Genomic DNA, 70822 nt, shown 5'->3' with positions numbered 1-70822 from the left:
AAGCATAACGTCCTCCCGTGGACCCACCACCTGCGAGAGGAGCCATGGGGGGGCGGGTGCAGAGAGATCTGGGCGGCAGTCGAAGGCGGGGACCTCGATGACCAGATCTCCGGACATGGAGACTAGCTCTGGGGACATGGAATGTCACCTCGCTGGGGGGGAAGGAGCCTGAGCTTGTGCGGGAGGTTGAGCATTACCGGCTAGATATAGTCGGCCTCGCCTCCACCCACAGCTTGGGCTTTGGAACCCAACTTCTTGAGAGGGGTTGGACTATCCATTTCTTTGGCGTTGCCCACGAGAAGAGGCGGCGAGCTGGTGTGGGCTTGCTCATTGCCCCACAGCTCAGCCGCTGCGTGTTGGGGTTCACTCCGGTGAACGAGAGGGTCGCGTCCCTGCGCCTTCGGGTCGGGGACAGGTCTCTCACTGTTGTGTTGGCCTACGGGCCAAACAGCAGTGTGGAGTACCCGGCCTTCTTAGAGTCCCTGGGAGGGGTATTAGACAGTGCACCAACCAGGGACTCCGTTGTTCTCCTGGGGGACTTCAATGCCCATGTGGGTAATGACAGTGACACTTGGAGGGGTGTGATTGGGAGGAATGGCCTCCCCGATCTGAACCCGAGTGGTGTTTTGTTATTGGACTTCTGTGCTAGTCACAGTTTGTCCATAACAAACACCATGTTCAAGCACAAGGGTGTCCATCGGTGCACGTGGCACCAGGACACTGTAGGTCGGAGGTCGATGATCGACTTTGTTGTCGTGTCATCTAACCTCCGACCATGTGTCTTGGACACTCGGGTGAAGAGAGGGGCTGAGCTGTCAACTGATCACCACCTGGTGGTGAGTTGGATCCATTGGCGGAGGAGGAAGCCGGACAGACCTGGCAGGCCCAAGCGCATCGTGAGGGTCTGCTGGGAACGTCTGGCGGAGCCCTCTGTCAGAGGGGTCTTCAACTCCCACCTCCGGGAGAGCTTCTCCCTGATCCTGGGGGAGGCTGGGGACATGGACTCTGAGTGGGCCATGTTCTCCACCTCTATTGTCGATGCGGCTGCTCGTAGTTGTGGTCGTAAGGTCTGCGGTGCTTGTCGCAGCGGCAATCCCCGAACCCGGTGGTGGACACCGGAAGTAAGGCATACCGTCAAGCTGAAGAAGGAGTCCTATCGAGCCTTGTTGGCTCATGGGACTCCTGAGGCAGCTGATGAGTACCGGTGGGCCAAGCGTGCCACGGCTCGGGCAGTCACAGAGGCAAAAACTCGGGGTTGGGAGGAGTTCGGGGAGGCCATGGAGAAGGACTATCGGATGGCCTCAAAGTGATTCTGGCAAACCGTCCGACGCCTCAGGAGGGGGAAGCAGTGCTTCACCAACACTGTTTACAGTGCGGGTGGAGAGCTGCTGACCTCGACTGGGGATGTTGTCGGGCGGTGGAAGGAATACTTTGAGGATTTCCTCAATCCCACTGTCACATCTTCCGAGGAGGAAGCAGAAAGTGGGGACCCGGAGGCGGACTCGTCCATCACCCTGGCTGAAGTCACTGAGGTGGTTGGCAAGCTCCTCGGTGGCAAGGCTCCGGGGGTGGACGAGATCCGTCCTGAGTACCTCAAGTCTCTGGATGTTGTGGGGCTGACTTGGCTGACACGTCTCTGCAACATCGCGTGGCGATCGGGGACAGTACCTGTGGAATGGCAGACCGGGGTGGTGGTTCCTCCGTATAAGAAGGGGGACCGGAGGGTGTGTTCCAATTACAGGGGAATCACACTCCTCAGCCTTCCCGGTAAGGTCTATTCCAGGGTACTGGAGAGGAGAATCCGACCGATAGTCGAACCTTGGATTCAGGAGGAGCAGTGTGGTTTTCGTCCTGGTCACAGAACACTGAACCAACTCTATACTCTCCATCGGGTCCTTGAGGATTCATGGGAGTTTGCCCAACCAGTCCACATGTGTTTTGTGGATCTGGAGAAGGCATTCGACCGTGTCCCCCGTGGTGTCCTTTGGGGGTGCTCTGGGAGTATAGGGTCCGGGGCTCTTTGCTAAGGGCTGTCCGGTCCATTTATGACCGGAGCAGGAGCTGTGTTCGCATTGCCGGTAGTAAGTCAGACCTGTTCCCGGTGCATGTTGGACTCCGCCAGGGCTGCCCTTTGTCACCGGTTCTGTTCATTATATTTATGGACAGAATTTCTAGGCGCAGCCAGGGGCCGGAGGGGGTCTGGTTTGGGAACCACAGGATTTCATCTCTGCTGTTTGCGGATGATGTTGTCCTGATGGCTTCTTCGAGCCAGGACCTGCAGCAGGCACTGGGGCGGTTTGCAGCTGAGTGTGAAGCGGCTGGGATGAGAATCAGCTCCTCCAAATCCGAGGCCATGGTTCTCGACCGGAAAAAGGTGGTTTGCCCTCTCCGGGTGGGTGGTGAGTCTCTGCCCCAAGTGGAGGAGTTCAAGTATCTCGGGGTCTTGTTCACGAGTGAGGGAAGGATGGGAGATTGACAGGCGGATTGGTGCAGCGTCTGCAGTGATGCGGTCTCTGTATCGGTCCGTTGAGGTAAAGAAGGAGCTGAGTCCAAAGGCAAAGCTCTCGATTTACCGGTCAATCTACGTTCCTACCCTCACCTATGGTCATGAGCTCTGGATAATGACCGAAAGGACAAGGTCGTGAATACAAGCGGCTGAAATGGGTTTCCTCCGCAGGGTGGCCGGGCGCACCCTTAGGGATAGGGTGAGGAGCTCGGTCACACGGGAGGAGCTCGGAGTACAGCCGCTGCTCCTACACGTCGAGAGGGACCATTTGAGGTGGCTTGGGCATCTGCTCAGGATGCCTCCTGGATGCCTCCCTAGGGAGGTGTTCTGGGCATGTCCCACCGGGAAGAGGCCCCGGGGAAGACCCAGGACACGCTGGAGGGACTGTCTCTCGGCTGGCCTGGGAACGCCTTGGGGTCCCACCGGAGGAGCTGGAGGACATGTCCGGGGTGAGGGAAGTCTGGGAGTCCCTGCTTAGACTGCTGCCCCGTGACCCGGCCCCGGATAAGCGGAAGAAAATGGATGGATGGATGTAGCATAACTAAACAAACGCCAGGATAGTTATGTCGAGATGTTTAGTTGGTGGTTATGACAAAATTATGATAAATCTCAAATTATCACTGAATGCAGATAAGCATATGATTTCTTCTAAAATCCATTTAAGTAAAATGGTACAAAGATAAGAGTCACCACATCTAAATAACATAAAAAAATATATATATCTCAGAGTTATGTTTAAAATCAACAGTTTAAAATCAAAATCCTAATTTTATTTTAGAAACAAATGTTGTATCCCGTTGAATTACAGAATATAAATTGTTCAAGCAAACTTTCTTTCTGTATTAGATTATGGAGATATAATAAACATGTAGACTTCAGCTTCTACTTTGAAACCTTTAGATAGAGAGAGAGAGATTTGGGCTGTAACATGTAGCAAAGCACGAATATTTTCCAAATTGTTTTGCAAATGCATTCATTAAATTAATAATTAATTTATTACATTTTAGTTAAATAAACACAACAGAAAAACTCACATTCAGTTTTATCACGTGCCAACAGATCAACACCTTGTTGAAAAGGTAAATTGAACAAGGTTTACCCTCACCTATTTTAATATATCAGCCCAAAGGACCGTGTGTGGCCCCCAGTCTGCAGTTTGCCCATGTCTGATTTAGATCCACTCTTTCACTCAGCCCTTTGTTTCAGAACAGGTGATGAATTGAAAACCCGTCATTGTTCACTCTATTTATAAATCAAGATTATCTACTTGATATACTGTCTGAATATCTCATTTGTTTGTTGAAATTTGATACAGGAACTTTTAACACAAGATCTCATGATTGTCTAAGTCTAAAAAACAGCCGCAATAAAACTAAAATGGAAAAAATAAACAATAAACATTGGTGCCACAAATGCACTTTAATAATCTGGTGACAAACATTTATTCTCACACCTGCTCCTGTTTTTAATGTTTTAAATGGACTTATGTACTTATTTGTTTGTTTTTGTTTGTATTTTTCTGTATTTTAAACAGTAGGCAGATGAAAAGGAGCGTCTGAGTGTTCTCATCAGGCTCTCCCTGGATAAATAGATAAATGAAATGAACAAATGTGTAAATGAATTGAATGAGATTAATGAGACAAAGTAACCCACTTTGTCACAAGGCCACATGTTTATGGAAATCTACTATGAATATTACAGCACAAATGACGTGCTTAGACGGGTCAGGCTGTGTGCTTAAAGGAACACACGCAACTTTTCTTGCAGACCACCTGCTTGTCTACATGGAAATGTTATTGCTTTGCTTGTAATGCTTCATACTGTGGCATTAAACATTTTCTATCTCCACGAAGGCATGCAGGTGATGCCATCACGACCAGATCTGTGAAGTGGTGGTCCCACTAAGAATTATTGCATTAATTTTTTTTTTTTTGTATTTTCCATGTTTTTAATTGTAAACTACAATTTTAATATTAAACAACCTAATAATAGTCTGTGTCTCAGTCGTCCAGGTCTGAAAACAAAAGACGAAATCAAAAGACAAAATTTAAATCTGTCAACTGGACAAATCGTTGTAGGAGTGAAGACGATTAGCTGCTCATCCAAGCCGCTTCTTCAGTTCTGGTCAGAATGCTGCTGGACACTGCCTTATATCTATTTGGAGGAAAAAGCTAACTACACTGTTCTCTTTGTTCCTGTTTGCTTTGGGTCTGAGGATACAGTTGTGGATCAGTGAGAGATTATGTCTCAGGCCCCATTCCTGTTTAAGGAAGGATTCTCTTTCCTAACAAAAATAGCTTCTTTAACTCCTCTCTCAAACCATTTCTTTTCTCTGTTTAAGATCTGAACTTCACTACCTTCAAAGGAGTGGTTAGTGTCTTTGAGATGGAGATGTACAGCAGACTGGGGTCCCGAGGAGCTCTCATGCTGATGTTGGTACATGCTCTTATGGAGTGGCTGCTTAGTTTCTACATAATCTCTCACGGATCTATGATTCTATCCGCAGACCCGAAACAAATGAAGAGAACAATAGTATGGCTGTGAAATAGCGTTGTTTAAAATGAAACTGGAGACAATAGCTGTTTACAGTTTCAGTGTAGTTAGCCTCTCCCTCCAGACAGTATATAGTAGTGTCCAGCAGTAACTTGACCAGAACTGAAGAAACAACTTGGATGAGCAGCCAAACATCTTCACTCCTACAACGATTTGTCCAGTTGACTGATTTAAACTTGGTCTTTTGCTAACCTAATAATAGAACAGGTCTATTAGCTTAGCTTCAAAACTAGAGCTGATTCTGTTGCTGGACCCTTTTCATCATGACATGTCCCCATAACAAACAGTGGACCTGGCAACATTTTTGATGCATGAAATCCTTAAACTGAGCCACAGGGATTGAAAGATAAACAATACAAAGACTAATTCCATAAAATGAATTCAAGTCTGTGTAATGTCCTCACTAGACAAAGGAACCAGCCTGTGTGTGTGTGTGTGTGTGTGTGTGTGTGTGTGTGTGTGTGTGTGTGTGGGGGGGTGTGTGTGTGTGTGTGTGTAGCGGAGGATGCTAGCACAGGTTCATCAGTGCTGTTTTATTTGGCACCTCCCACACACGGGCACCTCTTCTCTCTGTCACTTCCCTTCTCTGCTCCTCTCCCTGGAGGACCCTTCAGACCAGCAGTAATCATCCTATTTAGACAGCTGAGAGCCGGGCCTGTTCTGCTGTTGTGTAACTGTGGCTGCAATCGCAATCATGCTCTCCAACGCGCCATGATGAGGTTACTTTAGCTCTTTGTTTGTTAGTTTGTTCAAGTACTCGCATGAAGAGATACTGTGTTTGATTTTAAAAACTGCATGGCTGCTGAGTGGCTAAAACATTCTTGCCTCAAAGGGCAGAGGGTTTGATTCCTGGATTACATTTTGTGGCTTTGTTTCTGTGAGTTTGTATGTTCTGTATGTCTGGGTGGGTTTCCTCTATCACTGCAGCTGGTCCTGACCAAGATCCTGGCACAAACGGATCAGTCAAATCGTTTCCAAATGGACAATACAGTGTGCAAATATAAAGTTCAAATCTTTTCGAAACATGCCACCATGCCAAATTTTAGTGTTACATTTAAAGGTTAAAAAAAAAAAGGTTTAGCTATAAAAAATTAAACCTTCTCATCGATCAAATCAAGTTGGCATAACAGCCAGATAAAAAACATATTTTACTGTTTGTCATTAGTATTGTGGTGTGTTTGTGCACTGTTTTTGACCTATCTGTCTAAATGGTTTTGGTTTTACAGAGGAAACCTACTCGGACATAGGGAAAGCATGCAAGCTAGTCCCACATACAGGGCCGGTGCAGGCTATAAGCAGACTAAGCAGCTGCTCAGGGCCCCGAGGCCACCAGAGGGCTCCCAAGAGCACATTTATATTAAAAATAATATAATATATCACATTTTATTGGGCACAGGGCTGGTGTGTTTACAGTAGCTTCATTATCCCTCTAAAACAATTACATTTGTTTTATATCTATAGTAGCAAAATATCTGCTGCTGCTGCTACATTTGTTTTTGAGTCAGGCAGAGGTGAGGGCAGCTATGTGTTTACACCCGTGCAAAGACCCTTTATAATGTAAATGTAAGCCCACTGTCACCAACTGAAACATATTAAAATCCATCAGAAATGAAGAAAAAATGTCTAGAATTTCAAAAATCTTATATATATCCACCTTATATATTTGTGTACTGTTCTTGTGACTTGTGACAGTCTGGATGTTTTCATTCTGATGTTGGTCGTATAAACACAAATACAACTGGTGAAAGTGATGAGAGCAGAGTCAGAATGTATCAAATGTGAATCACCAATAGCTGAGCCAGGAGGGATCTGCTGTCGGGGGCCACAGAGACAAATTCAGCTTAAGGCCCCCTGAAAGCTAGAGCTAGCCCTGCCTACATAGTCATGATAATTACTATATAGACTTATCGTTCAAAATATGAAATCTACAACAATATAGTTTTCAACTCAATATTTATGTTGGGTACATTTTCTTTGCAGTCATGGTGAGGTGTGTGTTGTTTTAGATTAAATATAAGATTTGAGCTATAGCGGGTTGAAAAAGTCACATTATTAATTCATTCTGCACTTTATCTGTTGCAACTTGGACTTTTTTAATGATACTGTCTATTTAAAAATGGCTTACAGGGATTATTCTGCATAATTGTTAATGTGTAGGTGGCAAAAATGTGTTTCAATATTATCATTTATTGCAATACTTCTCTGTAATATTATATCGTGCTTCAAAACTGTTACTGTGACAGACCCAGAAATCAAACCATTTTGCCACAATGCTTTCTTGCCGTTCAGAACCGCTCTTTCAGGTAGTGGTACTTTATTACACCACCCAAATCATTAATATAGATGTGTTTGTTTCTGCATGGAGGGAAAGAGGAAATCATTTTAATTGTTATGCTAAGCTCCACTGGAGACATCATGCAACATACAATTACCAGATAACCGCTGGCACTCGTAAGCACTTTGTTTGCAGTTTGATAAGAAAATTGCTTAACTTCTGCATTAAAATAAATAGATTTGTGTATTTTTCGCATGAATCTGGCTGCTTTTAAGGAGAGTATTGCTTTTAAATGTAATATGAAGTCGCCTCTGGGACATTTGTATACATAGGATAGGAAGGAGCTCTAGCATTCAGCTTTAAAAATAAATATTCAGACAGAAAATACACTAAATTAACCTCAGGGTTTGGTAGAGTCTGGTTCTAAAAACTTGTAGTAATGTCTTTGTAACTGGTTTGTAACTGGTTTACCCCGAATTGTTGAAACCAGTAATAAAAACCCCTCATAATTAAAGAACACACAGCTTGCTCTATAGTCATAATCTACAGCACCCATGGATGATTATGTTATAATTTGCACATTTTAAAATATTCATCTAAAACGACTTCATGAAAGAAACCAAAGAAACAAGTCCATTATCTTCCACGTTAGAAAACTGCGGTGCCCAAAGGGAGATGACGTCACCATTAACGTCATCACAACAAAGTGCCGTGTAGCTGTCAGCGACCCCTATGGATAGCTCAACATCACACTAGCGAGCAGCAGATTTTTTTTTTTTTTTTATTTGTACCAAAATGACTACGCGATGCTGCCGAATCATTATCATTATAATTACCAATTAAGAAAATAAAACTGGAGAACAAAGTGCGTATGTCACAGATATAAGGAAATACAACTCTCATGGTACGATATTATCACAATATTATCACGAAATTATCACCATATTTTGGGAATTATTTTGGATGTTTGCGTTTCCTTTTTGTCGAACTTTCTGTTATATATTCTGTTATATGAATTAAGACAACAGTTACGTGTATATCTATGTCGTCTGCACTGATTTGGAGCAAAGGATCATGGTCGTTGTAGTTCTATGCAACACAATATTTTGATTATATAACCTTAGAAAACTGCGGTGCTCAATGGGAGCTGACTTTTCTTTTCATTTGTACCAAAATGACTACACAATGCTGCTGAATCCTACATGTATCATCGATTTAAAAAATACAACTGGAGAACGAAGTAAGTACAGAGCAGTGGGCGTGTACCCGTGGCGCTAAAAAATGGGGGTTGATCAGGAATATGGCATTTTGAAAATGGGAGAATGGGTCTGTTTAAGAGAGAAGATGTTATACCTTTTGTGCAATTTACCATAGAGCAGGTCTACATTTGACACGTGAAAGACAAATCAGAGAGTCCTCACCTGTCTTCTACTCAAAGTTGTGATGTTATGTTAAACTAAAACATCAGTGGTGGATGAAGTACTCAATTTTGTTGCTTAAGTAAAAGTACAAGTACAGAGGTAAAAATATTCTCAGATAAAAGTAAAAGTATCACATAAAAACATCTTCTAAAGTATAAAAGTATTGAAGTACCTGTTTAAAATGTACTTAAAGAGTAAAAAGTAAAAGTATTTCGCACAGATGTTGCTAATAAGTGTTAAATGTAGTGATGTTGATTAAAAAAATGACACATATTTTGGACAACAGTTGCAATACCAATCAACTTCTTAATTTTTCTTAATTTTGTGTATTTATTTTGTTGCTCAAAGTCAAAGCTTGAACTCAAAACTTTAGACAGTGTTTCCATGAACATGGTAAAAATAACCCCTCAGATCATGTGAAAAGTACTTTTTACTTTTGAGTCCTGTTCAAAAATGTAGTGGAGTAGAAAGTACTCTGCTTTCAGATGTAGTGAAGTAAAAGTAAAAAGTATCCACTGTAAAATTGACTTAAGTAAAGAACGGAAACCTAAAATTTCTACTTGCGTACAGTACTTTACTACTTGTACTTCATTACCTTTACCACTGCCTAACATACTGCAAACACAAAACAGTCTCCACTTCCACCGTTAAATAAAGCCGCACTATGTAACTCTTCTCGCGCCGCCGCCCGCTTGTCTCCATGAACATTTAATTACTTTGCCTGAAACGTTCCACAGTATGGCAATTAAGCTTATCTGTCTCTATGGAGAATCCAGGTGTGATCTATGGAGAGGCAACCCTGTGAAACAAGACACATTTAATGCCACACTTCAGAACACTCTGGTCAAAGCAATAACAGACCCCTATAAGAAAAGTTCCACATTGCACCTTTAGGATGATGTGATGAATGTTTAAGTTCCAGAGCAGTGGAGCGAGTGTTATGGGGCTGTTAGTGTCTGAAGACCAAGGCCACGGCTCACAGCTGGGTGCTTACTACATACTGTTGTTACTTCAGATCAATATATGGTCAGAAGATAAACATGAGGGGGGTTACCTTGAAGTCTACTGAGGCTGGATATTATCTGTATTTGAAACTCAAATGGTTAAATGTGTTATACAAACTAAAATATACAAGTTATGATTGGATTATTGCAGATGTGGAGGTTAAAGGTTGATAAAACTCTAATGTGAAGCATGCTGTCAATTGATGAATATGCATTTTATTAAAAGTAATCAGCTTGAATTTTTACTAGCCATGATGCCCTCTGACTCCTTTTCACTGAAACGATGCATTATTCAAGTCGGTTATAGATAGATATTCATTTGCCTCAGTATTTTTGTGAGGTCATTACATTAACATTTTCAAGTTGAAAATGTAACACGGAAAGCTTAGAACTGTATGGTAGAATCTGCAGCTACACTTTGTTCTATAGTTGTTGGCTACCTGTGAAAAGAAATGGACTAAGCAACTCTGACATCACAGTGTTCGGCTCCAGTCAAATGAAGCTCATCAAGGCTAGAAGTTACAGGGACCAATTTGTAGCTGAGTTCTGTATTTGGAATTTCGGCCATGAGTATCATAGCAACCAAAGAGTCAATCCGAAGCGAAGCTGTGGAAAGTAACGCCCCTTTCCGCACGCACCGCTGGTTTGGCTTCGGGCGTGAGCTTAGCAACGCTGTCAATCGAACCCGAGAGCGACTGCAAGTAAAGAAGGTGCCTCATTAGTCTGTTATTAATGTTCATATTTTGATTTACGGACAAAATATTGAAATAAAAATACCAGGATCATGTAGAGGAGGTTAAAATCAACATTTTAAGTTAAAAATGACAAGCCTGACATCAGTAGGTACTGAGAGAGGGGCGACGTTTTTTCAATAAAAAGTGAATTGGAGCCAGAGTCAATGGAGCCGGAAGTGCGATCATTTGGGACGCAGCGATTAGCAGGTTAACTATGTCCATTTACATTTATATATACAGTCTATGGTTGTTGGTTAGCACTGGTCTTTCCACATAAAACCAAAACAGGCTCAAAGTTAAACACCAAACAGGCCTACATGGATTTCCCCTAATGTTGACCAACAATATGAAAAAATAAATAAATAAATAACAGTGAATGAATTTTACGCGCAAGAATACAATTAACCCATTTTTAAATAATGTTTTACGGGTTTATTTATTTGATAGAGACAGTGCATATTAATGAACATCTGTAATTACTGTGCAAATATGCCGGATTATTGCAAAGATGCTAATTTCCATCTGTTGTCCTGAGGCAGGTGACACAGAAAATGATTACAAAATCTTACAAATAAGATGTAACAGCGAACAGTAAAAGGTCAGAGTTCAACGTGTGCCGAGACTTGGTTTAGCTTCATTCACGGTTTAAGGCATGGTTGTATTCTGCAGTGGAACAATTGCCGGTGGGTGATGGCGGCCTCTCTCCTCCATATGAGACCGTCATATCCAATTCAAAACTACATCATAAACAAAAACTATTTCCTTTAAAAAACAGCTGAAGCCTATCCTATTTTGAACAACAATACTCCCACACTCCCTGCATTCCCACCGCGCGTATAATGCCGAACTGACCATGCATCTTGAAACATACAATTCTGAATGACGTCCTCCCACCTCACCTGCGCAGCCGCTTTAAACCTTCACTCAAACACATGAAACCTAACCAAGCCGTTTGCCGTTTCCTCCCCGGCACACGGGATAACACAAAGACATCCAGTTCCTCATGTCATTTCTGAGAAAAAATGGGAAAGGGGAAAAAAAAACAGCAGGTTTCTTTCAAGACGTTTATTGACTTGTCCATGTGGTTTATAGGCTTCTAAATGGCTTCTCTTCTCCTTCGTGAAAAAGAATAGGAATTTAATCACTGAGGTTTGGCAGGGCTGAGCGAGGCAGCTGTGACAGTCAACAGTCTCATCATGTCACACTCCAATTGGGAAGACAATGCCCTTGAAACACAAAGCGGGCTGAGGACATCGATTCACTTCAACAACTGCAGCCCTCGTTCATGATTACGGCGACCCGGGTCCCTCCAACCCCTGCTCACCTCTGCCAGCTCAATGATAAACTCACCAACAGAGCATCCGGAACAATGGTGAAAAAGTACTATTTCTTTATCCGAGCTACAGCACAGGTTCTAAAGAAGCGAGTGAGTGCATTAGAATAGGGTCGCAACTAGAGTGTTTTAGGAGTCAACAGGTCAGCGGTATTTTTGACTTGTCAAATCACCCATTTTTTTGTATAATTGGGTTACTACTGACCTGGGAATACCTTGGGGTCACCGGAGAAGCTGCAGGAAATGTCGCGGGTGAGGGAAGTGGGCGGAATTAAATGGATGGATGTTTGTTTTTATATGTTGAGTGCTGCAGAACTAATTTTCCCTTGTGGACCATAAAGAAATTGAGCTTGAATGATTATTTTGCCTATTGTAATTTAAATTTAAATAACCAAATAAACATTCAAATTTGGTGACTCAAGTCTTCTAGGTAGAGGATACTTATGAAAAAGTGTATTGTTGATAAAAAAAAAAAAAAAAAGGATAGATTTAGGTGTTTTTTTGTACATTTTGATTAAATAAATGCTGTTATAAAACTCTTTTCTGTTGTGTTTTAGCGTTTGTAAAATCCATGATCCAGTGCAGAAGTGTAGCCAAAGTAAAGTACAAGTATCACATTGAATTTTCTAACTTAAAAGTTTTAAAGCTCACAATAAAAAATTGAGCTAGTCCTACTTGCGATATAAAACTTTTTGCACCGTTTTCTGCCACGAATCAATGAATATATGTTATCTTGTAAAAAACACTGATGACTTTCAATACAGCGCAACAGAAGAGACTGAAACTTTTCTAACTTCAATATTTTGGGGTTGCTAATAAAAAATGTTATTGCATCTTTTATGTTAACACACTGCATTTTTATAATGAGAGCGAGAAAAAGAAAAAAAAATTAAACTAGAGATGTACCAGAACATCTTTTTTCAGTCTCAATCCTGATATCGTTACTTTGACGTTATTTTAGCCCAATGGTTTTCCTGGAACCAATATCTGATCAAGCAATTTCAGATCAGACCATATATCTAATTCCAGCACCAATGCATCCCTATTTTAAACCATCTCTCAAAAATATTCCTAAATACTTGTATGTAAAACTCTAAAATGTCAAGTAGCGGAGACAATTCTAAAATGAGACGGTCTAAAATGTTCCCTGCCATTTTCAATCAGTAACTCGCAACAAGTTAGGTCCCCTTACTACCCTTGTGTGCTAAAAGCTGTCCAGAGCAGTCATGTAGCACAGGTAACGGTCTCTATATTGCACAGATGAGATGCTCCGGTGCCACAAACCTATTACAAAGCACCTCATGTGTAATTACACAGATGTTATGGCTGATGCAGAAAGTGTATATGGGCCTGGCCATTGATGTGACTCACCCTGTTTCATCCAGAGGCTCAGGCAAGCCTTGGCCGACACACTTGACTAGCTTCAAGTAATTATTTCAGCTTTTCTCTCACTTTTTCCCCTTGGCTTCTCTCTCTCCACCTCTCTAATTTTTCTCTCATCCTCCTTCTTCTCCCTCTCTTCCTTGCTGTCTTCTTGTCATTTACTCTCCCTTCTCTCCCCTATCTATCTCTCTCCTCATCCTCCTTCTTCTGCTACTCTTCCTCACTCTCTCCTTGTCTGCTTCTTGCCTCCTCCACCTTTCACTCTATCTATCCCTTTCTGTCTCTCTCACCTCCCCTCCTCCCTTTCTCCCTCCGCATTTTTCTGCCTCTCTATCTTTCTCTCTCCAGTCCACACTATCATTCTCTACTACTTCAAGTAATTATTTCAGCTTTTCTCTCACTTTTTCTCCTTGGCTCTTTTACTTTGCTAATTATTCTCTCCCTGTCTCTCTCTTTCTTCTTCTCATCAACTGTCTCTCTCCCTCTCCTCCTTTTTCTCACTCTCTCCCTCTTTCTCCATATCTTCCTCTTCCTCCCTCAGACACTCTCTCTCCTCGTGTCTTGAGTCCTCCACTTTTCTCTCCCTCTCTTCCCCTCTTTCTCCTTGTCTCTCACTCCCCTATCTATCTCTCCCCATCCTCCTTTTTCTCCTAGTCTTCCTTGCTCTCTTCTTATCATTTACTCTCCCACTCTCTCTCCTTGTCTGCCTCTTGTCTCCTCTACTTTTCTCTTCCTCTATCTCTTTCTCTCTGTGTCTCTCGCTCCTTCCTTTTCTCTTTCCTCCTTTTTCTACCTCTCTATCCCTCTCTCTACACTATAACTATCTTCTATTACACCAAGAATGATTTTAGCTTTTCTCTCATTTTACTCCCCCCCCTCTCTCTACCTCTCTATTTCTCTAGCCTTATTTCTTTCTCTCTCTCACGGTCTCTCTCCTTTTCCTTTCTTTGCATCTCTATCTTTCTTCTCATATCTCTCTCTTTCCCACTTCTACCCTCTGACTCTCTCACCTCTTGCATCCTCCGCTTTTCTCTCTCTCTTTTTCTTTCTCTCTTCCCGTCTCTCTTGGCCCTATCTCTTCTCTCTCCTCTTTTTTCTTTCCGCCACACTTCCTTGCTCTTTTCTAGTGATTTCCGTTCAACTCGCTTTCTTTTCATCTCTCTCTTGCCTATGCCACCTTTCTCCCCCTCTGTCTCTATCTGTTTCTCTGCATCTCACTCCTCCCGCCCTCCCCCCTTTCTCTCTCCTCCTTTTTCTCCCTCTCCGCTTTGCTCTCCACCCTCTTTGTCTTTTATTCCATTTTCTCACACTATCTTTTCCCGTGTCCTTCTTTCTGTATGTCTCTCACCCTCTACTCCTCTTTCTCCCTCCCTCTCCCCTTTTCTCTTTGTCTCTCTTCTCCTCTTCCTTTTCTCCATCCACTCATATAGCTCTCCTTTATCTGCATCCCTCTCTCTCATTCTCCCCATCTCTCTCTTTCTCTCTTGTCATTTACTCTCCCGCCAACTCTGCCTCTGCCTATCTATCTATCTATCTATCTATCTGTCTCTATCTATTTGTGTGTCTCTCTCTCTCCTTCTCCCCTTCTCTCTCCTACTTTTTCTCCCTCTCCCTTTCCCTCTCTGCCCTCTCTTTCTCTTCTCCTCCTGTTCCTCACACTCTCTCTTTCCATTTCCTTCTTTCCTTGTGTCTCTCACCCTCTACTCCTCCTTCTCCCTTCCTCTCCCCCTCTCTCTTTGTCTCTCCCCTCCTCTTCCTTGTTCTCCATCCACTCATATAGCTCTCCTTTGTCTGCATCTCTCTCTTTCTCTCCATACCTCTCTCCCCATATCTCTCTCTCTCCCACTCCCTCTCTCCAATAACCTCTTGCATCCTCCACTTCTCTTTCTTTCTCTCTCTTGCTCTCTGGCTTTGCCCTATCTCTTCCCTCTCTTTCTCCCACACTTCCTTGCTCTCTTCTTTCATCGTCATTTACTCTGCCTCTTGCCTCTGCCACCTTTCTCCCCCCATCTCTATTTGTGTCTCTCTCTCCCCTCTTCCCTTTCTCTCCCCTCTTTTTTCTACCCTTCCCTTTCTCTCTCTCTGCCCTTTCTTTCTCTTCTCCTCACTCTTCTCATACTCTCTCTTCCTGTTTCTTTCTTTCCTTGTGTCTCTCTCTCCTCCCTTTCTCTCTCCTCTTTTTCCTACCCCTCCCTTTCTCTCTCTGCCCTCTTTTTCTCTTCTCCTCCCTCTTCTCGCACTCTCTCTCCCTGTTTCTTTCTTTCCTTGTGTCTCTCACCCTCTTCTCCTCCTTCTCCCTTCCTCTCCTCCTCTCTCTTTGTCTCTCTCCTCCTCTTCCTTTTTCTCCATCCTCCCATATAGCTCTACATTCTCTGCACCTCTCCCTCTCTTTCTCCTCCCTGTTCTCGCACTCTCTCCCTGTTTCTTTCTTTCCTTGTGTCTCTCTGCCTCTATTCCTCCTTCTCCCTTCCTCTCCCCCTCTCTCTTTGTCTCTCTCCTCCTCTTTCTTTTTCTCCCTCCACCCATATAGCTCTACTTTCTCTGCATCTCTCCCTCTCTTTCTCCCTCCCTCTTCTCGCACTGTCTCCCTGTTTCTTTCTTGTGTCTCTCTCCCTCTACTCCTCTTTCTCCCTCTTTCTTCTCACACTCTCTCTTCCTGTTTCTTTCTTTCCTTGTCTCTCTCTCCCCTCTTCCCTTTCTCTCCGCTCTTTTTTCTACCCCTCCCTTTCTCTCTCTGCCCTCTCTTTCTCTTCTCCTCCCTCTTCTCTCACTCTCTCATCCTGGTTCTTTCTTTCCTTGTGTCTCTCACCCTCTACTCCTCCTTCCCCCTCCCTCTTCTCACTCTCTCATCCTGTTTCTTTCTTTCCTTGTGTCTCTCCCCCTCTACTCCTCCCTCCCCCTTCTCACTCTCTCTCTCTGTTTCTTTCTTTCCTTGTGTCTCTCACCCTCTACTCCTCCTTCTCCCTTCCTCTTTTCGCACTCTCTCCCTGTTTCTTTCTTGTGTCTCTCTCCCTCTACTCCTCTTTCTCCCTCTTTCTTCTCGCACTCTCTCTTCTTGTTTCTTTCTTTCCTTGTGTCTCTCTCTCCTCTCTTCCCTTTCTCTCCTCACTTTTTTCTACCCCTCCCTTTCTCTCTCTGCCCTCTCTTTCTCTTCTCCTCGCTCTTCTTGCACTCTTTCGTCCTGTTACTTTCTTTCCTTGTGTCTCTCACCCTCTACTCCTCCTTCCCCCTCCCTTTTCTCACTCTCGCTTCCTGTTTCTTTCTTTCCTTGTGTCTCTCACCCTCTACTCCTCCCTCTCCCGCCCTCTTCTCACTCTCTCTTCCTGTTTCTGTCTTTCCTTGTGTCTCTCACCCTCCACTCATCCCTCCCCCTCCCTCTTCTCTCTCTCTCTCTCTATTTCTTTCTTTCCTTGTGTCTCTCACCCTCTACTACTCCTTCTCCCTCTCTCCTCCTTCTCTATTCACACATATATCACTCCTGTTTCCTTTTCTCTCTCCCTGTTTCTTTCTCTCCCTCCACCCCACCTCCCTCCCTCATTCTCTCTCCAGTCTATCCCTCTTTCTCCCTCTCCTCCCTCTCTCCATCCCTCTGGTCATGCACTCAGCTCTGTCTTTTCATCCCCTCGCGGACAAGACTCTAAAATGCCAATCTCTGGAGCGGGCGAGTGTACTGGAATTGAGACTGGCTGAGATTCAAAATCATTTTCCAAATCAAATTAAAGCAAATGGCAGAGTGTTATCTTGATGGGGCGCATGGGCCGCTCAGGTGGGCTCCCATGATAGACAGATAAAGAAGACCACTTACTTTTTATCGCAGATTACTGATGTGTACACAACATGTCGCAGCCCCATGTGGTTTGTTACAATAACCCGGTTTGTCCTGTGCACTGCAAAAATAAGTCTATATGAATTCAAATTGTGTGGATTCAGAAGCGCATTTTGAATAACTTTGACTAACTCACATTTGTTTAGTTAATTGATCTAAATTGACGTGTTGTTGTGTGAATTATATTGGATGTTTAAAGGGCTCATATTGTGCTATGTTCTAATCTATGTTATATTGTTGTTTCCTCATCACAAACAGACCTGGAGTTGTGTTTTGTTTCATTCACACATGTTTAACACACACCCTCTGCATATTTAGGCTGAGTTCTTCTCTTAAACTGAAAACACTCTGTTCCACCTTGTGATGTCATAGGGTAATACAGGAAGTGCTCCATTGTGTTTTCATACACTTTCACTATAAGCATTTGGATAATTTCAGCCCTGGAATTGCCAATCTCTATTGAACCAAAGGCAGGGCCGACCCAGCCCATAAGCAGGGCCCCGAGGCCACCAGAGGGCCCCCAAGAGCACGTACATTTATATTGAAAACAATAATATATATCAAGTTTTATTGGTGTGTTTGCAGCAGCCTAAATGTCCCTTGAAAACAATTAAATTTGTTTTATACCTATAGTAGCGGATGTTGGTTGTATAAACAAATACAACTGGTCAAAGTGATGAGAGAAGAGTCATAATGTGTCAAATGTTAATCATCAATAGCAGAGTCAGGAGGCATGAGGGCATGTCAGGGGCCTCAGAGACAAACTCAGCTTAGGGCCCCCTGAAAGCTAGAGCCTGTCCTGACCAAAGCTAATACTAAAAGTAACTGTTAACATCAAAATTACAGCTTCAGACAGGCTAATAATAAAAGTTACTCAAACATGTGTGAATGAAACCAAGCACAACTCTGAGTACCGGTATGTTTTTAAGGAGGTAACAGCATTAGAACATGGTTCACGCTCAAAATGTTTCATAGTTAAATATATACAGTGGTGAAATGTAACAAAGTAAAAGTAGTAAAGCACTGCACTAAATCTTAGGTGTCTGTACTACATTTGACAGTGGATACTTTTTACTTTTACTTCACTCCATTTCAGAGAAGGTATCTTTTCTAGTCCACTACATTTTTCAAACTAAACTTAGTTTTTGTTTTACTTTTAGACTGAAAAGCAAAAGTCTTTTTTGTTATTGTTTAAGGGGTTTATTTTTAAAATGCTCCTAACTACAAATAAAAATTGATTTAATTGTTTCCGTTGAACAAAATTCAGCACAAATCTGTATCAGAATCACTACATTTGAAACCTTTTAAGACCTCGAAATCTGTGCGAAATACTTTATCTTTAAGTATATTTTTAAACAGGTGCTTTAATAGTTTTATTCAGGTGATACTTTAATTTCTTTGCTGTGGTATCTGTCCTTTTACCATCATTAATCTAACCAGCGCTCGCCACTGAATCCAGGCCATGGACTATTTGTTTTTACAGTGTTTGTAGCAGAGTTATTTAGCATTCTGTTCAAAGACTAGATTATAATCCACCAGACAATTCTTGTATTCTTTTGGCGACAAGCTTACAACCGCGGCTGCATCTCTGATACAGCAGCATAGCGGTCGCCTGTGTTCACCAGATAAAGAGCAACAATGGTTTTAATAGGCATCCCAGAGTCTCCATGAGCAGCGACACACATTTTCACACGTTCTCACAAAAGCCCAAATGTATTTTGAGTGGCAGATTAAGGGTATTGGTCAGGGACTCTGTATTGTCAACACTAAGAAGTGGCTAAATGTGTATTGGAGTGATAATTCGCACATTCTTTAACTTCAAAATGGCAAACAAAAAGGCGTTTGGGGAAAGGGGTTTCAACAGCTTCATAATTATAACATAAGCTTATTAAGTAATCTTGCTTCGTGACTTAATTTCTTTTGTAAGCATTAGTCATGACAGAGTAAGAGGTTTTGTCTTTTGTCTGAGTTCAATGACTCCGCCGTCATCTGGGAAAATTCAGCTTTGTGTCCAGTGGCAGTGTGGATAGTTAGACGGGTTAGACGGGTTCCAGTCGTACCAGCCTCTCGACACAATTAGCATTACAAAACATCTGCGTTTACAACTATTTTTAACAAGCGCAACTGAGCGACCTGTCAGCTGCAGAGGCCAGTGGCATGTCTCCAGTAGAGTTGTCAAAAAATACAAATCACCTATGCTAATTGATACATAAACTATTGAAACTAGATACTCATTGGAACAAGTATCAAAAAATCACTCAAAATCAGTCAAAATACAACCGAATTTGACCTTTTGTGGATAGATTTAGAATGGTTCAAAAGCTGAAAGATGCTAAAATTATTTGTGTTGAGAATGTCTTTATTATCATAGAGCAATTGGTATCGATTATCAAGCATCTTATAATAATTCCTTACATCGCTGATCAAAAGAGCAGTGGTAGAAGAAGTACTCAGTTTTGTTACTTAAAAGTACAGATACTCAAGCAAACGCAAAAGTATGACATGAAAAATATCTACTTCTGTAAAAGTATTAAAGTACTGGTTTAAAAATGTACTTAAAGAGTAGAAAGTAGTAGTTGTGGAGTTTTATACATGACTTTACTGTGAAAATTGCCAAAAGGTCCCTTAAGATATCTCCTTTAAGAAGTCTTTATGGTGTTGAATATGATATAGAAATTAATCCACTATTACAGAAACTACTGGGTATCATATTATACTTATCAAAAAATGTATTCTAGTTAACTGGAATACAGCCAATCCTCCTACATTTGAAATATTTAAACAACTTCTACAAGATATTTCTCATTTAGAGCATCAAACATATGCATTAAAACATAGGATGGACCTGTATGTGTGGACCTGATGTATTTTACTGTATGCATTATTATTTATTTATATGTGTGTATGTTTATAAGTATTATATGTGTATAAGTATGCATATATAAGGATGTATGTGTGTATGTATGTATATATATATATATATATATATATATATATATATATATATATATATATATATATATATATATATATATATATATATATATATGTGTGTGTGTGTGTGTGTGTGGGGGGGGGGGGTGTTAAAATGGAATAAAAGAGTAGAAAGCAAAAGTATTTTGTGCATATGTTGAGGTCAAATAAACCTTCAGCCTTTTCAGGAGGTTTCAAAAAATGAAAAAAAAAACTTTTACTTTTCAGTCCAGTTAAAAAATGTAGCGGAGTAGAAACACATAGCTTCTCTCAAATGTAGTGAAGTAAAAGTAAAGATAAAGTAAAGTACAGATACCTAACATTTTTACTTCAATATAGTACTTTACTACTGTTACATTCCACCACTGCAAAACAGAGTTAGTGTTGTAGTATCGAGACAACACTTGTCTCGCTCAGGAGTCTGAAGGATTAGCCTATGTGCTTGTTTTAAGTCAACAGGGGAAACTTGAACACTCAACAAGACAGACGTTAACAGAAAGGTGCAATACACAGTCCAAGAATCAAACTGAGGAACCTTCTGGTTGTGAGGCGAGGGTGCTAAACAGACATTCGAAATGAAATGTTTCTCCTAAACAAATATTCTATGTCACCACCATCGAATTATATCATAGTGATCTAAAGCAAATTGTTTTTTAAGATGATCTATTTAAATCTGAACAAAGGTGACATAATATGGTCAACATTAGTGCGTCATCATTAGTGAATAAATGAACTGTCAGTCAATTCGTTATTCTTCCAGTGTCATCTAATTGTCATTCTTAGCCTAACTGGTCCTCACTTGGTATTCCCCGTGTAATTATTTGTGTAGTATATGAAGCTGTACATATGTCATTAATATCCACATTCACGGTCTTGATGAATAAACCCTTTAGTCCTGGTTATTCACAGGATGTTGCCCTGCCTTCAAGTGTAAACACTGAGAAAACAGATTAGTTCTGCCGCTGTGGCTAAAGCAGATTAGCAGAGATTATTGCAAACATGCTGGATTAAAAAAGACAGTTTCACTCATGTCATTACACACTGACTTATCCCATATACCATTTGCTTTTGTGAAAACTTTAGGGGCAAAAAGCGTGAACTCTCGCTGACGGTTGAGGAATCCGACACTGCCTTAAGAATTCAATCTCCTAATTAACAACATCTTAACGGACATCAGTCACACCTCATCACAGCAATTATGCCTGAAATGTTTTGTCAGTGAAATGTGTAAGAGTGCACTTTGAGCCCACCCATTAACCCTACTCCCAAAAGAAAAGCTGCAGAATTCATCAATACCTCCTGACAAAAGCTTTCCTGCTTGACCACACCACTTAGCCATAAGGCAAGAACATAAACAATAGGGCTGCCTCTCACATACCATAATGTTATCTGCCGTTAGATATAAACCTATTGATTTGCTTACATGCACAATATTCATTCATCTGCATGGAAAAGTCAATATGCCCCTTGCAGGGACTTGATAAGGATGGATCATTTAGCACTGGGGCTACATTCAAACATAGCATTTGAATTATGTGCTGTTTAGCCAAAGGTTAAATTGGATGACCTGTGCACGTTTCGTCTTTTTCCTGGAAATTTATTATGTGGTTTACAAATTTAAAAATTTCTGTTGCTGATTTGCTGCTCACTTGACTGTGAAATTCAAGTATAGTTTTATTATTCTTCAAACTGTTTTCATGAAGTACGTATTTCTGCATTTTTTCAAATGTAAAGAGACACTGACTTAAATTCATCACCCCAAGACATAAAGACCTCAGTACAGCATAATGAAACAGTGTATTAGAGTGTGCACAACAAATCTGTACAGTCTCTATTACACTGTTTTATCTGATCTGCCTTGTCTGCTTTCAATGGCTCTTATTAGAGAGAATACTGCCATCAAGTGGTCTGTATTAGTAAGTCATCGTAACCTTAACTTAAAAAAAATATTATTTTCTATATATAAAACACTGCATATAATTGAAATTGGATGAAGTAACTGGTGAGTAGGCTTTATAAGAAATAAGCAAGTAAATTTAAAGTACACTTGTGTAGTTTGACCCATTTCATTTTTCCATTTCATCCTCTGATTTGTCCTTCTGGCCTATGTTCAAATGCACTGTATCCTCAGCAGTCCTCATTCCCACGGCTTCTTTATGCTTCTCCTCCTCCAGTTTCCTGTAGTTGAAGTAATGCATGATGAAGAAGAAGAGGCCAGGGACCAGCATAAACACTCCACATGTGTAGTACATGTATTTGTAGTCACCAAAAATATCCACCAAGGCTCCTGCAAAATAAATAAACATGCTGAAACATGCTGACTTTAATGCACATTTGTGAGACCCAAGTGACTGGACTGACCTGACATAGGAGGCCCCAGCAGCACAGGCCCACACTCTATAATAGTGCAAAGACCCACAGCTGTGGAGAAGCGCTTAGCTCCAACCAGGTCCATGAGAGTCTCAAAGAGAAGGGCCGATAACATCCCAAAAGCAAATCCAAAGAACACTGCATAGACCACCAGACCTGCGTATCCAGGGAGCAGTGGACACAGAAGGTGACACACACCATTGTATGAAACTGCAAAGGCAAAGAAGTACTGGATCTTTGGTCTGATCCATCTAGTGTTGCCAATGAAGCCAGTCGCTGGTCTGATAAACATATCTGAGAGGGCAAATATAGACAGCAAAAAAGCTGCAGAGTATTCATCTATTCCCTGATGTTTAGCGTAAGGTGCGAGGAAGACGACAGGTGCAAAGAAGCCAAAGAACAAGATGATATTCCCAACCAGATAAATGAGGAAACCTCTGTGTTTGAAGAGGGAGAAGTCGATGAATCTGTGCACACAGCTCTGGCTCTTAGGGCTGTCCTCGCTCCTGAGGGCCTCTGCACCAGAAGCCTCCTCTGCTCCATTAACCTCTAAAGGCTCTGTCTTTGGTTTGAACACAACCATTTTATTCACTGGCCTCATCAGAGAACCAGCCACACAGCAGTTCAGGACTATGGCTCCTAAAATGAGGAAACTCCCCCTCCAGCCAAACGAATCAAACAGAAACTGGTTCAGAGGAGCCAGGGTGAACAACACCACTGGGCTTCCTGTCATGGCAAGTCCATTGGCCAGTGGCCTTTTGGCCTGAAAATAAGTGCCGATTATGGTCAGGGCAGGCTGCAGGTTGAAGGCAAGGCCAAAACCTGGGAGTAAGAAGTGTTCAGAATTAAGTTATTATGTGGGCAGCAGGCAGAAGCAGACACTGTAATGTTGTGTTGGCAAATACATTTTACAGCTTTAGCTTCAACAGTCTGTGATTAATTAAAACATATACATATTAATTAGTTGCAAAAGAATAATAATAATCACATTACCTCCAATTACTCCAACACAAAGGTAAAGATGTACTATAGAGGTGCCAAATGATGCAGAGACCATGCCAACTCCAACCAAGAATCCACCCACTATCACCACAGGTCTGCTGCCATAACGGTTCACCAGAATACTGCTGATGGGCCCTGCATATCATGAACTCTAGTTTAACCACGTTCATTTGTTTAATGATTAAAATATTTTAAAGCATGACTAACCTGCTGCATACATAGTGGCGAGCATGACTGAGGACACCCATGCTATCTCACTGTAGGACACGCCAAAATATTCCTGAATCTCCTTGAAGTACACGGTGAGAGACTTGGGGAAAGCGTAGGAGAATCCTATAGAGATGAAAGCAGCCAGAACAACCACCCAGCCCCAGCCTCCGTCCGGGGGAGTGTAGCCCAGATTGGTTGTAGCTGGAGGAGGCATATTTGGTGCACCTGCTGCGTAGTGGTAACAGAGCAGACAATTCAACAGTGCATAAATAACTGCATATTACTGATGTAATGCGGCCACATTGTGCAGGCAATATTGACTTTGTTGACATACCACAACAGCTCACGTCTCCTCAGTCTCTACAAAAGAAAGTGTGGATCACGGGGCTTGTTTTTGAGCTGCACTCTGGGACTTTGGGGCAGAAAGTCACAGTGGGGAGGTCTTTGATCCCATGACGTGTGCTCGAATAACCTTTAATACACACAAAAGCAAGGGGCCTGTCTGGGGACCGCATATTTGGGACACATTTAAAGGAGACATACGCCATTCTAAAACATACAGATTATTTTAAACCATTTTATTAACAACCAGTTTACTATGCACTGCACAACAGGTAACTAGTAATCATAGAATACTTGAGTCAACACCCTAATTTTATTCATCATATCTCTTTAAATAAAAAGACAATTCATAAAATTTGTTGGTCGACCACACTGTAAAAATGTGGTCGTGGTTTAGACACCAGGCAGAACATTGAGTTTTAGGTTCGATGAACAAGTGGAAATTGACAAATAATACTTTATCATGGCTTCATACAGAAATATGTATCTATAATATAGATTATTAGTTCATCTTAGTCCTAATTATAATTATTTGTAAGATCATTTTTTTTAAAGTAATATTGCTGTCTAAAATCACGATATAGTGACCTTCTGATAATGAGCTTGTCTTTATACAGTATATTATGTTAACCTTACAACAAAGGTAGGTTTGAAAGGGCAAACTGGCTTTACCACAACTAATGTTTTACAGTATATTAGTTCTTCTAATTTCTAAACTTTCAAACCAAAATGTTTTCAGCTGTTGACAGCTTGTTAGGAAGTCTGTGCTGTTTCCTGGTAGAAAGGTTCATGTTTCTATTTCAGATGTTAAATTGTCTTTTTGGTACAAATTTTGTTGAGTTGAGTCTTCAGCAGTCCTCATTTCTACAGATGCGCTCTTTCGCTGCTCCTCCTCCTGTTTCTTGTAGTTGTAGTAGTGCATTATAAAAAAGAAGATGCCAGGGAGCAGCATTAGAACTCCACATGTGTAGTACATGTATTTGTAGTCTCCAAAGGTGTCCACCATTGCACCTACAGAAAACAACTGTTTAATTATGGCTGATATCTACTGTTTCAGCTGTAATATAGTTTTACTCACCTGATATCGGTGGTCCAAGCAGAACAGGAGCACACTCTATGATGGTGACCAGCCCCACTGCACTGGAAAAACGCTTAGCTCCAACCAGATCCATGAGAGTCTCAAAGAGCAAGGCACAGACCATGCCAAAGGCAATGCCAAAGATGATGGCATAGACCACCAGACCTGCATATCCAGAGAACAGTGGACACAGGAGGTGACACACACCATTGTATGAAACTGCAAGGGCAAAGAAGTACTGGATCTTTGGTCTGATCCATCTAGTGTTGCCAATGAAGCCAGTCGCTGGTCTGATAAACATATCTGAGAGGGCAAATATAGACAGCAAAAAAGCTGCAGAGTATTCATCTATTCCCTGATGTTTAGCGTAAGGTGCGAGGAAGACGATTGGAGCAAAAAATCCAAAGAACATCACAACATTTCCGACCAGGTAAATGAGGAAACCTCTGTGTTTGAAGAGGGAGAAGTCGATGAATCTGTGCACACAGCTCTGGCTCTTAGGGCTGTCCTCGCTCCTGAGGGCCTCTGCACCAGAAGCCTCCTCTGCTCCATTAACCTCTAAAGGCTCTGTCTTTGGTTTGAACACAACCATTTTATTCACTGGCCTCATCAGAGAACCAGCCACACAGCAGTTCAGGACTATGGCTCCTAAAATGAGGAAACTCCCCCTCCAACCAAACGAATCAAACAGAAACTGGTTCAGAGGAGCCAGGGTGAACAACACCACTGGGCTTCCTGTCATGGCAAGTCCATTGGCCAGTGGCCTTTTGGCCTGAAAATAAGTGCCGATTATGGTCAGGGCAGGCTGCAGGTTGAAGGCAAGGCCAAAACCTGGCGAGAAGAACAAGTATTGAAAATAAAGCAATGCATTTACTGACTATAATTGTTAAACATGTAATTGAAATTACCCCCAATTACTCCAACACAGAGGTAAAGATGAATGATGGAAGTGCCTAAGGATGCTAGGATCATGCCAGCACTGAGAATCAGTCCCCCCACCATCACCACAGGTCTGCTGCCATAACGGTTCACCAGCACACTGCTGATGGGCCCTGCATGTAGTAAACTTCAGTTAAACCATGTTTACTTTCTAATGACTTTAACATTGTAAAAAGTGACTAACCTGCTGCATACATGGAGGCGAGCATGACTGAGGACACCCATGCTATCTCACTGTAGGACACACCAAAATATTCCTGAATCTCCTTGAAGTACACAGTGAGAGACTTGGGGAAAGCGTAGGAGAATCCTATAGAGATGAAAGCAGCCAGAACGACCACCCAGCCCCAGCCTCCGTCCGGGGGAGTGTAGCCCAGGTTATTTGTAGTTGGAGGAGGCATATTTGGTGCACCTGATGGGAAGGTGAAAACAATAATATTATTAATGCAGTGGAAAAAGCTAAAAGTAATACATCTGTTTCCTTTTAATGTCCATAGGCAGTGTTAGAAATTAACAACAAAGAAGCACATAAAATATAGACTGCCACAAAATTGTTTTAAACTCCGCACATCAATGTATTGAAAGAAAGAAACAAAAAAACAAAACAAACAAACAAAAAAAAACAAAAAAAAAACCCCAAATAAATAAATGAAGATGTAAAAGCTGGTCAGTAGAAAAGAGTAACATAAAATGAATTGATGTCGTGCTTTTGCTATCTGTGAAATCAGTCAATCAGGACAGCACGTATACATAATCTGGGCATTGTTCTAGTTATTAGAAACTCCCACATTAGAAATGTGGGAGTTTTCGGTCTGAAAACTGAAATTATTATCTAGAATCAGGACATATGGATCATTGCATCTTCTCCGGTAAATGCAACTAACCTCGGACCTCAGACAAACTTATTTTCATCACCTTAATACTAATAAACAACAGTTTTTGATAGTAGTTGATTCATATGATTTTACTTTAAAAATGACGCAATCACGTACACGGAAGTAACGAGCGTTGGCCACGCCCCCTCAGAACATCGAGACACGAGCGGCTCTGGTGAATCTTTCTACACTGTTACACTGTCAAGTCCTTTTTCATGATCGACTTGGCTTTATTGAACACAAGTGCACAGTGTCTTTGCGGGGTTACCTTCTTATCGTTGTTTTATACATAAACAGTGTGAGGCTGTTGCTCTTGTGTAAGTCTGTGTGGTGTTAGCTAATGTCAGCTAGCACAGCATTCTACACGGGCTCACAACTGTTATTCTAAGGTTACCCTCAAAATCAAAAGAGTTGATCAAAATGAATGTGTTCAGAATGTCTTTGAGCTCGGGTGTGGCGATAAGAGCAGTGCTGTGCAGAGTACAGCTCAGGAGCAGTCACGCCAGTCCCAGGTCTGCACCTGTTAAAGTAAGTGTCTCCTCATGGTCCACTGACATCATGTGTGCGTGATCAAACATGATTAAGATCAATATACAAACACATCATATGTAAAAGCATGCATACGTCTCTGTCTGGTAGTTAATAGCTTCATCTTTTGAAAGTTTTGTGGGCGTGTAATACTTAAGTTATAAATAACACATCGCTTATCAGTGACAGCTGAAATCTAAACATCTAGTAAACATTAAAAAATCAGCATGTTAAAGAGGATTCACCTTAAAGCTCTAGGTTCAGGCAGTACGCCAGCAGCAAAAGCAGCAGTAGTAGTATACATGTGTTCTGTCGGCCTGTCAAAGTATGTGAACCATGCCAGTTCTGCTCATCTCAAGTGTCCCCATGGTTTAAAGCACCTTTCTCTAAGTTGAATTTGCTGACCCATGCTGACTCCTTAAATACAAACATAGGTTGTTTGTACTTACTTGAACTCAGTGGTAGTGGGTTGTCATGAGTCCGTCCTCATACATGTAGTAAACCCGCACATCTTGTTATAAACCAGTTCTCAGTGTGAACAGCTGGCCTCAAACTGCTCCCAGGCTGTGGAATGCACTTCCTAAAGATATCAGAAAGAGAAACCTGGTGTCTAATTGAGTGTGCTGTGTAGGAAACTTTTTTAAATCTATTTTCCATGTGCTAGGAAACTCCTTTTTTTTTTAGTAACATGAAGTAATAAGGGGTGTCACAATATCAAATTATAATTAACAATATAAAAAAGAAGCAACATAATGGTTATTCACTCTTACACTCCCAGTAACATTTACTTTAATGTATGAAAGATTACCAGGCCTTTAGTGACAAACTTCATAAAATCTAAAAAGTTCTAAAGTAAAACTATTGCAAATAACTTATTTTTGATTGTCAAATTCTCATGATTGTCAGTGCTGGATAAAGTACCGGTACTCAATTTTGTGACTTAAGTAAAAATACAGCTACAGAGGTAAAAAGTTAGTCTAGTAAAAATACCACATGAAAAAATCTGCTTAACTAGAACTACTTGAGTACGTGTTTATAAATGTACTTTTAGAGTAAAAAGTAAAAGTATTTCACAGCAAGTGTTGTTAATATGCGAAAGAAGTGTTACATTTTGAGATTTGTTGATTCAAAAATGCTACATATTTTGATCAACAGCAGCAATACAAATCCTTCTTAATTTTCATATGAATTTTTGGTATTTACTTTTGTTTGCTTTAGTCATGAACATGGTAAAAATAACCCCTCAAATTATATGAAAAGTACTTTTTTTTTTTTTACAGATACTGCTCTCAAATGTAGTGAAGTAAAAGTAAAAAGTATCTACTATCAAATGTACTTCAGTAAAATTTTTAGGAATCTGTACTTTACTTTACTCAGTACTACTTGTACTTCATTAACTTCCACCACTGATCATTTTTAATTTTATTTATTATTTTTTATCATAAATATTGTGGCATGTATTATCACACCTCTGAGGCAGTACATAAGATCTGGATAATTTAGGCTTTTTTGAAGTGATCTTATATTATTTTATTCCTTATAGCAAATGTGTGTTGTAATGATTTTGTTTTTGTTTGTTTTTTCTGTATTACAGGTTTTATATGATGGGCTTTGTCCCATATGTGTGACAGAGATCCGGTTTCTCCAGTATCTGCAGAGGAAACAACCTGGCAAAGTGGATTTTATCGATATCTCTCTCCCAGGTAAAGATGTCATGATAACATATGATTTTTGTGAGAAATCAAACTTTCTGAATTATCAAGTAAAGTTGAGGTAAACAGGCAGATAAAAAAGCACTTTGCATTACTAAATGACTTCTAAAATTGTCACGATTATTATTTTTTAGTTGAATGGTCACAATTATCGATAAACCTAATAATCTTGACATCCCTACTCCCAGGATATGATGGAGCAAAGCACAATGACATCAGCTACGAGATGGCCATGGAGGAAATGCATGTTATAGATGAGAAAAATACGGTACATACTTTTAAAATATAATTTTGACATACATGACCAGTCAAAAGTTTGGACACACAATCTCATTCAGTGTTTTTTTTTAATTTATTTTGACTATTTCTACATTTTAGATACATATGGAAGTCATCAAAATATAAAGCAAGATATATGGAATTATGTAGTAAGAAAAAGTTAAATAACTCTTTCATTTATTTATTTTTTCTGCTACATAGTTCCCTATATCTTACTTAATATATTTGGTGTCTTCTGTCTGTATATAAAATGTAGAAAGTAGTCAAAATAAAGACAAAAAACATTGCATGAGATGGTGTGTCCAAACCTTTGACTGGTAGTGTACGTGTGTGCTTTTTGTTTGTATTTAATAATCCTAATACTTTGTTGACTTTGTAGGTTCACCGTGGCGTTCCCGCATTCTATGTTATGTACTCTGCAGTGGGACTCGGATGGTTGGGGCGCCTCCTCATGTGGCCTCCTGTAAGACCTTTAATGGATAAATTTTATGACATATTTGCCAGAAATCGCCTAAAGTGGACAGGGCGTGGAGGTGAATGCACCACTGGACGCTGTGAAAAGAAAACAAACTGAAATCAAAAATTTCAGTAGGTACTCCACTGTGGGCTTTATATGCACTTTATTAACTGTAATGCAAGTGTAAGACGTGGTTAAATATGCAAATGGTTGTTTTTTATAATAATTACTACAGTAATGAAAGAAATAGAGATGTCTTTTTGAGTAACAATGGAAATTAAAGAGACATTAGCTGTATATTTATATGATCATGCAATAAATTACTTTATATCACAGATGAATAAAGTTTGTAAATTTGTGAACTTTACCATCACTTAAAATACATTATTTGGTCTTTATTATTCATTTTAAAATCCTGGTATCAGCAGATATCGTTTTTCGGCCACAGGAGCTAGTCAAATATTGGATATTCGTATTGGCTCAAAAAATCCAGATTGCACTGTAAGAGTGAGGAGGTGTTTTTTATGGTAAGTAAATATTGGAAGAGCTGCTACATAAACATATAATACACTTGAACATCCTGCCAGTGTCACGCGATCTAACCACATGCAAAATACACAATGTCCAAAGTCATAATAATGTTCCAAAAATGCATATATAGTTACAGTTACCACTGTTTGGCCACTAGATGTCCATGTAGTGCAAGCAAACTTATCACCATGTGCACTGCTTCATGTCAGTGCAAAGACTATATTAAGGAGCATACAGTATATAAGAAATGGTAAGATTATACAGTTGCACATAGATTTGTAAATACATTTTGATGATTTACAGAAATGGTACCAAATAGCCAACATTTTGTTCAGCTGTTTTTTTTTTTTATGTTTATTGCTCTCACTAATTTTAGACTGGCGCTTCTAGTCAGCTCATGAGCGCAGACCTTAAGACCCTAAGGTCTTATCAGGCATTGGTCAGTGAGGTCGACCCCCCTGAGCTCCACCAATGGGATCACAGCTCAGAAGAAGCAAAAGATCAACAAAGAAGCAAAACACAACACTAACCTGACTGGCATGTCAATTTTGGACTGTGAGCTTTTTCTACTTTAAGCTGACAGAAAAGGCAGAAGTCAACCTTGTGTCTCAGGTACTTTTTTTCTTGTTATTGAGTGAGAGCATAAGCTGCTTTGAGGCATGACCTTCCCCCAGCAAAGGCAAAACAAACTGCATAGACACAATGTAAATGAATAAACACATTTTATACAAGGGCACAGTATTTCAAAAATGTTTCACTCTGAAAACTCAATACCCTGTAGGCTTTAACCTGTGTTTCAATGTCTAAAGAAAGCATATGGTTATTTTTTATGATTTCACAACTTGCTTGTCATATGCAAATACATGCTAGTGTTTGTGCCTAAAGGCATTTAACACCTCCACTGTTATTTATAGTTCCCACAGTGTGCCCCTGTACAATAACTGGTAGTTTCAAAAACAAGTTATAAATAAGACCTTACAGAATGAGGACAAATAAAACACCGGCTGATTTTTAATGTTATGATTTTGCATAAATGTGTCATATCTTTTACGCAGATAAAATATGGGCCGATATCTCAACTTCTGTTCAAGATCTGTGAACTCAACTCTGAAATCTTACTGCAAAATCAAGTACCTAATGAGTATTCTGAGGAAAATCCACTGTCGAGAACCATTCAAGTGCTCATTTCAACCTCTGTGTTTTTCAACTACCCCAGTCAGACAGACATGTGGACACAAATACCACAGTAATACATTCTCCAAATATTACCACCCAGCCTACAAAATAAAATATTCATGCAAACATTTTTACTCTACCTCTTCTAGCAGGGATGAATTCAAGGTTGAGGCTCCAGTAGGAATTTTGGAGGAAACTCGAGAAAACAGTCAACTAAGCAGACTTGGTGGCCGCCTGGGTCAATCATTCAATCAGTTGTCAACACATATTAACATGTATTTCAAAAGAAAGAACACTAGTACTATACCTCCAGATAAAAGTGCAAATACTCTGCAATGTAATACAAGTACACCAAGACCTCTTCAGACAGGACAGGAATGCAATTTACCTCAAAATAAAGCCACATTACAAACATGCAATGACAATGAAACAATTCCATCTCCTTCACACAAAAATTTAGGTGTACAACTTTTTCACCCCAACTATTTGGCAACACGATTTGGGGAAAGCTACAGTTACGTTGCCAAACACATCAATTTGGTTTTCACACGAGGGAATGCTAAAGGTAAAGAACAGGATCATTTTGATATGCATTCAAGAAGTGAGCAGGTTAACACAAGAAAGATTAAAAATGTCTCATCAGATGCCGCTCAAGGCAATCAAAAAAGCACAAATATACAAAATCCTACCTCAGACAACTGGGAAGAAGGTTATGCGATGTTTGCTTCACACATTAACAGATACTTTGGAGCTGTTATTACTGATAAGAAGAAATCCATGGAACATACCTTGCAACAAACCTCCAAAGAGTTACCAAACAAACCAAATCAATTGTTTGAATCAAAAGATGGAATGGATAGCCTTTTCCACAGCAGCTACAGTGCAACACATTTTGGCGAGAATCATTTGCAAATGGCAAATCACATCAATCAGTATTTCAAAGAAGAAAGTTTAGAAGAGTATGATCCAAATGAAAGAGAGGTGGATCCAGATTTGATAAACTCAGGCCAAATGAAAGCAATTTCTTTTATGGACTGCCTACTACATCCTTCCAGTGCTATCCCGGATTTACTCAACACATATCTGAGACCAAAACAAATCAACAATGTAACTTCACCAAGGACAACATGGAATAATAAGGTGAATTTTTAACTTTGATGCCCCATATTGGCATAGAGACATCCTTTGACTGTGTCCATTGTAATTCAAAACAATATTATTAAGTCAAATGGATTTTAAAGTTGTTTTTCATTTGACCTAATAGTATTGTATTGGATTATTATTGTACTGGCATAATTGAAATTAACTTGCACAGAATAACTTGTTTTTTATTTTCCAACAGTTCCTAAACAAAAGACAAGCAGAGGAAGCTACTTATAATTTGATAACCACACTGGAGCAGACCTCCTCCCCAGACGTCCTGGCGTCCTGCATTGAAGCGCTCAGTGAACACCTCATTCGGTACCCTTCATGCAGGATGGTCTTGTGGCAGGTATGAAACAAACAAATAGAAGGCTGACAGTCCTGCTTTAGTCTTGTGTTAGTCCTGATTCAGATCTGGTGATCAGTCCTCGTGTTTAGTCGTTGTTCAGTCCTAGTTCAGTCCTAATTATTACATTGTGTTTTTGTAGAAGAAAACTGCTGTGTTACTACTACAAAAACGTCGCTCCTATAAACAGCACGAGAGCCTCCAAAATGCCATCAGAGAAGTCCTTAGTCTGGTGGGATATGTCAATCCAGTTAAAGGGAGAGGCATCAGGGTGCTGTCTATCGATGGTGGTGGTACAAGGTCAAACTTAACATATTTGCTATACACAATTAGCCTTTATTTATATTGTAAAATAAATGTTAATTGATTTCTTTCAATTTTGTGTTTTAGAGGTGTAGTTCCTCTGCAAGTGTTAAAGGTTTTAGAAGCTCAAACAGGCAGGAAGATACATCAGTTATTCGACTATATTTGTGGCGTAAGCACAGGTAAGTAACTATGCTGGGAGACATTTGAACATCTATGGATAAATATGCCTGTCACAATAACATAAACTATATCGACTTATTGTTCAATAAATGAAGCATGGAACAATCATTTTTAAGGGTCAGTATTTATCATGGGTACTTTTTTGTGCTAGTGGGCAAGTTTTTGTTATTTTTCTGTCCTATAATATGATTTGAGCTGTAGAGGGTTGAATAAATACTTCTATGACTCATTAAAAACACAAACTAACCAAGTGTTAAAGTGTTTCAATCGTCTACTTATTTATTGCAGCTCATGCTTTTTTACAATATTGTAAATTTAGATTTAATCAACTTTCAATATGATTGTTTATCATTTATATTTTTAAGGATATATTTACTGAGATGGTATATTGTTATTATGTGGTATTCTTTTTGTCAGGTGCTATCCTTGCCTTTATGCTGGGTCTGGCCCATTTTTCCCTCAGAGAGTGTGAGGATATGTATCGACGCTTTGGATCGGAGGTTTTCTGTCAGAATCCGTTTGTGGGAACAGTGCAGATGGGCTGGAGTCACTCATATTACAACACAGAGACCTGGGAGAACATACTCAGGTAATGATTGTCTTTCTACTCTGGAAAATGAAGATTTAACTCTCTCAGATGAATATAAGAGCCTTTACTTATAAAAGTGTAAAGGGATAGGGCAGTAATATTGAGTCTCAGGAGGATCATTGTGGAAATATCTTCAAAATCAGTTAATTAACTAAATTAAGTTAATTTTACAGCCTGAATGGAAAGTTATGAGTGTTAAGATGTCATGTGAAACTAATCATTTCACATTTATTATTGTCACCTGTCATCTGTCTGAGGAGGAGGTTCAAAACTGTGTTAACATAAAAAAAAAAAAAATAAAAAAAAAAACTAATAATAAAATAACAAAAACAAATGTCTGAAATCATTTTAAATATGTTTCACAGTTGTCAATGAGCAAATTGTAAAATAATTGTTATGTGTTGTTGCTACACACTGTATGTTATAGTTATATATGACAAAGTACAAGGAAAAAAAAGCATATGTCTCTAAAATGATCATCTTGACCTTTTAACAGAGAGAAGTTCGGGGAGAGACTGCTCATTAAAACAGCAAGGGATGAGTTAAGCCCAAAGGTAACATTAAGATGTAAAGGCTTTGAAAAACAAAATTCTGACTTGATAATTGTTTATTTAATTTTAGGTTTCAGCTGTCAGTGCTGTTGTGAACTGGGGAACAAGTCCAAAAGCCTTTGTTTTCCGTAACTACAACCACAGTCCAGGATCGCTGAGTCGATACGCAGGAGGCAGTGGGTACCAGATGTGGCAGGCGGTCAGAGCCTCGTCAGCTGCTCCGGGATACTTTCAAGAGTTCATTTTACAGGGAGATATTCACCAGGTAGGAAAGTGCAGCCCGTATTTCTATTCTAATTATTTGGACCATTTATTTATAAGAAATAAACATAAAGTACCATTATATATTCTGAAGTGCTCTTCTTTTTACTGGAAAAATTAATTGGCTTTTAAGTGACATCACAGGATATAAAAGTGTCAAAAGTGGCACCAAGTTTAATGTATTTTGTCAGGAAAGTGCACATAAGTGAAATATATTTACTCTTGTTGAAAATGTGGCTGGATTATTGAATTGCACCAGTGTGTCTTCTATTATAATTAGAATTGCACGTGGCGATTGCGACAGTGGGATATGCATCACAGCGAAGATCCTGCTGCTCATTCCTGCATCGCAACCACCCCTGCATCAGTAGAGCTGTAGAGCAATTTAATATCTCAGCTATGTATATTATATATCATTGCATTCAGGTCGTCATTGTGCAAAAAAGCACAAGTTACGCACGATTTAACACTTCTAAAAATGTCTTTTTTCTTTGCAGGTTTGCCACACACCTACATTTTATGATAACACATAAACACATAGGTCTAGTTCATTTGGATGAATTTTCAAACCTTTTGATTGAAAATCCATTGTGGAAAAAATGTAAGTGTGAGGGGGAAAAAAATTGTGAAAATTGTGTTCCGTCCACAATATCCGACTTCCTGTAGGATTTAGGGTGGGTCAGAATATAATTTTTCACTTGTCTTGACATGGGCTATGCTGATATCAAATGTCATTCATCTAAGCTGAAACCTGCACATGTGCCCCATTGGGTCCATTCAAATACAAGAGACAATCCAAGAGTTGAAGACAGAATTTTTTTTTACTTTTTCAAAAATTGCCATTTGTTGAAAATTCACCACAACCACACCCAATGTTGTATCAAAAATTAAATTGATAATATTTAATTGCACATGGGTTTAGTGTTTTTGAAGTGTTTTCGATGAAAACTGTTCGAGGAGATGTCAAAAGTACAACAGTGTGTGTTTTTGTCAGTCGCAGGTTTGATCCAATATAGCCAACTTGATTTAGATTTTTTTTTCCAGGCCAGGCTCCCGTTGGCCCCATCAAAATAGATTTTTGAAATGTCGCTACTGAGTCATCTTTCATTATGTTTTCTTGTTTTCTTCACTCAAAATGAGAGTTCATCGAGTTCTAATTTTCAGTAATGCTTACTGACATGCACATTCATGTTTAATATTTATATAGATTAGTTGATTCTTGCTCAGGACTCACTGCACAGTTTTAATTAGTTATTCTCCGGAATGATTCTAGTCCCTTGGCTCAGGCCTAATTATTACAGCATATGGACTTGTGTATCACTCATAGAGTTACACTGACATCATTAAAAAGGAAAATAAAAATTCAAGTCTGTCAGCTGGACAAAAAGATGTTTCGCTGCTCATCCAGTTGACAGATTTGAATTTTTCTTTTACTATGGATCAGACCTGGATGACTGAGGATGACACAGGCATCATTAAAAAGGCAGTCCAGCGACAACAATTACCAATTAACTGTCCATTCTTGTTCTGTATAAAAATCCTCAAAATGGTGCCCATGACAGGAAACATACAACATTGCAATGCAGTTTGAAGCTCAATAATATTTTGATTCTATATGACTTTTAGGACGGGGGAATCCTTCTGAACAACCCATGTGCTTTAGCGGTGCACGAGAGCCGTCTGCTGTGGCCTCACCAGCCCTTCCAGTGTGTGCTTTCTCTGGGCACTGGTCGCTATGACAGTGTGAAGAGAAACCCAGCCACCTCCACCAGTCTGAGGGCCAAAATCAGCAACCTCATCTGCAGCGCCACTGACACTGAAGGAGTCCACACACTTTTGGACGACCTTCTTGCCCCTAACGTGTATTTCCGATTCAACCCCACGATGAGCGCGGTGGTTTCCCTTGACGAAAGCCGACCTGGAGCCTTGGAGGTACTCAGGCAAGATACGCAAGAGTACCTGGAGAGGAATCATCCTAAACTGGCCAGACTGTGCTTGGTTCTTGGAGCAGAACGTTCAGCTATGAGCAAAACTATGGACTGGATGAGTGAGAGGGCTTGGGGAATGAAGCAGCGTTGGGTGTGACTAGATAGATATGCCCATTAAAACTACTGCAGCTGTATCTACTACATCAGAGAACACTCAAAACACCCAAAACACTCCAACAGGGCAAAATAATAAACTGAAATCAAAGTCTGTATTTACAAGAAGGCAGCTTCCCAAAATAAAGGTGTGTGCTCTACTGTATTGATCATATTACAAAAATGTTATTGTATTATTTGTAGTGAGACCTTTATATCACACACTTTAAAGAAATGAGCTTAGAGAGGACTGATAACCTGTTAAAGGAGCACCTGTTTGTTTGCATCGAGATGTTAATGCTGTGCATGAAACATTTCACATTATAGCATTAAACATATCTATCTTGCATTTATTCAATTACAATTTGTTTTTTATTTTATTATTCTTTTGCTAAACAGGTCTGACGTGTAGCTTGGCAGTGGTCTCATGTACATATGTCCAAGAAACCTGATAAGTTAATGTAATACTTTACAAAGTAACAGTGACATCTCCATGGTAACAGGCAGTTGGCAGACCCCTTTCAGTCACATTAACTGTATACATGTAAGATATATTATGACAATAATAAAAAAAATTATTTAGCTGAATACACATATTTACAAGTATTTTTTATTATTATTATTGTTAATTTTTTTTTTTTTTTTTTTTTTATTGCTGCTTAATAAGTGAGTCATTTCAAATGTGCCATATTCTACTTTTGTCATTATTTCTCTTCCAGTGAATGGTCTGTGGATATATCAATGGAATCATACACAATTTGTCAGGGGTAAATTCATTCTGGTTATGTCTGTGGGGGCTGTATCCTTTTAATTCACAATAGCTTGGGCCTGACAGAGGCCCTTTGTCCAGAGACCATGTGTTTGTGCCAGCCAGCGCAACGATACAATGTCAGAATCCTACAATACATTTTAAACACAGAAAGCACAAATCAGCAGATTTTTTTTTTTTTTTAAACAAAGCTTTTTTACATTTTATGAGGAAATACTAAGTTAAATTGTGTATTTTACTTATTCAGCACAATGTTTTTTTGTTCAGTATGGATTTCACAATGGATTTATTATGAAGGGGACGTGTGACCAAAGCGTGGGACCCAGTTTCTGACGGGTTGCTTGAGTTTTGTTACAGAAGCCGTGAGGGACAGATCAGGTCAAAACAAGACACAGCAGCATTAACTATGGCTGTATTGGAAATCCAAGAGTGACAAAGGAGGAGGATCTACATGCAGCCAAGCAAAGAAGGAGCAAAGTACACAGAAATAGGTAAGACTTCAACTCTTCATGTTAGAGTACAATGAGTAAATGCAGCTAAAACATGTGATGTGTACATGGTGTGTACCTGTGTTGGCAGTACATTCTCAAAGACGTTGAATTAGATCAGGATGGCATGCATTCTTATTTCTTCCTCATTTCTCATTTCTCATTTTCTTTTTTTTTATTTTCAAAGTTTACTTAATAATGAATAATAGATGTATGTACTCTGTACTATGTAAGTCTTTGAATTAAAGGAGCACCAGGTTTTCTGGCAGATGGTCCATCAGTATTGTATAAACTTAATTTTTTATCTTTCATTTATGTAATTACAGGTGTTTTATGACCAGAAAAGTATACACGCCATTTCGTGAGCCATTCTCTGCAAAATAACAAAGACTCTAAAAAACATACATAGTGCCCCTTCAGAGTGAGTGCATTTTGGCACAGGTCCCTTTCTCTCTCAAAAATATGTCAGTTATTGCCCCTGTCCCCTCTTCCTGAGCTGGTGGTAGTCACTGCTTAGACCAGCATTTGACTGGTCACAGAAGTTACTGTAGTACATTGTGTGCCTGGTCGGCCATGACAGTGTGATGTCATAGTGCGCAGCTTGTGTGGTACACGCTGCCTCCTACAGTTTGTCTGTTCTGATGCAGGGCACGCTCACACGTGCCACAGGAGCCCTGGAGCATACAGGGGTTCTTGTGGTCACTCAGCCAGCTCTATCTGCCTCTTGACTGTGCAATCTGGTGCATGGCACTGATCACTGCTGATGGACAAGCCCCTGCTCTCAAATGTAAATGGAGAGAAAAGCCCATTCTCAAAGCCAGGCCATATGCCCGTCTGCTGATGTGAGGGTTAAGGATGCGTTCATTTGTCAACACTGAGGGGAGTCCAGGGCGTCCAGTTTAATTCATAAAATGAAGTTTGTAGAAAGACCAATTGTTTATATGATGGTCGCCACAGGAAGCAAAACTGATTTGAATTAAGAGTCTACTTCACAAAGCTGCCTTTTATTTAGTATCCTCTGCACCAATCTCTGCCACGATCCCCCATGGGAACAACATCTATATACACATGATAAAAGTATTCAGTCTTTATAAAACAATATACAGTGCACAGTATTATAGCCAATGAATATTTTCTATTATCCAGGCATGAGAAGGGCACACAGATTATGAACCAGAATCTGTAAGAGTGAACCTACGCGCACATTATTTTAAAAGGAAATTAATCGAAGCATTCCATCAAAGCTGTTTCCCACCAGTTCACAGCAACAGAAGCATGTGACGATGTTATATTCATATGACCAGGACAAAAGCTGCTTTCACACAACTCAACAACAGGCCCACAATTTGATGTCATCAAAACCAACAAGTGCTTTACAACTTGTTGTGTCAGCCAAGGGCAAGTTAACATTTTTAGACCAGAGACATCATTCCTTACAATAAAATAAATGATACATATTTTATTATCATTTATTCATCTTGTATGGACAATGTAGTATTATGTAGAGAAAGTTAGTGTTTGAGTATATGTGCGTCAATGCCAGTGGTCAGTAGTAGGTGGTGTATGGTGCTCATTCATTATTCATGGGGAAGGGTGGGCAGCATGTAAGTGACAGGGACAGACAGAAACTGCATTAATGAAACGTTTCAACTCCCTAAGGACTTCAGACCTGATGTTTGAAGGCCTGCTACTAATTCTATACTTCATCGAGAGGAATAATTATGCGGAAAATTATCCTGAAAAGTCCAAAAGACGTGATGAGCAAAGAGAGTCCTGAGTTGACTTCATAGGGAAGGTAGGTGCAGAAAATCAGTTGTAGAGGTATATACTTATTCTCTGTGTATTGAAATATATTGACAGATGATTGTATAAGTTCGTATTTCTTCCCCTTTTTTTTGGCAGTTGGAGTGTGCATCAGTAATAATGGCTTGATACCATTTTTAACTATGGACGGACTTGTTGTTCTAGTATTTTTTCTGCCATTATGTCAGCCTGTGTGGATGTTTGAGGTCCCCTTGGAAGGTACGGAGATATCTCGCCCTTTATTATGCAGATGTTGTATTTATCCAGCTTTTAATCCATCCATACTATCACTATGTTTATGTTGTAGTCAAACAGCCTCCAACCATCACCAAGCAGTCTCTGAAAGAACACATTGTTGACCCAAAGGAGACTATGGTCATAGAGTGTGAGGCTAAAGGAAACCCCTATCCCATGTAAGATCATATATTACTATCATCTGCATCACAATACCTCTGATTACTTCAAATTTTGATTGTCTTAAAAGTACTGAATTATTTGGAATTATAATTTTGTTTTCAAGTTTCTCTTGGAGGCGCAATGGGAAATATTTCAACGTTGCACGTGACTCCCAGACGTCGATGCGCAGGCGCTCAGGGACGCTGGATATTTACGCCAAGTACAATCCCGAACAGTACGAAGCAGAGTATCAGTGCATTGCTTCCAATCAGTATGGGTCTGCGTACTCCAACAAAATTAGACTCATGCTTTACAGTGAGTGTCCATATCTGTGCTGTTGAGAAATGAATGAATATGACCTTTTTATAGAAAGAAGGTGTCACACTAACTCACCTTATCGAGCCTATCAATTGGAACGCCCTATGTGGTCCAAAATAGATTAATTTCAGTAGTGTTCAACTTAGTACATATGTATTACGCACAAATGTGGCATAAATAAATCCAATGCAAACATAATATACATTTTGACATTGATTTACTGAATAGAGTGATTAATGTTGCAAGTGCCTCTTATTTTAGTTTATTTATTTATTTATTTATTCATTTATATTTTTATTTATTCATGTTTATTTAATGTTCTCCATTGTGGTGTCTCATCAAAACCTTCTCACACTTTAGGAGCTCCAGTGTGGCCAAGGGAGATCCAGGAGCCTGTGGTGGTCAGTGCAGGTTTACCTCTGGTCCTGCCATGTGATCCCCCGGCCGGCCCCCCGAAACCTGAAACCTACTGGATGAAAAGCTGTGAGACATGTTAAAAGCTTGTAATCTTTTAGATCTTTTAGAGTTTTATGGTGACACAATACACATATTAGCAAACACTTCTGGGATCAATATGTCCTGTTGTTGTCCTGGTGTTTGTGGTCGTTTTTAGGTGTTTACCCAAAACTGTTGGGTAATGCGAGCTATATGACTGTGATTATATACATGAGAGACTTGTTTAAGAGCACAAATCATCTCACCTGCTGTAGTTCCAACTAGGTCAGTTCTTTCTGGTCAAATTGTGTTAAAACAAAGTTCAGATTAAAGTCTAACAAAGCCTCAGACAGAGCAGTGCCTACAGTGAGCAATCAGCTGCAAAGTGTCAATATAAGAATATACATTGCTCAACTTTTTTTTTTTTACACTAAGGTGTGATAAAATCTACTTTCAGTAACTGTAGAATTTATTCAACTTTGTTGAATGAACATAACTCCTGAGTGTTTTCCTGCAGGCTCCTATGCCAGACCATTTAACTGGCCCGTTCAGACGGCGTTCCCCACCATGAAGGCTGTGCCCCAGGACCGCAGAGTTTCAATGGGTGTCAGTGGAGATCTGTACTTCTCCAATGTCCTGTTCAACGACTCTGTGTCTGACTTCTGCTGTAACACGCGTTTCCCGTACAAGAACATGATCCAGCAGAAGATGCCTGTGGTCGTGAAGGTGCTAATTGGTAAATATGAAGCACTCATTTCTACGTTTATTCTCCTGTAACCCATCTTAAAGGTGCACTGTGTAACTTTTCTTTTGAAGGGGTCCACTACATGTTTGTCTCCATGGAGATGTTATTACTTTGCCTATATGTTCTACATTGTTATCAGTCAACATAGAAACAAGCAGGTCACATCACCAGGACAAGTTACTGATCACATCTTACAGTAAAAATGCATGTTTTTCAAGGTATTTGCAATAAAAAAACCTGTAATTGAATAAGTGCCAGATGGACACATTTAGTGCCACACTGTGGACCATCACAGGCCAAGCAAGAGACCAGAGAAGTTACATAGTGCCCCTTTAAAATCTAAAATCTAATAATAGTTAATAATAATAATAATAATAATAATAATAATAATAATAATAATAATTGGTATTTGGGTAAAAATTGAACATATTATTTTTAATACTATAACATATGTGTTGTAGGTTAAAATACATGTTATAATTTATTAGTTTGTATTTCATGTTTCAGCCTCTGTAAATTAGTGGCTTTTCCCCTGGGATACACCCATAATTATGAATTATTTTAATTTCACCAGTTTTTGTAATTGATTGGAGCAATATTTGTAATCAGGATTTGATTAATTGCCCTGATCTGACCTCTCCCTCAGAAACCATGGTCTAATTACTTACTTTTAACTAGTAACAGAGAATAAACAGCTCTATGTTTATTTTAATGATCATAACCCATTTACACCTGAAGACCTTTTTGTTTGTTTTATTTTATTTCAGACTGGTTAATTTTCTCCCACCTTGCTGCTTTACTAAGTGTGGTGAGTGTGTGCTAACTTGAACTTAACAAGCTGTTAAATGAATTGAAATAGTGGGAGCATGTGAAAAGCAGTACTGTGTTCTTGTGTATAGCACGCTCAGTGGTAGAGGCTGCCCCCACCTGGCTGTCCCCTGTCGGTTCATCCAGCTCTGTGCTGGTGCTGCAGGGGGAGGAGCTGCTGCTGGAGTGTATAGCTGCAGGCATGTAAGTGCAATACCCATAAATATTCTATTATTGCAGTCATTTCTTTACTTTGCTCATTAATTATTATGTGTTTATTACCAGAGGTGTGGTAAAATAGCAAAATACCGATATGCATACTATATTTAGCATATATTGTGGGCCGTTGTATTGAGTATTTATGGTACATTTTACAAAATTATCTTGGGACAGTGCTACAATTTTTTTTTTTTTTTTGCTTGTTTATGGGAAAGGAAACTTATTTATGCACTACATTTCACATATTCAATGTTTTGGTGATTAAAATGTGTGTATTTTATTTTGTGTGTAAGTTTGTGCAGGAAGTGGTTTAGCAAAAAAAAAAAAAAAAATTAAATATATTTGGTTCTTAAAAATACTTAAAATTGCATATATAAATTCCATATATTGTATCAAATCAGATGTGACCCCATGGTTCCCTGCCCTATTTATTACTGTTTTACTGTATTACTGAGATCGACCAATATGCGTTTTTTCATGGCTGATGTCAATACTGATTGTTTAGAATACAGAGTAACCGATGGCCGATAAGCTCTGCCAATATTTTTGGGCTGATATGTAGAGCTGATTTTGGTTATTTTCCCAGATTATGCTATTTTAATGTACCACAAACTCATCCCAGTCCTTATTTCCCACAAACCTATAAGATGTCTCTATAGTCACATTTGTGCAGCTATCTCTTTGTATTAAAGTGTTGATTTAAAGCTTTATGTGTTTTAGGCAGCAGACTGACCAAAACAAATATCGGCCTATGATGGAAATTTAAGGCCAAAAGCTGATTCACTAAAATGTCCAAATATCGGCCTCATATATGGGTCTATCTTTATTACTGTTCAGTTGGTCTTTATTTCTAAGATTCTTTTTGCATTTTTGATCAACTGTTTTTGAGTAATTTAACAAAGATACTGTAGCTGTATTGACACTTGGTTTAATCCCCAATTTGAGTTCTGATGGAGGTTCTGCTCTAGTGTTTGTTTAGACTAGGTGTAGTTCTGGTTGTAGTCCCAGTTTTGAAGCGTGAACATGACCTAAAGCTTCTTCCATCTCAGGCCCACTCCTCATATCACTTGGACTAAAAATGGCGGAAGTCTGGATGTGACTTCACGAATGAAAGTCAAGAATTTTAACAAGTTAATTCAAATCCCAAAGGCTGCTTTTGAAGATGCTGGTGAATACATTTGCAGAGCCACTAATAAGCTGGGCTATATTGAGCACATCATAACAGTTAAGGTCAAAGGTAAGGCTGTGTTATGGTAATTTAGCTCTCATTATGTACAGTCAATTAACTCATCTACATTGTATTTCAGCGGCTCCTTTCTGGTTGGAAAAACCCACTAATTTGATCTTGGCTCCTGAGGAAAATGGACGTCTAGTTTGCCAAGCGGACGGTGTACCTCGTCCCACTATTGAATGGTTTATAAATGGAGAACCTATTGAATGTATGTATGGAAATGATACGTAATAACCAGGAGTTTGTTTCATTGTAATCAAATTAAAATTGCAATTTGAATAGATAGAAAGGCTGCAGTTTTTGAAGTATCATACGTTCATGTACAAACAACAAAATATCTTATTCTTCATAAAAATGTTACTTTGTCAGTTTTAAAGTCCAGTCTTTTTGTCAATTCTTCTAGAAGTAGATAAAATGTGAACTTTGAACCAATGATTTCCAAAGTCATCCAGTCCTAATAATCACCATCGTAGTTACATCTTTATGTGACTTTTGCATTTTTCCTTATATTCTTTGCAGTCGCCACCCACCAGCCCAACAGAGTGGTCTCAGGAGACGCTCTTATCTTTCGCAGTGCAACAGTAGAAAACACTGCTGTCTATCAGTGTAATGCATCCAATCAATTTGGCTATCTACTGGCCAACGCTTTTGTCAATGTTCTCCGTGAGTAAATCATCATATTTAAAGGTGAACTATGTAACTTTTCTTGTGCAGGGGTCAACAGACGTATCCCCATTGTTTTGCCTGGTATGTTCCACTGTATGGCATTAATATTCTAAAGAGATCCGGTCAACCTTTAACTCTAAATATTTGATTCTGCTCTTAATGGATTTCAGTTTCCTGTTATATGCAACATTTGAGGACTTTTTCCATTAAAAAAAAAGAAGAAGAAGAATTTTTTATGTTAACAGTCCTAATTTTTCACCTTTCATATAGCCTGATGCCCATTCTGAAATCAGCATATTTTGTATGGCATTACATTCATCAGTTATTGCAATAACATTTACATGGAGACAAGCACAAAAGTGACATTGTACACCTTTACCTCTAAGGCTGACTATTGTAATGACTGTTTAACCATTTACTGAAGTTACACCGTCATTTTCTATACATTCAGATGCCACACCTCGTATCCTTAGTCCCAGAAGTGAGTACCTTAAGGTGATCGAGGGCACACACGCCTTTTTAGACTGTCTCTACTTTGGATCTCCACTGCCTGAATTACGATGGTAAGGCATGTTTTTGTATAACCACAACCATGTACAGAAGCGGCTTGGATGAGCAACCAAACGTCAACCTACAACTTTTTGCTCAGTTGACAAATTAGAATTTTTCTTTTACAACATGGTTTAAAATTCAGATATAGGTTAAAGTATGTTAAGGTTAGGGAAGAAGTGATTATGGTTAAAGTTAGGATATGTCTCCTGTAAATAAATGTCAATGTAGTCAATGTAATGTCTAAACCCAATGTGTGTGTTTTTGTCTGCGTGTTTTTGTGTGTCTGTGTGTGTGAAGGTCAAAATATGGACAGGGGAATCTAGAAGGCAATCGATTTAAGACCCACAGAAATGGCACTCTGCAGATAAATCGCATTCGAATCGAGGACCAGGGGACGTACCTCTGTGTGGTCAGCAACATCGCAGGAAGAGAGGAGAGCCAAGTTCAGGTCGAGGTTAAAGGTAACTAATTATAACTATTATTTTAATAGCCTTGGAATTAGTTTTTTATTAAATTAGTTTTAATTCAGTTTTGTTATATTGTCATTGTCATTGAACAAAATTCCAACCAGAAACGTGTTTCAGCGGTATGGTGCAACATAAACTATAATAAATAATAGTAAGGTCAACTTAAATAGACTTTGATATGCAAATACAAAATATAAGAATGTAAGAATGATTTAGGCTTACTTACTATTTATTACTTTAACTCCTTAATTACATAGTTCCAAAGCCTGGATGCTTCTTAATAAACAATTTGTTCATTATTTAAGCATTTCTTCATGTTTTATTAAGGTGGAATTATTAAAAAATGAAATTCAAGCTGAACTTAGACTAAACAGTCTGGTCTTGCTAAATATGTAAAAGAGACTTTAAAATGTCTTAGAAGAACAGTCTTCTTGTTGTAGTTGTTTTACACGAGGTCTTGTATAGTAATGATTTATTGGATGATGAGTAATGTACAGTTGATTGTCCCAGGGTTTCTCTGTCTGTGTTTAATGATTGTGAATTGAACTGCCTCTTGGCCAAGACACTCTCGGGAAAAGAGATTTTTAATGACAATGATTCTCTTGGTTAAATAAAAGTAAAAAAAATATGTGATATCAGTATTGTATTGCAAATTTAAAGACAGTTCATGTGTTTTCAGTGATATGGTACGTTTTTCGATATTCTTTTCTTAGAGCCTACAGTAATTGTCACAAAGCCCCAGAATACAAAGGTAATACGTGGAACAGATGTGCGTTTAGAGTGTGTGGTTAAATCTGACTCTACTGCATCTGTCACTACAACCTGGATGAAAGATAAGAGATACGTCACTCTCGGCTGGAGGTGAGTCATAGTAATATAACTTTGACAGAGACCTGTTATGCTTAATCAACCCTTTGCAGCTTTTAAATGTGTAATACAGTGGTCCCTGGTTTATCGTGGTAGTATACCGCGAAGTATCAGCTTTATTTTTTACAAGTATTCTATATGTTTTTGGCTGTAAAACCCCTCACCACACACTTTATACACTTTTCTCACACAGGCATTAACATTTTCTCACATTTCTCTCTTGTTTAAACACTCTCAAAGTTCAAGCCTTCGTATATTATATCCCTCTTCCTCGATGATCGCTTTAAATGTGTTCACATGCCTCTGCTCCAGTGGTATCCGCAGAGGCGCCTCTCCGTTTCATTCACATATGTTAAAGTAGTGCTATTTTGCCACGTTATCTTCTTCTAAACAAACAGAAATACTTTGTTTGAAATCATTATATAAGCAACTGAACGCAAGGGTTCCTACATTTAAAAAAAAAAAAGACCATACATCTTCACCTTCTGATGATTTTAGTGGTAAAATTTAATTGTATTCAAAGTTTTATCTTTTAGAATCATGTTCAAACTAGCAAAGCTGCTAATTTCTCATAAATGGTAAATGGTCAAATTCTTATATAGCCCTTTTCAAACAAAACATACATCAGTCCCTAGTGTTATAGTGACAAATATCTGCCAAGTCATACATTTTCTACACTGCACATGTCTAAGAGCAATATTCCCAATTCAAATTCAAATATGTTCAGTTTTAATAATGTTTTCGTCTTTGTCTAGATATAACATGGAGGAAGCAAATCTGCTCATCAATAATGTAAACAGGGGTGATGAGGGGAACTACACGTGCATAGCTAAAGGAGAACTGGATCAAAAGTCTGCATCAGCACAGCTACTGATCATGGGTAACATAACATTATTATTACTGTGTTTTTGTAGTGTTTTACTGATTTAAACTAACAGACGCTTTTTTACGTTAGATCGGCCTGACCCTCCCACTGATTTACAGCTGTCAGATCCATATGAACGAACTGTGAGACTGACGTGGGTTCCTGGAGACAGTAACCACAGTCCAATCACAGGTTAGAACCAGACAACATCAAAAGAGTAGAGAGAAGCATGATTTAATATAATGATTAATGATCATGATTAATAATATTGCAATTTTGTGGTGTGGGTTGGATACATTTTTTTGGTTAATGGGCTTTTATATAAATGATATAGTTCAACACGTGGTATAGATTTTACTTTTTGGATGTTTCCTATATGATAATACTAATATAGACAAGAATAGAATATTTATTTATGTATTTAAACATACAAAGAATTTACAAAAGGAGCAGAAAGAAGAGCAATCGAACTTTTTGCATGTTTGTCTATTAAATGCTTTTAATACTGATGGCTACTTTAAAACATTTCACCAAACATTTCCATTTAAATCACATATATCTGTTATTCATTTACATTTTCTTTTCAAATTCTAGGATGTTAATATGGAAAACTCTTACAGTGTATTGATTTTTGTAAGAAATATTCAAAAGTTAAATCTCTGATTAATGAAACATTATTTACATTAATTAAAAGGTCCATGATGTCACTTTACAACACAATAAATTACATACTAGCATTATTAATGTTATCTACATCCTAAAACGATGCTTTGTAAATCTCAAAAACATCCATTATTGACGTAAATGAATTTGTTTGACTCTTGCAGAGTATTTGGTGCAGTACGATGATGATGACTGGTTACCCTGGAAGTGGAGAAATCTGTCGTCGTATCCTGGCAACCTCAATTCTGTGATACTGCACCTCATCCCCTTCACGTACTACGAGTTTCGAGTGATAGCCGTCAACGAAATTGGGCCAAGTCGTCCCAGTCGCTCCTCCTCCCGTTTCCAGAGCAGTGGTGCACGTAAGTAAATATTTTAATGGAATTACTCCATTGTGAGATGATAAAGTTCTTCTTTATATAGCGATGGTAATGTTATTTTGAATATAGAATGTTATTTTTAATACAAAAATATAGTTGTTTCTTATACAGTGATCTTTAGTATTGATAGTTTAACAGTCCTATAAAGTAGAATTATGAATTTACTGATATTTAACTTCTAACTACCATGACAAACCTCTTGCTTTTTTACAGCCCCAGATGTTATACCAAAAAATCTAAAAGGTGTGGGGACATGGAGGAATAACATGGAAATCAGCTGGGAGGTATAGTAAAATAAAAGCAACACACTTTTCTGATTTTAATAATTTGTCTTAAAGATCATTTTATATTGTTTTCAGCCTCTGTCCTATCGAGAGTGGAACGGGCCTCACCTCAAATATTTGGTTTGGTGGAGAAGGAGAGATTCCAGAGAAGAATGGAAAAACGCTACTACAAAATGGTTGAGATACTACATTTACGATGCCGATACTTTTACTCCATATGAGCTCAAGATTCAAGCTGTCAATGAATTTGGGCTGGGGCCAGAGTCGCCTGTGGTCATTGGCTACTCTGGAGAGGATCGTAAGCAGGACACACTACAAAATCTCATATTTTAAATTTTCATATAAGTACTTCTGACTAGCTTGAATTAGGGATGCAAGATTAATCTCAATTGAATCAAAATCATAATTTGGATGGGTGCAATTATCTTACAAATATTTGTGTTTTATTCTGCATAAAAATGGGTAGCCCTGTAGTTTAGATCTGCACCAACATGTTCTGAAATGTGATTCTTGTATTAGTTTGTAAGTTCACATTTCTGTATTTTTGTAATTTTTTCTGGATTCGTGAAGTTTGAACAAAATCCTATTAAACACATAAATCGCAAATCTAATCACAATGCTTGTCAGAAAAAAAATTCCTTTGATATTTTCCCAAATCGTTCAGCTCTATTTTACAGTGGTCCCTCACTATATCGTGGTTCAGCTTTCGCATTTTCGCTGTTTTGCGAATTTTTTTGTGGTATTTTGCATGCTTTTTTTTTTTACAGTGTATGATCGAGCATTGTGTTCTGTGTCCTGATTGGCTAAGGGACTGTAGACCATTGTCCATCAGTCTCCTCTGTGCCGTGTCTCCTGTACAGTACAGAATGTGTTCACATTCTGTACTGTACAGGAGACTTTCTCTTAGCCAAATTGCAAAGTCTACAAATGCAAGTTTTCTCCTCGACAAAACCCACAATGTCGATGAAACATTCTGCACCGATATAGGCGCCTACGAAGGTTTGAACTTTGAGAGTGTTTAAACAAGAGAGAAATGTGAGAAAATGTTAATGCCTGTGTGAGAAAGGTGTATAAAGTGTGTGGTGAGGGGTTTTACAGCTGCAAAACATATAGAATAAAGGTAAAAAATAAAGCTGATACTTCTCGGATTTCGCCTATTGCAGCTTATTTTTAGAACGTAACCCCCGCGATAAATGAGAGACCACTGTATTTATCCTTTCGACATTTATATGACTAGTAGTGAAATATTTTAATTGTGTAACTTAAAACAAGAACATTTTGCACAGGTGAATTATTTGCCTAAAATTATAATATTTAAAAATGAAGTTGGTCTGAAGTATCTTGGATCATTATATAATTGGCTGTATTACATTTTTTCAAACATTTTTGCAATATTTACTCACTGTATAATGGTTAAATTGTTTGCCACTGACATGGGTACCTCAGATATAGATTTTTGAAATACTCTTTGCTCCAGGTCCAGTTGCAGCCCCCCTGAACCTGAGAGTGTCAGACATTGAAAGCACTCAGGTCACTCTGCATTGGGACACGGTCGACAAAAGCTCTATTATGGGTGAACTAAAAGAATACAAGGTGAGTGGCCGAATTGTTTTACTCAATTTGTCGTTCTTGTCTTTTGCATTTGTGTGACGTCATTACATCGTAGAGCCTCATAAAATTATAATTCAGTGGGAGAGCAGGTCAGAATTAGTTTTACCTGTGTTTATGATCAAAAACTTTTTGTAATTATTCATTTTCGGTTGGAGGATCTCATTTAAAAATACAAATATGAAAAAATGAATCATTATTATATTTTGATTGATCACGCGTGCTTGAGTAATCACGCATCGTCCTGCATTTGAGTCGCAAGGGCTCATAAAATTCTGTTTTCACCTAGCCCCTATCCCCACCCACAGTGTTGTACTTTCAGTTCTTTGGAAAACATCAGATTCAAACATATTGCTATGAGGACTGCACCAGAGATAGCAATCAAATTGAAGTCATAGTTTGAGTTGGCTTAGTTATTAAATTGCAAAGGCTGCATGTATTTAGATAATAGATTGTTCTCTGCAAACAAAATATCCTGTCTTTTTTATAGAACATTCTGGTTGTACCTGTAGTTTAGATCTCTACAAATATGTTCTGAAATGCATGGGATTCAGTGTTGGCACAAACATTGATACATTGCAAATGTTACTACACTGAAATAATACCATGAAGATAAGCGGCAAACAGCCAAGAATCGCCTCAGCAGAATAGGAAGTCAATGCGCCTGCTTCTATTACAAAGAACATATAGACATTTCTTATGCAGCACTGTCATCTTCTTGAACCTAAAAGCATTTATATTTTACTGTACCAGGTTTATTACTGGAGAGACAGCAGCCAGTTGAGGTGGCACAGAGTCAACAGAGGCATGAAGTCCAAATCATTTCCAGATGACAGCCCAGAGCCCTCTGGAGTCCTCACTGATCTCATCCCCTACAGCAACTACAAGATGTACATTGTGGTGGCCAACAGTCGCTATGAAGGACCGGCCAGTAATTACATCCACTTCTCCACACCTGAAGGGGGTAAGTACCCAAACGTGAGTGGGATTTTTACTCAGTTTCTATCACAGACACCCCAAATGAACTTTCCTCCACTGTGCCCGCTGTGCCCTGCTGTTTTCTCTCAGTACCATCTGTTCCAAAGTCTTTCCGGATCCAACAGCGACATCTGGACAGTATTTACGTTGACTGGGAGCTGCCAGCAGAGCCCAATGGAGTTATCACTGGGTACTCCCTTAAGTACCAGACAGGTACTCTCACCTCTTCATCCAATTCACTCTAGTCTTACACTTTTGACCAATGAGGTTCATCTGGTCTCCCGTTAATTTATTTTAATAGATTATTGTTTCAGACCAAGGTTTAGTTTGTTTTTATACCTGACAGTTTCAACTGCGGTCGTCCTCAGAGTCTCACTTACACTTTTGAGTTTTAATTACAGAATCTATAGCATAAATAAACAATCAAAAATGGATAGATAGTTGGATGGGGATAAGTGTACTGAGATTATGGTGCCATATTTTGCTCTAACAAATTTTATGAAAAACAAATACACAGCAGTTTGTTCTGTTTTCATTTAGACTCCAACAAGGACACAGAAATGGATGTACATAAAACATTCACACTCGCAATAGAACATAAGCAAAACAGTATAAAATAAGTATATATTAAATCAAATATTATCAAAACATATTTAAAAAGTGAATTAAATTGAATACAAAGTAAAATAATTAATAAAAAGTCCTACTGAATGCCAAATAAGTAGTAATAGTTAATAATATGAATCACATCCTATTAATTGTATAGTGGCACAGTGGTCAGCTGTCCTGCCTCACAGTGACAAGGTCATGGTTTTAATTCTCAGACATGGCCTTTCTTCGTGGAGTTTGCATGTTCGACTTGTGTCTGTACAGGTTTTTCTTGGGTGTTCTGGTTTTCCCTTCCACTCATGTACATGTAAAATGGGGTTCCCTCTGTAAAAGACATCTTAATCTCAGTGGAAGTCGAGATGGCATCATCATAGTTTCCCCACTAATAGGAAAGCCCGCTATAGTATGCTACTGTTAAGCACACTTCCGTGACATATCCAAGGGCTTCGGAATGATAAAACATTAGGACTATTGCAATAGCTATTAACAATTTAAAGCGCAATATTATAGGTTTTGAAAAAGTCTTCAAATGGTTGCATATAACAGGAAACTGAACCCATGAACAGTTGTATACGTTGCATAGGCCTGTCATGATAATACATTTTGAAGTACGATATATTGGTGAAGAAAATATTGACAATAAACAATAATATTTAATGCCATTATGTCACTGACATGAAGCAGGATTTCGCCAAAACACTTATTCTACAGTGGGGCAAAAAAGTATTTAGTCACCACCAATTGTGCAAGTTCTCCCACTTAAAAACATGAGAGAGGACTTTTCATCATAGGTTCAATTCAACTATGAGAGACAGAAGAGAGAAGAGAAAAAAAACAAAACAAAAAAAACACAGAAAATCACATTGTCTGATTTTTAAATAATTTATTTGAAAATTATGGTGGAAATTTGGTGGTATTTGGTCAATAACAAAAGTTCATCTCAATACTTTGTTATATACCCTTTCTTGGCAATGACAGTTGTCAAACGTTTTCTGTAAGTCTCCACAGGTTTTCACACACTGTTTCTGGTAGTTTGGCTCATTCCTCTGCAGATTTCCTCTAGAGCAGTGATGTTTTGGGGCTGTCGCTGGACAACACGGACTTTCTACTCCCTCCAAAGATTTTCTGGGGTTGAGATCTGGAGACTGGCTAGGCCACTCCAGGACCTTCAAATACTTCTTACGAAGCCACTTCGTTGCCTGGGTGGTGTGTTTGGGATCATTGTCATGCTGAAAGACCCAGCCACATTTCTTCTTCAATGCCCTTGCTGATGAAGGAGGTTTTCACTCAAAATCTCATGATACACGGGCCCATTCATTCTTTCCTTTACACGGATCAGTCGTCCTGATCTCTTTGCAGAAAAACAGGCCCAAAGCATGATGTTTTCACCCTCATGCTTGACAGTAGGAACAGTGTTCACCAGTGTTGAGTTTTTACCAAAATGTTCTATTTTGGTTTTCATCTGACCATATGACATTCTCTCAATCTTCTGGATCATTCAAATCCTCTCTAGCAAACTTCAGACGGCCCTGGACATGTCCTGGCTTAAGCAGGGGGACACGTCTGGCACTGCACCCTGGTGGTGTAGTGTATTACTGTACTTTATCACTGTGCCCCCCCTTCCGTTTGTGCTCACAGTTCTTGTGGTCATTTTGACCCCATGGGGTGAAATCTTGCGTGGAGCCCCAGATCGGAGATTATCAGTGGTCTTGTATGTCTTCCATTCAATCAATCAACATTTATTTATAGAGCACTTTACAACACTCAAGGTGACCAAAGTGCTTTCCAGTAAAATCAAATTAAAACAAGTTAAAATCATACTAAAACAGTAAAATAGGAGAATAAAATAGAATAAAATACATTAATACAACAAATTATAAATAATGATAATGTGTCACAACATTACTAAGTGTTGAAAGCCAGTCTGAATAAATATGTTTTAAGCCTGGATTTAAAAAGACTGAAGTCAGTAATGGTGCGCACATCAGGAGGCAGTTTGTTCCAGAGTTTGGGCCCAGCAACAGAGAAGGCCCGATCACCCCAGTGTTTGTATTTAGTTTTTGGAACTTCCAAAAGGAGTTGATTTGATGACCTCAAGGCCCGGTTTGGATTTCGGACCACCAACAGTTCAGCCAAGTAGGGCGGGGCGAGGCCATTAAGAACTTTAAAAACAAAAAGTAAAATTTTAAAATCAACTCTAAAAGTAACAGGAAGCCAATGGAGTGAATAAAGGACTGGGGTGATGTGTTGGCATCTGGATGTGTTGGTTAAAAATCGTGCTGCAGCATTTTGCACAAGTTGGAGGCGACCCAGGGACGACTGAGAGACACCAACATAAAGTGAGTTACAATAATCTATTCTAGAGCTGATAAAAGCATGAATCGTTTTCTCAAGGTCATTGCGGTTTAAAAATGGCTTAACTTTTGTTAAAAGACGTAGCTGAAAAAAGCTTGCTCTGACCACGCTGTCAATTTGTTTGTCAAATTTAAAAGCGTTGTCAAGAATGACCCCGAGATTTTTAACAGTTGGTCTGAGCCTTGAGGTCAGTGAGCCAAGATTTAAGGGGGCAGAATCACCAAACAAAATATATTCTGTTTTTTCTTCATTTAAATCCAGAAAATTTTGTCCTAACCACAGCTTGATATCTGCAATGCAATTCCATTTTCTAATAATTGCTCCCACAGTTGATTTCTTCACACCAAGCTGTTTACCTATTGCAGATTCAGTCTTCGGGGCCTGGTGCAGGTCCACAGTTTTGTTTCTGGTGTCCTTTGACAGCTCTTTGGCCTTGGCCATAGTTTGGAGTCTGACTGTTTGAGGTTGTGGACAGGTGTCTTTTATACTGATGACGAGTTCAAACAGGTGCCATTAATACAGGTAACGAGTGGAGGACAGAGGAGCCTCTTAAAGAAGAAGTGACAGGTCTGTGAGAGCCTTGTTTGTAGGTGACCAAATACTTATTTTATCAAGAAATGTATCAATTAATTCATTAAAAATCCTACAATATGATTTCCTGGATTATTTCCCTCCGTTCTGTCTCATAGTTGAAGTGAACCTATGATGAAAATTACGGGCCTCTCTCATCTTTTTAAGTGGGAGAACTTGCACAGTTGGTGACTGACTAAATACTTTTTAGCCCCACTGTATATGTACAGTATTTTTAATGAACATGATCTGTAATATATCAACAAAACACTTAATGAGTCATAGAATTTATTGATTTGACCCTTTACTGCTCAAATCATTAGAAAAGTGTAAAAAATAAGAAAAAGTTTCCCACTAAATATTGACCCCCAAAAATAATTGTTCCATCTATCATGTATTGTTTAAGTCGATATAGTAATTATTGTGACAGGCTTACCCTTGCATGCACAATGGTCTGCTTGAGTAAGATGTAACAGCTGTAATACTGAAAATACAAGATCTCACCTGAAAAAGTATCACAAGTATCACAAGAGGGTAATAAACACTTGAGAATGCAATCTGCAGGAGATAGGGCTCTTAAAACAGCGCTTTAATGCACTTAGCCTTTCTGAGGGCCCTTATTGCTCACTGAAACGTGCTTTCTCTTCACAGTGAACGCCACCAGAGGAGAGGAGCTGCGGGTCGAGGAGTTTCCTCCAAATGTCACTAGTTTTTCCATTCGTCGCTTTGACCGTTACACACGCTACCGCTTCTCCATCGCAGCCCGCACTCGGATTGGGCTCGGGGAATGGTACACGGAGGAGTCGCCCCACTACACCACTGAAAGTAACTCAAAATCTACACTAATACTATACAAGAATCCCATGAATTTCAGATCATGTTTGTAGAGGTCTAAGCTACAGGAACAACAAGAATTTTCAAGTCGGAAAATTTAATATTATTTCTCAGAAAAAATTCCAATCCCATATTTCCAAAATTGTTTAGCAAAATTACAGCAGCTATGGAGCTCCACAGTGACCACTCACCCCCGGTTCTGGAAATAATAAGTAATTTCCCATTCAATTCCCAAACTATTTTCCCCCCCAAAAATATATTAAAAGTTTGAAAAATTATATTAAAAGTCAGGGCTAATCAGATATGTGGAAACTAATGACCACAAGACCTATAATTTAATTTAAAATCTGTTTGAGAAACTTTATTATTTTCCCTAATCTTGTGTTTTAAACATGCTTTTTTGGCTTAAAACTACAGTGTTATTAGCTGGTTAGCCTCTGTCATGTCTTTAAACTCCTAACATTTGGATTTTCAATGGGAAAAATGAATAGTAAATTGACTTCTGGGACCAGAGCAGACTTCGTAGTGGACTGTTGAGCTCCTTTAAACAGGAGGGCCCTATTGTGTGTTGTGTTTTCAGTTTATGCTCAGGACCAGGTGGACATCACGACTCAGGGCTGGTTCATCGGGATCATGTGTGCTGTGGCGCTGCTTGTTCTCATTTTACTGATCGTGTGCTTCATCAAGAGGAGCCGAGGAGGAAAATACCCAGGTAAACCCCTTAGAGGACTATAACAGAACTGCATAATATGAGAAATGTCATAGCAATAGATTGACGTCAAAGTTTTTGTTATATTAATTTTGCGGCCCAGGTATTTGTCAAATAATTAACTTCTTGTTATTTGTTCTTCTAATTACATAAACTACAACGTATAAGTCTGTTTTGCTTACTTATGTATTTGCAACCTTGTGCTGTATATAAGATGTTGATGAGACCAGCTTGTTTGGTTGCAGTTCGAGAAAAGAAAGACATTTCTCTGGAGCCAGTTGACAACAAAGAACCAGAAGGATCATTTGATTATAGGTAAGCAGTTAAAGAGGAAAAAAATTGCTGAGTTACAAATAGTTTCTTAGGTTTATGGTTCAGACAAACTATGTAAGATAGAATCTTATGTCATGTCATGATTTTAATTCTCTCCATGTTAATATTAATCTATTTTTTCCTGTTTTAATTCATGGTGTTTTTCCTCTCTCTTTACACCCTGCACCTTGATCTTTTCATGACATATTACTCAAGGAATCTTGAAAGGTATAAAGGCTTAATATGGATAGTTGAATCTCTATGTGTAGTTTAAATATTGCATTAGTTTTCATAATGTTCTCATTTCAGAATAACCCGCGTGGCAATTTTGCCTTATCACCCTCGACGGTAAGGTTCTATTCGTTTCACAGCTAAATTAATAAAGAATAAATCCCATCTGTGTGCAGTTTAAATATAAATGTTTTCAACCGTGTAATAACTGTAGCGCTCTGTTTCGTGTCTATATGTTTGTAATTTGGATAAAACAATATTACAAAATGTTTACCTTTTTATCTGAGAACACAAATGTCATGTGTGTTTACTTTTTTTCTTTAGGGAGGAAGAACGAGGGATTCAGAGAGGGCAGCCATCTTTGGAGTCCATGATGAAGCGCTCGTACAGTGATGACAGTTTAGTGGACTACAGTGAAGGAGGAGAGAACCCCTTTAACGAGGATGGCTCCTTCATTGGGCAGTACACAGGAGCCAGGAGGGACGTACGGGACCTGGACTTTAGTGGAGGCCTCAACAGCATCTACTCCCTGGCATAAAAACTCAACCAAGACAGAGGCGGGAGGAATATTATCTGACATGTTGGGGTTTTTTTAGAATATGTAGTTTTCAGTAATAAATTGAATATTTTGTTACACATTTTTGAAACCATAAAAACTGCCAATAGTAAAAGCTTTATTGGTTTCATTGGTTTAAGTGACATTTCTACATTTTTGAAGATTTGAACTTATTTCTGAAGAATTAATTTTTTTTAAAAATTTATTTCTTTATTTAGTTTTTTAACAAACAAAAGCTACAGACTTTTGGTAAAAGAGACATTTATGCACATTTGTGGTAACTTTTTGGCGACTTTTTGAGCAGTGCATGAACCTAAACTACAAAGTCCCCAACCAAAGGGAAGAAACAAGTACACCACTGCAATTTAAAAAAAAAAAACATTGTGTAGACTTCATCCAACAGGACAGATGTGAGCCCGAAACACAGAAGAAGAGAAATGATTGGGACCAGCAACTGAACTTGGATGCAGCAGCTTAAACTATTGTGTAACACGTTATTGAGACTGCAGGAGATCTCACAATAAAGAGTACTTTTCCTTAATGCCTCCACAGTATGGCATTGGACTTATTTACGTTACTATGGTGCATTGCAACACAATAACATATCCAAAGAAGCAACCTGTGGGACAACCGTCCACATTAAAAATTACACAGTGCACCTTTAATACCATACAAACATATTGTCTGATTATCAATCTTGGGATAATCAAATATACATATTGATATATTCATTTGTCTCATTATTGTCCATCTCTACACAGTTCACTTGAGGATTCTGGTGGAGCATGTCTTCTGGGCCCTGAGTCACATTTATGTTTTAAAAGAACTCTCTGATGTGAAGTCATAGTATTTTCAGACCAGACTACAACAGTCCTGAAGATGAACTTAATTATAAGAGGGACTTTTGTTTCACTGAATGCACCTTTTGTGTTTATTTATTTTAAGCCAAGGACCTATATGGAAATGCACAAATGTCTGTTTATGTGTTTAACTATTGTAGAAGAAAAAAAAATGTTTGTTGATAAAAAAGACTGTGAAAAAGCTATCCAACTAACAAACACAGATTTTATTAACCAAAGTCTCATTGTTACATTTGATTGTAGTGTTCATAATACAATAATTGTGAGTAAAACTAACTGAGAAACATCAGATTCTTTACTTACTTGGTGATGATACAAAGGCGCTGTACCAGAGTTTTATTGTCTTAAGAAGATGAAAAACAGAACTGTTCATTTAAAAAGGTTCACCCAATTTCAATTTTTTCCACTACCGCATGCACATACAGAAGAATAATCAGTCCTCTGTACTTTTTTTATTTACAACATGAAGTCCATATTTGCAACAGAGAAAGGAACATTAAGTGGATATACAAAAGTGACAAATATGGGATGGTTTGTCATTACAGAAATGGGGGCATTTTTACAAATTTCTAAATTATGGGCAAAGTGTGTGGCTGTGCCGTACAAAAATAACTTGTAGATAATTTTGGATAACCCACTCCTAGTGTTTGGAAGTAACTGAATACATGTACGTATTCATAATGCTAATTTTGAGTAACTATATTCCAGTACAGTTACTTTTTCATTTAGTGGTATTCAGAATACAGTTACTTTTCTAAAACCAAAGGATTACTTAGTGTTATTTGATCATGCAATTTAGACTTCAAACTGCACATAATCAATGAGAGAAATACAAAACACTGCTGCTCTGGAGGTGAATGCATGTATAATTTTACCTTCTCCAATGAATGATAAATAAATGCATAGCAAATGGTGAATGCGTGTACCAAATTTCAGTGGTCTATGACAAATCACACTACAACTGTCTACAACAAACAAAATATTTAGGCTCCATTCAATTTTTCAAGGAGGAGCTGCAGAGCAGTTTTATGTTATAGCTTTGTACATTGTATATTATTGTGTTCAGGGCAATAGGACACTGCATGTCAGAGTTACGCATGATTTAATACTTTTTAAAATGGCCTTTTTCTTTGAAGGTTGGCCACACCCACATTTTACCATTTATTAACGTTGAAACGATAGGTCTGTAATTGCACAATACATAATTTTTTGCCAACCCTGCAAACTGGGTCCAATAAAATTGACTTTTCTTTAATGTTCAGAGGGTCAAAATGGCCTCAATACGATCGAAATAATAATAACAATGACAATTAAAACTGCAAGCAGTGATAAAGGCCCTTGCCACCCCTTGCGACCGCGGGGTACACGCTATCATGAACATCCTGCGTTTCGTTCCCGCTTACATTGCCCCTCCCCCCAAAATCAGCGTCTCAGTAATACTACTCCATTCATTCCAATGAGACCATTTATCACATTGTCACACCTGAACGGTTGGAAATAGAGGTATGTCTTTTTTGGCTTTTTTGTTCAGTATGATGAGAGGAATATGTGTACCAAATTTCAATGGTCTATGACACAGTAAATATTTTTCATCCCAATTAACCAAAACCCATGTATTTCAATGAGAAATGTTAGACGTTGCCATGGCAACACCTTTGAAAATAGAGGTATGTTCTCATTGTCTTTTTTTGTTCAGTGTGTCAATAGGGATGTCCATGCCAAATTTCAAATATTTATGTCAAAGTAATTTTTTTGGTCCAATTCAAACGTTCAAGGGGGCGCTGTGGAGCAATATAATGTCTGACTTGTGTAAATTGTATATCTATGCGTTCAGATCAACATTTAAAAAAAAAAAAGTATATTCCTGCCGGGACATAGGACACTAAATGTGTGAGTTACACGCATTTAAAAACTTTAAAAAATTGCTTTTTTATTTGCGGGCTGGCCACACCCACATTTTATAACTTAGAAAATTCCAAAAGAGTTCCCTATAATCCCACATGGGTCTAGTTCATTTTGACCAATTTGCATGTTTCTTGAATGAAAATCCGAGGCACAAAAAATTCAAATGTGAGAGGTAAAATTTTGAAAAAATGGGGTTCCGCCCACAATGGCCGACTTCCTGTAGGGTTTAGGGTGGGGTCATAATAATTTTTTTTACTTGTATTGACATGTTCTATGTTTGTACCAAATTTCATTTGTCTATGATGAAAAAGGTCTCTCATTGACGCAATGTATTTCAAATTTTGAGGTGGCGCTATTGAGTCATTTTGAAATTTTTTTGAACATCAAAATAATAAATTTTTCACCAACCTTGAATTTTGGGTTCAATAAAATTGACTTTTCATTAACGTTCAGGGGGTCAAAAGTGACTTCAATCCAGCCACCGAAATAATAAAGAATAATAATAATAATGGAAACGCATTTTCCACCCATTATTTTTCTCCTAAACCATAACAGCTACAGTCATGTGACTTTCTCAAATTGTGCTCCATCACAAATAAGGCCCCTGTGAATTTTTTCAAACGACCATGACAAATCGATTGTCTTGTACGAATTTTTGAAAATGAAATTTGAAGAGGGCGCTAGAGAGTCATTTTATGAGAGAGCGCCTTCATTTGCATATCATTGCGTTCAGGTAACAAATGTGCATAAACACTGTATTAGCATTTTCCCAACAAAAAATGTGTGAAAGAGAAATATTTTTTTGAAATATTCCAAAATTTGCGATTTTGTTGAATATTCACCATGACCACACCCGAAGTCATAATCAAAATGTAATTGATAATCTTTAATCACACATGGGTTTAATGGGATTTGGCTAAATTTGAAGTGTTTGTGATGAAAACTGCGAGAAAATGTCCTGAATGCGAGGGTGTGCACTTTTGTCATTCCCGGGTTTGATCCAATATGGCCGAATTCCTGTACATTTTAGGGCGGGGCCATAATATCATTTTTGTCATGTCCCGACATGTACTATATTTTGCTGTGAGTTTCGGATTTTTACGTTGACTTTTTTCCGAGTTGGGCTCCCATTGGCCCCATGAAATTCAAAGTTTGAGGTGGCGCTACCGAGTCGTCTTTCGTTATTTTTTCTCGGGGTCTTTTGTGACAATTAGAGCTCGTCACGTTCTAATTTTTGACACCACTCACTGCCATGTCGGGTTGTGTTTACTACTTGATTTTTGCCATTTTCCATGCTCTGGACGCGGTTTTAATGAGTCCCTCGCCGGGACGGAGTCCCAGGCTCAGGCCTAATAATAACAAAAAATAATAGATTTTTTTTTTTTTTAAACATTATTTTTCTCCTATAAGGGAAATAGCTAGAGTCATGTGAGTTTCTCACGTTGTGCCCCATCACAAAAAAGCTCCCTGTAGATGTTTTACAAGTCCATAGTCCAAGTAAAATATTAAGAGGGTGCTAGAGAGACATTTTGTTAGAGTTTTGATTTGCATATTGTCACATTGAATCTGCACAGTCACTCTATTGGCTTTTTCCCATCAAAAAAAATGTGTTTAAGAGATTTTTTTTTTTTTTTCTGGCAAAACGTCCGACGCCTCAGGAGAGGGAAATAGTGCTTCACCAACATTGTTTACAGTGCGGGTGGAGAGCTGCTGACCTCGACTGGGGATGTTGTCGGACAGTGAAAGGAATACTTTCAGGATCTCCTCAATCCCACTGTCACGTCTTTCAAGGAGGAAGCAGAAACTGGGGACCCGGAGACGGACTCGTCCATCACCCTGGCTGAAGTCACTGAGGTGTTTGGTGAGCTCCTCAGTGGCAAGACCCCGGGGGTGGACAAGATCCGTCCTGAGTACCTTAAGCCTCTGGATGTTGTGGCGCTGTCTTGGCTGAGATGTCTGCAACATCACGCGGAGGTCGGGTCAGTACCTCTGGATAAGTAGGGGGACCGGAGGGTGTGTTCCAATTACAGGGGAATCACACTCCTCGGCCTTCCTGGTAAGGTCTATTCCAGGGTACTGGAGATGAGAATCCGACCGATAGTCGAACTATCGGTAACTAGGAGTGCGGTTTTTGTCCCGGTCATGGAACACTGGACCAGCTCTACACTCTCCATCGGGTCCTCGAGGGCTCATGGGAGTTTGCCCAACGAGTCCACATGTGTTTTGTGGATCTGGAGAAGGCATTTGACCGTGTCGCTTGTGGTGTCCTTTGGGGGGTGCAGGGCTCTTTGCTAAGGGCTGTCCAGTCCCTGTATGACTAGAGCAGGAGCTGTGTTCGCATTGCCAGCAGTAAGTCAGACCTGTTTCTGGTGCATGTTGGACTCCACCAGGGCTGCCCTTTGTCACCGGTTCTGTTCATTGTATTTACGGACAGAATTTCTAGGGGCAGTCAGGGGCTGGAGGGGGTCTGGTTTGGGAACCATAGGATCTCATCAGGATGTTGTTCTGATGACTTCATCGATCCAGGACCTGCAGCAGGCACTGGGGCAGTTTGCAGCTGAGTGTTAAGCAGCTGGGATGAGAATCAGCTCCTCCAAATTCGAGGCCATGGTTCTTGATCGGAAAAAGGTGGCTTGCCCTATTCGGGTGGGGGGGAGTCTCTGCCTCAAGTGAAGGAGTTCAAGTATCTCGGGGTCTTGTTCATGAGTGAGGGACGGCTGGAGCGTGACAGTGAGCGATTGACAGTTGGATCGGTGCAGCGTCTGCAGTGATGTGGTCGCTGTATCGGAGTCAAAAGGCAAAGTTCCCGATTTACTGGTCAACGATCTACGTTCCTACCCTCACCGGTGCTCATGAGCTGTGGGTAATGACCGAAACAAGATCGCAGATACAAGCGGCCGAAATGGATTTTCTCTGCTGGGTGGCTGGGCGCTCCCTTAGAGATAGGGTGAGGAGCATGCCCATTCTTGTTTACTTATATTTTTATTTATCGCATATTTTTTGCAATTTTCAGCTCGGGCTTAATGAGAGGGAAGAAAGATTGATATTCTGATATGAAAACACTGCTCTTAGCGTGCTTTCACAGCCTTATGATACTAATAGGCCTTCACCAGCTTCTTCTTGAGCCTAATAATATTTGTTTCATGAAAGCTCTTGACATTCTACATGTCACGTGGGAAATAGTGAATTCACCATCACATCAGGCTCTCCTGCAGAACTCCCATTGACTTCCATTCCTTTTAGCAGTTATAAATGTGGCTCATGTCTGTGGCATGAGTGTGTGGATATTGCTTGGTGTCAGGAGTGTGTTTGGGGGACATAAGGACTTCTCGTGTGTCCTTCTTTGCATCTCCTTTGTCGCCTTCGTTAAGGAACATGTTGTACAACCTGCACCATTCCGTCAGCTGCATCAACTGTGACCTGTAGCTGACCTCATTATTATTGTTGATCAGCTCCACCACCACAGTCATATTTTCAGCATATTTGATGATGTTGTTCCCGAGTGTGGCAATGCAGTCTTGAGTGAGCACGCTGAAGAAATGAGGGCTGAGGACGCAGCCTTAAGGAGATCCTGTACTTGTTGTGATGGACTATTTACCTCCATCTTTTCAGCCAGCTGCCATGGCAGGATCGTCTTAAAAACTTAGCTGAAATCTAAGCAGAGAATGCTGGCATAGGCATTTTTGCTCCAGATAATTGCTCCACATAATTTTACCAAAACTAAAGTCGACATTTAATGATTTAAGGCTTGATGCCAAATCGAAGCGAACACAGGCTGACATAAGTATAAGCTTACATGAATGCCTATAAAGGAGGTCAAACTTTGAAATGTTCATCACGGTTCAGCTGTCACTGTTCCACTCATACGCATCAATCACAAACTATTGAATGAAGTAGGCTACATTTTCTCCCCGTGGTGTGACCGGACTCCTCCTTGGAAAAAGCCTACTACTGCTTATAATGTAGCCTAATCTCTATTGCCACTGTATGGCCTGTTTCTGTCTCCAAATGTGAATAGTTTAATCCAATGCACTGAGATGAAACTGGTTTCAATCCCTGACCCCAAATTCTTTATGTGGAACTGACCACAGCATACTCTTCTCGCTGTTCCCCAGTGCAGGGTCTGGAGCACTGCGTACACTCTGTATCCATGGATGCTCCAGATAGACTCTGTAAACATGAGCTGCCATTGGCTCCACAAGCCCGCTAACAAGTGTGAACAAGTGCAGAAAGCTCAAAGTTAAGGAAGCAGATTTGGTGAAAATCGTGCAAAGACTCCTACACCTGTGTTTGGCTGTGGATTGGAGCACGGTTGATGTCCTGCCCAGGAGCGATCAGTTATGTGCAGAGGTGCATGGGGGTCATTCCTGGCGAAATGATTCAACAGTTGTTAAATTTTTAACAGCCAGCAATATAAAGTTATACTTCCATCATACGTAGATTTTTTAACTCACATAAAGGGCCATTATTTTGCACTCTGGTCGTGATGGCAAATTCCTCTTCTGCGTTTTAACAGTGTCAGCCCCGAAATCTGAAAAAAAGAATGACTTTACTTTGACTACAACTTTTTTCTCTTAAAATTGTGACTTTATTCTCGTATAAATTACGACTTTAATGTCAAAATGTTAAAACTTTATTCTCATAGAGCCTGCAAATTTGTTGTTTTTTTGTTTTGTTTTGTTTTTTTTAATTGACACTTATGTTGTATCATATTATCCAGCCTTAAGACATAAGATTACACACGTTGGAAGATATACGTAATGTTTGTTTGTTTTGGTTTGGTTTGTTTTGGGTTTTTTTTTTACAAATGTTATTGTTGCGGTGCCAACAATAACTAGCAGCCAGCATGAGTGCAGGTTGCACAGCTGCACTTTCATCGTTTACAATAAAAACAGTTTCCACAATTATTTCATTTTGACATGAAGAGCTGTTTTTACAGTATATCTCTACTGGTGCACAAAAAATGTCACTTTATCACATGAAAAAGCAGACAGCTTACAAATGAGAAAAAAATCACTTTTGCCCATTATGTCAACTGCGATCTATAGATGGATCTCAGAGACAGTGGGAGTCGGTTGCAAAGCCCAAGACAATAGCAGAGAGAACCATAGACTAAAATCAGGCGAGTTGTTTTTTTTGTTTTTTGGTTGCTTTTGGTAGGTCTCTACCACTTTAGACACAACATTATTACTAACCCTTGTTATTACTGTGGTCCCTGAGTGGACCACAGTTAGAAGCACTAACACTACTGTTGCAAAGCGTCAAGTGTGTGGGCATGTTCGGGTGGTGTTGCCTCCTGTTGGGAGGAAGCCTTGCCTTTTTTCTGTATACTTCAACCTGCCGGTTCCCTGGGCGAGTCTTTTGAGGAAAGGACTCTTGCTCTCTGGAATCTTTGACATCTTGTGGGAAACATTACTCCAAGGCATGATGTGTGTGTGTGTGTGTGTGTGTGTGTGTGTGTGTGTGTGTGTGGGGGTGTGTGTGTGTGTGTGTGGGGGTGTGTGTGTGTGTGTGTGTGTGTGTGTGTGTGTGGGTATATATATATATATATATATATATATATATATATATATACAATAACATAATAAATATGTCGTTAGAAAATGGCTACGTTCCTCAGTCCTTTAAGTATGCTGTGATTAAACCCCTTTTGAAAAAAACTAACCTAAATCCTGATGAACTAGCCAACTATAGACCTATCTCTAATCTTCCATTCCTCTCAAAAATTCTAGAACGAGTGGTGGTGAAACAACTCTGCCGCCACCTGTAGGACAATAATATATTTGAAAAATTTCAATCTGGATTCAGAGCTCACCACAGCACAGAGACTGCACTGCTTAAAGTAACAAATTACTTACTACTAGCTGCTGATAACGGGCTGGCTTCAGTCCTGGTCCTACTGGACCTCAGTGCAGCGTTTGACACCATTGATCACAACATTCTACTGCAGAGGTTAGAATGTGACATTGGAATCAGAGGGACAGCCCTCAAATGGTTTAAATCCTATCTATCAGATAGGTACCAGTTTGTTAGTATAAACCAGAGCACCTCTCCCTGTTCTAAAGTAGCCTGTGGTGTTCCACAAGGATCTGTGCTTGGTCCAATCCTATTTACTCTGTATATGTTGCCATTGGGTAACATTATCAGAAAACATGGCATTAATTTTCATTGCTATGCTGATGACACTCAGCTGTACTTATCAATGAAACCAAATCAGACTGATCAAATAGATAAACTCAGTGCCTGTGTGAAGGACATCAAAACCTGGATGACCTTGAATTACCTGCTCTTAAATCCTGAAAAAACAGCGGTCATTGTCATTGGTCCCAAAGGTCAAAGAGATTCTCTGTCAGACCAGATAATCTCACTCGACAATGTGAGTATTGCTTCTAGCCCTACTGTAAAAAAATCTTGGAGTCCTATTTGATCAAAATCTCTCATTCACAGCCCATATAAACATAGCTTGTAAAACCGCATACTTTCACCTGCGAAATATAACTAAACTTAGAAATATTTTACCTAAAAACGATGCTGAAAAACTCATCCATGCATTTGTTACTTCCAGACTTGATTACTGTAATTCTCTGCTCGCCGCCTGCCCCAAAAGTACTATAAGGAGCCTCCAGTTGGTCTAAAATGCAGCGGCCAGAGTCCTAACAGGAACTAAAAGAAGAGACCACATCAGTGCTTTACTAAAATATCTGCACTGGCTTCCTGTCGAGCTTAGAATCAAATTCAAAGTCCTCCTCCTGACATACAAAACCCTAAATGGTATGGCCCCATCCTATCTGCAAGATGCTATTGTCCCATAACAGCCAAACAGAACACTCCACTCTCAGAATGCAGGACTATTTGTGGTTCCTAGAGTGTCCAAAAGTACAGTGGGAGGGAGAGCATTCAGTTACCAAGCTCCTGTGCTATGGAATCAACTCCCTGCTGATGTTAAACAGGCCCCAACAGTCTCTGTATTTAAGACCAGGCTTAAAACCTTCCTCTTCGGTATAGCTTATGACCAGGTTACTTAGTGAGGGAGTTAGGGAGTGACATTAAAACCCGGGACAAGATAGGCTGCAGTAGGAGATAACTAGCTGGGGGAAGTCTGGCAACCTGAGCACTATCCTCTGCTTTGTCCTATTTTCTCATCAGCAATGCTATTCACATGTTGTCCCCTGTCCCACTCTCCCTGTGGAGTGTAACTCTTTCAGATGCCCCGATGACAGCTGGACCGTCTCCTCCTTCCCGCCTGGCCCTCCTCCACCCGCCTCCTTCTCCTCGCCTGGTCTTCCTCCTCCTCGCCTGGCCCTCCTCCGCCCCCCCTCCCTCCTCCTTGCCTGGCCGATTTTTCTTGTTTCATCTGATTTTTCCTGTTGTTTGATTTTCCTGTTTGTTTTTGTGTGTAGGCAGCACGGTGGCTGAGTGGCAACACTCATGCCTCACAGCAAGAAGGTTTGGTTCGATCCCCGGGTCGCCCAGGCCTTTGTGTGTGGAGTTTTGCATGTTTCTCCCCGTGTCTGGATGGGTTTCCTTCGGGCACTCCGGTTTCCCCCATCAACCAAACATGAACGCCCTTCGAGACAACTGTTGTTGTGATTTTGGGCGTTACAAAAATAAAATTAAATTAAATTAATTACCCATAAACCCTTTCCATGAAGCAGGGTCATTGAAGATTCCGATCCAGGTGTCTTTGGTGTATGTACTGGGCTTCTTCAGTCTGCTCATATCCTCAATTGATGAAATAGTGGCCAGATCAGTGTAGTTCTCTCTGCAGTGCTGCTGGGCATCAGACCAGCTCAGCTGTATGTTGATAAAGTAATAATCCATATAAACCTCATGGAAGCCCAACACCACCCTAAATGCTGTAGATTAAATAGTAATAAAACTTTGAATAATGTGAGAAGTGAGAGTAATTTGATAATGTCTAAATATATGTGGCATTTTACCATAGAGTGAGAAAAAGACAAAAGAATCCATTGGCACTTTGTAGCTATGAATGCTGAGTCTTCAGTAAAAAAACACCACAAAATGATAATCTTGTGTTCGGTCAACTGAGGAAAATTATAAATTAAATTAAACTTGCATATACTGTATGAATATAATGTCCTTATACATAATATATTGGTTTAAAGAATATCAAAAGTATTAAAAATACATACTCACAAATGTTGAATACAGCCTCTTGGCTCCTCAGTCAAACTGGTTCATGCAGCTTACACTGCTCGCTAGACATTCAAATATATTTATATACAAAACAAATGAGATGCTCCAATGCCCATCAAACATTTAAAGACATGTTGTGTATAGGTACGTGGATATAATTTTATCTGCTTGTTGGAGAATAAAAAACAAAAAAAAATGTTTTTTTTTTGTTTTACTATTCACACAAACAGGATGCTACAAATTGCTGTGACAAAGTTTATGGTTAAAATATGAACAGTCAGATTTATAAACCTACCTAACTGTCATCAAGACAATCGAGAGAATTCAGAGAAAAACTAGTTATAGTTATTCTATAGGTGTCTAACTAGAGTTAGAGCTCTACAGAAAGAGAATCACATGGTTTCTGTTGGTTTGAAGGTGTGGCATATGCTGTAGAAATTTGCAAAATCTGTGCTTTTTAACAATTTGTACATGAACTGAGTCAGACTTGGATCTTTAAGTCTCTGAGTGGCAACCTGGTTCACACAGGTTTGTAGTACAGAAGTACTTCTATGTCTGTCTAAAATATCTTCATATTGTGATTCTTGTGTTTTGTTTTGTCTTTTGTGTCTCGTGTCTTTTGTGTTTTGTGTACAGAAAAAGACACAGAGGCAAGGTCTTTAAAAAAATAATAATAATATGATAAATAATTGCATATGTGGAGCTATGTTTTTGAGGGCCACCCATGGCAAACATAATGAGTAAACGACCAAGTCCAGTTACGTCACCAGGACTGGCATTGACAGGGCCCCACCCTGGAGCCAGGCCTGGGGTGGGTACTCGCTAGCGAGCGCCTGGTGGCCAGGTCTTTCCCCAGAGGGCCTGGCTGGCTCAGCCCAAAGAAGTGATGTGCGGTCGTCTTCGGGTCGGGGACAGTTCTCTCACTGTTGTGGCAGTCTATCAGTGCACGTAGCACCAGGACACCCTAGGTCAGAGGTCGATGATTGACTTTGATGTTGTCTCATCTGATCTCCGGCGGCGTGTCTTGGACACTTGGATGAAGAGATGGGGTCTGCTGGGAACGTTTGGTGGAGCCTTCTGTCAGGGCGGGGGGCTACAACTCACACTTCCGGAAGAGCTTCTCCCAGATACCAGGGAAGGCTGGGGAAATTGATTTCAAGTGGGCCATGTTCTCTGTCTCTATTGCCAGCATGGTCGTAACGTCTGCAGTGCGTGTCGCGGTGGCAGCCTCCGAACCCGGTGGTGGACACCGGAAGTAAAAGATGCCGTCAGGCTGAAGAAGGAGTCCTATTGAGCCTTGTTGGCTTGTGGGACTCCTGAGGCAGCTGATGAGTACCGGCGAGCCCAGCGTGCCGTGGCTCGAGCTGTCGTGGTGGCAAAACATTGGGCTTAACAGGTTGGGCCCATGTGAATGGGTCAAAAGATGAACAAGGCAAACTCTTTCAGTCAATGGCCCACATTTACAAGGGCAGCTCCTAGGAGTCATATCTAGAAATAAAAAAGGTAGCTACAGCTAATCCTAAGCTAAACTAGCAACAAAGATCTGTAGTTCCAACATACAATTTTTGTCTCACAGGAATGTGCATTGCAGGGCTTTGACAGCAGTACCACAACTACCCTGGATGAGCCATCACGTATACAAAGCACAACATGAGGCGCTAGGTCACAGGCCACATCACTAAAAAAAACAATCGTGTTAGGATCAAACTAAGTTATTAAAATGAATTAACAAACACATGGATAATACCGGAGAGCGGAGGATGTAGAGGAACTTCAGGAAGTGTATAAGTCAGAGGATGAGTGACAGAAAGGAAGCGCTATTTGTTGATTTACAGCTATCACGATTTGCCAATGGGTACAGTCTTTTAAACTGGCAAGGCTCGCATGCAGGCCACATTGCCACAATTATGTTTTAGGCATTGCAGCAAGTCAAATCAAAGTTAAGGGTTGAAGATGATATAATGCTGTACAAACATGAACTGAGTTTCCTCCCTGAGTGACAGATTTTGAAATCTGTGCAGACTGACTTTAATGTTAAAGCGAGTGAAATACATTTATTTCAACTCCTCAAACAAAATTCCAAATAGAACACTGTCAAACTTTGGTCATGTGTCCGTATATGCTCATTCATGTGACACCACAGCTCAGAATCCTTACCTGTGCAGAGAACTCCGATCAACAAACCCTTGTTCCAGTCTACAGCAGGTTATAAGATGTTC

The 70822-nt window shown here is 39.5% G+C and overlaps 5 protein-coding genes across 6 annotated transcripts; 3 read left to right on the top strand and 2 right to left on the bottom strand.

The window, feature by feature from the left end:
• Positions 1 to 21883: 21883 nt before the first annotated feature.
• LOC117373499 (monocarboxylate transporter 2-like) lies at positions 21884 to 27828 on the bottom strand. The gene is made up of 6 exons (XM_055222982.1): positions 27802 to 27828; positions 23588 to 23815; positions 23372 to 23515; positions 22370 to 23200; positions 22056 to 22295; positions 21884 to 21939 (listed from the first exon to the last, which is right to left on the bottom strand). Exons 2-5 carry the CDS (start codon positions 23802 to 23804, stop codon positions 22075 to 22077), a joined length of 1413 nt encoding a protein of 470 aa, XP_055078957.1. The 5' UTR covers positions 23805 to 23815; positions 27802 to 27828; the 3' UTR covers positions 21884 to 21939; positions 22056 to 22074.
• On the bottom strand, positions 24647 to 27832 carry LOC117373498 (monocarboxylate transporter 2-like). Its single transcript, XM_033969544.2, has 5 exons — positions 27802 to 27832; positions 26134 to 26361; positions 25919 to 26062; positions 25011 to 25841; positions 24647 to 24943 (listed from the first exon to the last, which is right to left on the bottom strand). Exons 2-5 carry the CDS (start codon positions 26348 to 26350, stop codon positions 24720 to 24722), a joined length of 1416 nt encoding a protein of 471 aa, XP_033825435.1. The 5' UTR covers positions 26351 to 26361; positions 27802 to 27832; the 3' UTR covers positions 24647 to 24719.
• On the top strand, positions 27077 to 29971 carry LOC117373500 (uncharacterized). Its single transcript, XM_033969547.2, has 4 exons — positions 27077 to 27352; positions 28947 to 29055; positions 29253 to 29332; positions 29723 to 29971. The coding sequence occupies exons 1-4, from the start codon at positions 27245 to 27247 to the stop codon at positions 29915 to 29917; spliced, it is 492 nt and encodes a 163-aa protein (XP_033825438.1). The 5' UTR covers positions 27077 to 27244; the 3' UTR covers positions 29918 to 29971.
• Positions 29972 to 30817: 846 nt separating this feature from the next.
• LOC117373630 (calcium-independent phospholipase A2-gamma-like) lies at positions 30818 to 37016 on the top strand. 2 transcript variants are annotated; one of them, XM_055222911.1, is made up of 10 exons: positions 30818 to 30943; positions 31387 to 31577; positions 31657 to 32647; positions 32850 to 32999; positions 33139 to 33296; positions 33387 to 33481; positions 33900 to 34071; positions 34568 to 34625; positions 34693 to 34887; positions 36510 to 37016. In XM_055222911.1, the coding sequence occupies exons 2-10, from the start codon at positions 31558 to 31560 to the stop codon at positions 36966 to 36968; spliced, it is 2298 nt and encodes a 765-aa protein (XP_055078886.1). In that variant the 5' UTR covers positions 30818 to 30943; positions 31387 to 31557; the 3' UTR covers positions 36969 to 37016. The 2 variants fall into 2 exon arrangements, with proteins under 2 accessions (XP_055078886.1, XP_033825589.2); XM_033969698.2 differs by having other exon boundaries at positions 31387 to 32647.
• A 1075-nt stretch (positions 37017 to 38091) lies between these two features.
• Positions 38092 to 57699, top strand: LOC117373629 (neurofascin-like). The gene is made up of 28 exons (XM_033969697.2): positions 38092 to 38224; positions 39881 to 40016; positions 40124 to 40243; positions 40332 to 40437; positions 40545 to 40735; positions 41099 to 41221; positions 41691 to 41909; positions 42818 to 42929; positions 43994 to 44181; positions 44252 to 44383; positions 44695 to 44838; positions 45293 to 45404; positions 45691 to 45854; positions 46574 to 46721; positions 47483 to 47607; positions 47683 to 47784; positions 48420 to 48617; positions 48849 to 48919; positions 48995 to 49217; positions 50397 to 50512; positions 51281 to 51491; positions 51596 to 51718; positions 55691 to 55864; positions 56454 to 56585; positions 56828 to 56897; positions 57111 to 57122; positions 57204 to 57242; positions 57450 to 57699. The coding sequence occupies exons 3-28, from the start codon at positions 40168 to 40170 to the stop codon at positions 57661 to 57663; spliced, it is 3525 nt and encodes a 1174-aa protein (XP_033825588.1). The 5' UTR covers positions 38092 to 38224; positions 39881 to 40016; positions 40124 to 40167; the 3' UTR covers positions 57664 to 57699.
• The last annotated feature ends 13123 nt before the right edge of the window (positions 57700 to 70822 follow it).

This window comes from Periophthalmus magnuspinnatus, chromosome 7, assembly GCF_009829125.3.
Source record: "Periophthalmus magnuspinnatus isolate fPerMag1 chromosome 7, fPerMag1.2.pri, whole genome shotgun sequence".
NCBI classification, from domain to species: Eukaryota; Metazoa; Chordata; class Actinopteri; order Gobiiformes; family Gobiidae; genus Periophthalmus; species Periophthalmus magnuspinnatus.
Note: the sequence above shows the minus strand (reverse complement) of the source record. Positions and strands in the feature narration are given on the sequence as shown.

Bases quoted from the DNA above. Each gene is read 5' to 3' on its own strand.
- LOC117373499 (XM_055222982.1), bottom strand. From the start codon at position 23,804: ATGCCTCCTCCAGCTACAACCAATCTGGGCTACACTCCCCCGGACGGA. The intron at 23,201-23,371 runs GTAATGTGATTA...TCTTACTCCCAG, and splicing joins TTGTGTTGGAGTAATTGGAG to GTTTTGGCCTTGCCTTCAAC. The intron at 22,296-22,369 runs GTCAGTCCAGTC...TTTATTTTGCAG, and splicing joins GCTGGGGCCTCCTATGTCAG to GAGCCTTGGTGGATATTTTT.
- LOC117373498 (XM_033969544.2), bottom strand. From the start codon at position 26,350: ATGCCTCCTCCAACTACAAATAACCTGGGCTACACTCCCCCGGACGGA. The intron at 26,063-26,133 runs GTTAGTCACTTT...TACTACATGCAG, and splicing joins CGCCTCCATGTATGCAGCAG to GGCCCATCAGCAGTGTGCTG. The intron at 25,842-25,918 runs GTAATTTCAATT...TCTTCTCGCCAG, and splicing joins CTGTGTTGGAGTAATTGGGG to GTTTTGGCCTTGCCTTCAAC.
- LOC117373500 (XM_033969547.2), top strand. From the start codon at position 27,245: ATGAATGTGTTCAGAATGTCTTTGAGCTCGGGTGTGGCGATAAGAGCA. The intron at 27,353-28,946 runs GTAAGTGTCTCC...TCTGTATTACAG, and splicing joins CCAGGTCTGCACCTGTTAAA to GTTTTATATGATGGGCTTTG. The intron at 29,056-29,252 runs GTAAAGATGTCA...CCCTACTCCCAG, and splicing joins TATCGATATCTCTCTCCCAG to GATATGATGGAGCAAAGCAC.
- LOC117373630 (XM_033969698.2), top strand. From the start codon at position 31,394: ATGGGCCGATATCTCAACTTCTGTTCAAGATCTGTGAACTCAACTCTG. The intron at 34,072-34,567 runs GTAATGATTGTC...ACCTTTTAACAG, and splicing joins ACCTGGGAGAACATACTCAG to AGAGAAGTTCGGGGAGAGAC. The intron at 34,888-36,509 runs GTAGGAAAGTGC...TATGACTTTTAG, and splicing joins TACAGGGAGATATTCACCAG to GACGGGGGAATCCTTCTGAA.
- LOC117373629 (XM_033969697.2), top strand. From the start codon at position 40,168: ATGGACGGACTTGTTGTTCTAGTATTTTTTCTGCCATTATGTCAGCCT. The intron at 41,910-42,817 runs GTAAATATGAAG...TCTTGTGTATAG, and splicing joins GGTCGTGAAGGTGCTAATTG to CACGCTCAGTGGTAGAGGCT. The intron at 45,855-46,573 runs GTAACTAATTAT...TTCTTTTCTTAG, and splicing joins AGTTCAGGTCGAGGTTAAAG to AGCCTACAGTAATTGTCACA.